Source organism: Scyliorhinus torazame, chromosome 20, assembly GCF_047496885.1.
Source record: "Scyliorhinus torazame isolate Kashiwa2021f chromosome 20, sScyTor2.1, whole genome shotgun sequence".
Classification (NCBI taxonomy): Eukaryota; Metazoa; Chordata; class Chondrichthyes; order Carcharhiniformes; family Scyliorhinidae; genus Scyliorhinus; species Scyliorhinus torazame.
This window is the reverse complement of record NC_092726.1, coordinates 29077426-29148820: the sequence shown is the minus strand read 5'-3', so window position 1 is coordinate 29148820 and position 71395 is coordinate 29077426. Positions and strand designations below refer to the sequence as shown.

The 71395-nt window shown below is 52.4% G+C and overlaps 1 protein-coding gene across 3 annotated transcripts; it reads left to right on the top strand.

The window, feature by feature from the left end:
* Positions 1–35340: 35340 nt before the first annotated feature.
* On the top strand, positions 35341–61867 carry LOC140397028 (heparan sulfate glucosamine 3-O-sulfotransferase 1-like). 3 transcript variants are annotated; one of them, XM_072486073.1, is made up of 3 exons: positions 35341–35514; positions 51909–52202; positions 59194–61867. In XM_072486073.1, the coding sequence occupies exons 2-3, from the start codon at positions 52035–52037 to the stop codon at positions 59986–59988; spliced, it is 963 nt and encodes a 320-aa protein (XP_072342174.1). In that variant the 5' UTR covers positions 35341–35514; positions 51909–52034; the 3' UTR covers positions 59989–61867. The 3 variants fall into 3 exon arrangements, with proteins under 3 accessions (XP_072342174.1, XP_072342172.1, XP_072342173.1); XM_072486071.1 differs by lacking the exon at positions 35341–35514 and adding an exon at positions 37242–37612; XM_072486072.1 differs by lacking the exon at positions 35341–35514 and adding an exon at positions 37960–38276.
* The last annotated feature ends 9528 nt before the right edge of the window (positions 61868–71395 follow it).

The window sequence follows — 71395 nt, the reverse complement described above, 5'->3', positions numbered from 1 at the left end:
CTTGAATCCAGCCTCCGCTTTTGCCCACAGAGAGCAATGGCAACCATGGGCCTCCACTGGGTTGGCGCATGATTAACAGGCAAAGAACTGCAGGAGTTGAACGTTGATCAGGAAACCCCCCCTGCTCTTACCACCTCCCAGAGGGAAAACTGGGAAGATTTACAGGCTTATAATGAACCTGTTTGGTTCCTGAAATAGCACTCGAGCTGGAACTTCTTGCCTGGAGATAGAGATGCTACTGGGCAGCACGGTAGCACAGTGGTTAGCACAGTTGCTTCACAGCTCCAGGGTCCCAGGTTCGATTCCGGCTTGGGTCACTGTCTGTGCGGAGTCTGCACATCCTCCCCGTGTGTGCGTGGGTTTCCTCCGGGTGCTCCTGTTTCTTTCCACAGTCCAAAGATGTGCAGGTTAGGCGGATTGGCCATGATAAATTGCCCTTAGTGTCCTAAAAGGTTAAGTAGGGGTTACTGGGTTACGGGGATAGGGTAGAGACGTGGGCTTGAGAAGGGTGCTCTTTGTATGGACTGGTGCAGACTCGATGGGCCGAATGGCCTCCTTCCGCACTGTAAATTCTATGATTCAATGATTCTAACCCACCGCGCCACCAGAACTCCTCCATCAAAATGGGAGGACGCAAAATGCTAACTCCGTTTCTCTCTCTGCGCACACTGTGTTTTCTCAGAGTTTTATCGCAGCATCTGCATGCTTTGTTTCAATTGAGGAGTAGTCACACTGGTTTAACCGGGAAGTGCAGAATCTCAAGTCGGCTGGAGAATTGCCCCCAGCGGTTCGCAACTGAGGGAGAAACTATTCAATATAAAGCTATTTGGACCGTCGCATCCTCGCATGCCGACCGTTCCACACCTCCTCTCTCAGTGACTGGTATGAGGGAGATATTCATCTCCACCCTGTGCAATGTGACATAAACCAGAGGGTGTGTGTGTTGTGTGTGTGTGTCTGTGCGCGTGTGAGGGCGGTGACAGACCAATAGGTCTGGAAATTCCAATTGCAGCATCACAATTTCCTGGAATGCTCGTCACACACAGGATTCGCCTTCAAGCTGAACACTAAACCTAGTTTCGCTTTCAGGGCCGGATACTGGCGCTGGGCAGCAATGAAACGTTAAAAATGCAGAGCAGTCGCTCCCATTATAACCCCTCTGCTCCTCCGCCTCGCCTTCTTCATTAAAAAGGTCCCTCAACAGCCCACCTCTTATTTGTCTTGTCTTAGGGGTCAGTGGCTGTCCTGCGTGGGTTCTGGGCTCGGGCCTACCGGAGGTGGTGACCTTTGTCTTCTATGTTTCGGAATTGGTCACAGTCAATAGTACAGGGGGGGGGGATATTATTTTGTGTCTTATAAAATGAAAATGTTCATAAAGATATTTTTAAAAACACGACCCAGCTCTTTGTCCAACTCCATTCTGAGATTGGCGGCCATTTTGAAACCAGCTAGGCTTAAGGCCCAGCCCTGCCCTTGTGGCTGAGAGAAGGGAAAAATCCAGTTCAAAATGGTCAGATTCCAGTAAAAGTCCAATAATCCTGGCACCGGTAGTTCAGGAATTCCTATTTAAAGTATACAAAACCAGATCGGCACCCTCGCGTTCCGAGTTTCACTGCTTTTTCCTTTGGGCGCCTGGCAACCCGAGGTGGACGAGAAACGTTGTGATTTTCCAGTGTCTCCCCCACATCCCGAGAATATCTCCTTTTCAAAAGGACATCGCCGCGATGTTATTTGACGGTGAAGAGACGATTTTTAAAAAACAAAGTTGTCATTAATCTCTGCAAGTTATTCTCGTGACGAAGGACCGATGACTAACGTGGGTTTAACTATAAACTGATTGCGACCCACACTGAGAGTGTGCTGCCCCTGCTGACATATTTCTTTACCCGACAAGGCATTTTGATCTTGATTGTATCAGGGTATGTGCTAACAACAAAAATCGTCTGCAAATGATCCCGCGGAATTTCCCGTCATGGTTAGTCCGGTTTAACCCGGTTTGACCGTCTCTAGACAGTCCCTGTGTTTGTTAATCATTGATCTTTTTTTCTTCAGTTGCGTGAGAGATGAGGAGAGCCAAAGTAAGGACTTTGCCTTCATTTAACATTATCAAACCCTCCCCAAACTCATTGGGAAAGTGAAAGCTTAGCTTGTAACTTGGCTTGTGATTTTGACGTGGGAATCGAACTTTAGATGGTTAATCCCTCGCTCGTCCAAGTTAATTTCTGTGCTTTCCCCCATTCTCTCACAGCTAGGGGTACAGGGTCACACCCTCGACTACCCTATTCCCTAAAGGATCAGTCAGTCCTCCCCGCTATTCCCCTCTAATACAGACACGTGCACACACATGCAAACATTCATGTACACAAACACACCTACACAGACAAAACACACACATCTGTCATGATATGCAAACATGCAGCTAATGAACACATAGAATAGGACACGACCAATGAGCAGTCAGGACACTCAGGGGTGGTATCTCACTATAAAAGGGATGAGGCACTCACACCCCGCCTCTTTCCACAGACCACCATCTACAGAGTGAGACGCGGTGTATCCTCACCATCACACCCCAGCACGTGACTTAGAGCAAGGCTGGTTCAGTTAGACTGAGTTACCACATTTAGATTAGCACAGAGTCGAACTCATTGAGAACTGTGCTAATAAAACACATTGAACTCACTTCAAAGTCTGGAGCATCTTTTACTCAAAACTGCATCAAGTGGCAGCTTGTGTTATTCCAAATTACATCACACAACATCCACACACAAACATGCGCACGCACATACACAAACAAATACATATAGACACACTAGTATACATAGACACACAAACACAGGCATATATACTCACACACACACTGGGAATCAAGGGGCAAACTCTCTGCTAGTTGGCATCATACCAGAGGAAGATGGCTGTGGTTAGTGGGGTCAATCATCTCAGCTCCAGAACACTGTAGTCCTCAGGGGAGTGTCCCAGTGGTTAACACTGTTGCTTTGCAGCACCAGGGACCCGGGTTCGATTCCCCGCTGGGTCACTGTCTGTGCGGAGTCTGCACGTTCTCCCCGTGTCTGCGTGGGTTTCCTCCGGGTGCTCCGGTTTCCTCCCACAGTCCAAAGACGTGAAGGTTAGGTGGATTGGCCACGATAAATTGCCCTTAGTGACCAAAAAGGGTTAGGAGGGGGTTTTGGATTACTGGGATAGGGTGGAAGTGAGGGCTGGTGGGTTGGTGCAGACTCGATGGGCCGAGTGGCTTCCTTCTGCACTGTCTGTTCTATGTCCATTCTAGATTGCCCAGAATGGGAAGCATCCTCTCAGCATCTCTTTAATTTCCTCCTATTTCTTACGACCTTACGTTCTTTGTTCCTCTCGACAAGTAGTTTACCGTTCCTGTCGGGAGGGCCGGTGCCGACTCGATGGGCCGAACGGCCTCCACTGTCGGGATTCTATGGCACTCCGGGCTTGTTCGTACCCGACAACAGTTATTTCCCCAAAACCTTTCTGTCAAGTGAGCACTTTCCCTGATGACTCATCTGACTCTTGCGTGGCAAATTCATCTGGAGCCTCCTCCCTTACCGGCTCTCAAAATGCACCAAATTATGAATAAAAGCAGACGGGTCTGAATGATCATTTGCAAAATTGCGCTCTGGTGTACTCGAGAAAAACTGGGACTGTGGATGCATTTGGTGAGACAGCCACTAGGTGTCCTACCTGACCGCACCGATGTGATTCACCAGAGCCAGGCAGCCAAGGAGAGATTGAAGCTTTTTCCCCCTTTTTTAAATGGCCGCCGCGCTGGGCAATTCCCCGCTATTCAACAGCACTTTGCCGGTTTTCGTTGGCCTTGGGTGGTTTCTCTCTGCCCAGGCCGCACTGGTGAGCCTGTCAGGAAGGGCCCCTCGCAGATCGGGGCGCCATTTTGTCTGACTGCCCTGATCTTTCCCCCCCGCCCCGTTTCCGACCCCTTCCCGTCTTCCTGCCCAAAGTCGGGGAGGCCCCCCGGGAACACCCCCTCACCCTCCCGCCCGACCTGGTAATGACCCCCCAGGCCCAATCCCTGGCAGTGCCAATCTGGCAGCCGGCATTCCGGCACTGGGTTCGGGGGCCTGGCTGCCAGCGCCAAGGTCCCGGGTGCCAGGGTACCATCCTTCCCTGTTCCCGACCACCCAGGGTTCTCCAATGGCCTGCGACACACCCCCTCCCCCAGGCACCGTTACGACTGGTCCATGTTTGTGGAAACCAGTACTTAATGGCGCCCTGGCGCGGCCTCCCAGGCGTGCCCATTAGGTCCTGGAGAATCCCGTGAACGCATATTTAAATGAGCGGATCACGCCCGCTGAGGGCGAGAGCCAGATCGCGACATCTAGCCAGACTCTGTTAAATCTCATGAGGCGTTTCAAGCATCGCGAATCTGGTCAGAGGCCTCGCGAGTATCAACAGCTTCCTCCTGACGCCAAGTCAGGTGCGCCGAGGGCGTTAAACCACGCCCAAAGTTTCGAGTCCTTCAAGGCTCTTCTTCTGAATTACAGAGAGGGAGGAATGTGTTGGACATTAACCTGTAGCTGGTAGAGATTGCAACAAAGATGTAGCAACTGTAAGGACGGCTGGTGTGGGAGGAGGGGAGTGGGGGTTTACATTGAGGCAGTACATATATGGGATATTTAAACAGAAGGGGTTAAGATGGAGGAGAAAGGTCACAGTGTGAAGTTGTTGACGCAATGTTGAGTCCTGAGGACGGGAACGCGCCCAATCGGAAGATGAGGTGCTGTTTGCCCAGTTTGCTTTGGGCTTCACTGGAGCATTGCAGCAGGCCAAAGACGGTCGTGTGGGCATGGGAGCACGGAGCTGAGTTAAAATAGCCCGCAACGGGAAGGTCAGGGGTCATGCATGTGGATTAAGCGATTATCCAGCGATTACCCAGTGTGCAGTTGGTCTCCCCTCTGTTGTGGAGATCGCCTCGGGAGCAGCGGTTACAGTGACCAAATTGGTAGGAGGTGCCAGTGAAATGTTGCTTCAGCTGGAAGGAGTGATTGAGCCCTCTGTTTAATGAGGAGGTAAAGGGACAGGAGTTGCACCTTTCAGGATTTGCAAAGGGAAGGTGCCGCGGGAAGGGAATGTGAGTTAGGTGTGCTGGAGGAAGGGACCAGTGTATCACGGAGGAAGTGGTCCCTGCGGAATGCTGACAGGGTAGGGTAGGGGAAGATGTGTTTCATGGGAAAGGGTTGGCCCACTGAAGGATAGGCAAGGGAATCTATGTGTGGAGCCAGAGGAAATGGGCGAGGTACTAAATGAATACTTTGCATCAGTATTCACCAAAGAGATTGAAATGTGTGATGCGCAATCAATTACTCTCAAGACAAGGTGAGTCATAACTAATAGGCCTCAATCTGCTAGAACTGTACCCAGCAGCTTCGATACAGAAAGTGAAGGCTGCTGGGACGGCATCGGTTCTTATACTCCGCCTCTCAGGGCAGAGCTATGTACATCAGCCAATGGTAGACTCCTGGGTCTAGCCAATGGTCATCCACCTCTCAGGTACCGCAATACCTGGTATCACCACATTCACCCCCTGTTAAAAAAGAGCCCGGCGGGGTGATTGCCAACGTTAATATCGCCTTTCGCATGGTAGGACCAGGTATTGAGGTGCCGTGATGTCGAGGGTAATAGAAAAGTGTTCATGGTGCAGCAATCAGTCGATCGGGTGGCCTGGTCGTCCTTCTGGAGCGTCTGAGCTTCGGCGGTGATCCTGATGGGGGCCCCGCCGGTTGCGATTCCGGGAACGTGGTGTCGTCCTCCCAGGCAGCTTCGTCACCCCTAGGCGGCGCTGTTGGGGCGAAAAGTGGGCAGGACGGGGGGGTGCCTGTAGGGGGCATCGGCGCTTGTTCGGGCCGAGGCAGGGGCGGAGGGAGTACTGACCCTCCGGTCAGGTGTTGCGGGGAGGGTGGGGCTCCTGCGGGCGCCAGGTCCCGAAGGGAGACTGTATCTTGGCGGCCGTCAGGGAACGCTACATAGGCGTACTGGGGGTTAGCGTGCAGCAGGTGGACCCTCTCAACCAACGGGTCCGACTTGTGCGCCCTCACATGTTTCCGAAGCAGGATAGGTCCGGGTGTCGCTAGCCAGGTTGGGAGCGAGGTCCCGGAGGAGGACTTCCTGGGGAAAACAAGGAGACGTTCATGAGGTGTCTGATTTGTGGTAGTACAGAGCAGCGACCGAATGGAGTGAAGGGCCACTGGGAGGACTTCCTGCCAGCGGGAGACTGTGAGATTCTTGGACCGCAGGGCCAGCAGGATGGTCTTCCAGATCGTTCCGTTCTCCCTCTCTACCTGCCCGTTTCCCCGGGGGTTGTAACTGGTCGTCCTGCTCGAGGCGATGCCTTTGCTGAACAGGAATTGACGCAGTTCGTCACTCATAAAGGAGGACCCCCTATCACTGTGAATGTATGCGGGGAAACCGAACAGTGTAAAGATACCCTGGAGGGCCTTGATGACGGTGGTTGTGGTCATGTCTGGGCAGGGGATAGCGAATGGGCACCGGAAGTACTCGTCAATCACGTTCAGAAAGTACGTGTTGCGGTCGGTGAAGGGGAGAGGGCCTTTGAAGTCCATGCTGAGGCGTTCAAAGGGACGGGAAGCCTTTATCAGATGCGCTTTCTCTGGTCGGTAGAAGTGCGGTTTGCACTCCGCGCAGATTTGGCAGTCCCTGGTGACGGACCTGACCTCCTCGATGGAGTAGGGCAGGTTGCGGGTCTTGATAAAATGACAGAGACGAGTGACCCCCGGATGGCAGAGGTCCTCGTGGATGGATCGGAGGCGGTCCACTTGTGCGGTGGCACAAGTGCCGCGGGACAGGGCATCAGGTGGCTCGTTCAGCTTCCCGGGACGGTACAAGATCTCGTAATTGTAGGTGGAGAGTTCGATCCTCCACCGCAAGATCTTGTTGTTCTTAATCTTGCCCAGCTGTGCATTATCGAACATGAAGGCCACCGACCGTTGGTCAGTGAGGAGAGTGAATCTCCTGCCGGCCAGGTAATGCCTCCAGTGTCGCACAGCTTCTACTATGGCCTGGGCCTCCTTTTCGACCGAGGAGTGGCGAATTTCGGAAGCATGGAGAGTGCGGGAGAAGAAAGCCACGGGCCTGCCCGCTTGGTTGAGGGTGGCCGCCAGAGCTACGTCGGACGCGTTGCTCTCGACCTGGAAGGGGAGGGACTCGTCGATGGCGCGCATCGTGGCTTTAGCGATGTCCGCTTTGATGCGGCAGAAGGCCTGGCGGGCCTCCGTTGACAGGGGGAAGGTTGTGGACTGGATCAGGGGTCGAGCCTTGTCTGTGTAATTGGGGACCCACTGTGCATAATAGCTGAAGAAGCTGAGGCAGCGCTTTAGGGCCTTGGGGCAGTGAGGGAGGGGGAACTCCATGAGGGGGCGCATGCGTTCAGGGTCGGGGCCTATAACTCCATTTCGCACTACGTAGCCCAGAATGGCTAGACGGTCGGTGCTAAACACGCATTTATCCTTATTGTAAGTCAGATTAAGGATATTCGCGGTCTGGAGAACCTTAGTTAGGCCACACTTGGAGTATAGTGTTCAATTCTGGTTGCCACACTACCAGAAGGATGTGGAGGCTTTAGAGAGGGTGCAGAAGAGATTTACCAGGGTGTTGCCTGGTATGGAGGGCATTAGCTATGAGGAGCGATTGAATAAACTCGGTTTGTTCTCACTGGAACGAAGGAGGTTGAGGGGCGACCTGATAGAGGTATACAAAATTATGAGGGGCATAGACAGAGTGGATAGTCAGAGGCTTTTCCCCAGGGTAGAGGGGTCAATTACTAGGGGGCATAGGTTTAAGGTGAGAGGGGCAAGGTTTAGAGTAGATGTACGAGGCAAATTTTTTACGCAGAGGGTAGTGGGTGCCTGGAACTCGCTACCGGAGGAGGTAGTGGAAGCAGGGACGATAGGGACATTTAAGGGGCATCTTGACAAATATATGAATAGGATGGGAATAGAAGGATACAGACCCAGGAAGTGTAGAAGATTGTAGTTTAGTCGGGCAGCATGGTCGGCACGGGCTTGGAGGGCCGAAGGGCCCGTTCCTGTGCTGTACATTTCTTTGTTCTTTGTTCTTTGTACGTAGCCCAGAATGGCTAGACGGTCGGTGCTAAACACGCATTTATCCTTATTGTAAGTCAGATTAAGGATATTCGCGGTCTGGAGAAATTTTCGGAGATTGGTGTCATGGTCCTGCAGGTCGTGGTCGCAGATGGTGACGTTATCAAGATACGGGAACGTTGCGCGTAAGCCATACCGGTCAACCATTCGGTCCATCTCTCGTTGGAAGACCGAGACCCCGTTCGTGACATCGAAGGGGCCCCTTAAAAATTGATAGAGCCGCCCATCTGCTTCGAAGGCAGTGTACTGGCGGTCACCATTACGGAGGGGTAGCTGGTGGTCGGCAGACTTGAGATCCACCGTGGAGAAAACCTTGTATTGCGCAATCCTGTTCACAAGGTCGGCTATACGGGGAAGAGGGTACGCATCCAGCTACGTAAACCGGTTGATGGTCTGGCTGTAGTCAATGACCATCCTGTGTTTCTCCCCAGTCTTTACCACCACTACTTGAGCCCTCCTGGGGCTGTTGTTCGCTTCGATGACCCCTTCCCTCAGCAGCCTTTGGACCTCGGACCTGATGAAGGTCCGGTCCTGGGCACTGTACCGTCTGCTCCTGGTGGCGACGGGTTTGCAATCCGGGGTGAGGTTCGCAAACAGGGAAGGCGGGTCGACCTTAAGGGTCGCGAGTCCGCAGACAGTAAGGGGGAGTATAGGGCCGCCAAATTGAAAGGTCAGGCTTTGAAGATGGCCCTGGAAATCCAGCCCAAGGTGGTGCCTGCGCAGAGGTGCGGCCGGTCATACAGGCGGAAATTGTCGAATCTCCTGCCTTGGACAGTGGGGTTCGCTAGGCAGAACCCCTTTATCTCCACCGCGTGTGACCCGGAGGCCAGGGAGATCCTCTGGTTTACGTGATGGGTGACAAGAGAACAGCGCCTTACCATGTCGGGGTGAACAAAGCTCTCCGTGCTCCCGGAGTCGATCAAGCACAATGTCCCGTGGCCGTTGATGGAGATCGTCATTGTAGCTTTCGCAAGCGTCCGGGGCCGACTCTGGTCCAGAGTCACCAAGGCCAGCTGCAGTAGTGGAGAGTTCGAGTTCTGGTTGGGCAGCGTGTAGTCGACTGTGCTGGGGGCCTGAGGCCCCATCCAAGATGGCGTCAGCCATGGGTCGCACATGGAATCCAGGGACAAAGAAGATGGCGGCGGCGAGGGACAAAATGGCGGCGCCCACCCGCCCAGCGTGGTGGCCGGGGGGCAAAATGGCCGCGGCCGCAGATCGCACGCAGCCTGAGGATAGGTGAGTGGCGGTGGGCTTTGGAGGGCCGGGGCCTGAAAGGGAGCTGCCGATAGTCGCTGGAGACCGCGGCCACGGCGCGGGCCTGGCAGACCCCGACATAGTGGCCCTTCTTGCCGCACCCTTTGCAGGTGGCGGTGCGGGCCGGGCAGCGCGGGCGGGGATGATTCGCCTGCCCGCAGAACAGCGTTGGCTGGCAATGGTAGCGGGCCGTCTCACCGCGCAGGCTTGCGGGGTCAGGGGGAAGGTCTGAGGGGCTGCTGCAGAGGGGTGCCACGCAGCCCAGGGGGCCGCCGCACATCCGGGAGCAAAAGCCAGTGCGTTTTTATACGCAACATCCATGGACCCTGCCAGGGCCCGTGCCTCAGTCAGTCAAAGAGTGTCCATTTCTAGGAGCCTGCGGCGGATGTCGGGGGAAGTCATACCTGCCACGAAAGCATCCCTGATCAAAAGTTCCGTGTGCTCGTTCCCCGAAACTGGCGGGCAGCCACAGTTTCGGCCCAGCACCAGCAGCGCCCGGTAGAAGTCTTCCAACGTTTCCTCGGGGCTTTGCCTCCTAGTCGCCAGCAGGTGCCGAGCGTAGACCTGGTTCACAGGGCGGATATAATGTCCTTCTAGCAGTTCGATCGCCGCAGCATAATTCTCCGCCTCCTCGATCAGAGGGTAGATCCCAGGGCTGACCCGCGAGCGTAGAAGGTGCATTTTTTGTCTTTCCGTGCGGGTGTCGGCAGCCGTGTCGAGGTAGCCCTTAACGCACGCCAGCCAATGTTTGAAGATAGCAGCAGAGTTGTCCGCGTGGGGGCTGAACTGAAGGCACTCCGGTTTGATACGGAGATCCATCCCTTCACTGAAGTTGTAGCAGATTAAATTGATGCGCAATCAATTACACTCAAGACAAAGTGAGTCATAACTCATAGGCTTTAATCTGCTAGAACTCTTCCCCAGCAGCTTCGGTACAGAAAGTGAAGGCTGCTGGGACGGCATTGGTTCTTATACTCCGCCTCTCAGGGCGGAGCTATGTACATCAGCCAATGGTAGACTCCTGGGTCTAGCCAATGGTCATCCACCTCTCAGGTGGATGATCACCACAACCGGAAGATCTGACCCCTCCCCCATCCCTCACACTGTTCCCCCTCCCCTCCCCCGCCCACCGCTGCGGGTTCAAGGGTCCACGGTCGCTGTGGGGGTGGGGTCCATCCCAACCTCTGAAGGCAGACTCAGGTCTTCTTCAGGCTAAGTGTTAAAATATATGTACAAACTACATTGGTTTAGCGCATGTTCTGGACTGGATGCCATTGGTACTGTGGAGAATCAGGCATTTGGTGGGGGGGGGGGGGGGGGGGGGCGTGATTCCAGGCAGGTCTTCATCTGTTTGCCATTAACCCGATGCTCATCAGCTTCCCGCTGGCCTATGACCCACATAGTGGGCGGGAGAGGAAGGTACTGCCGCCATTTTACATTGGCCCATTTTTGGACAGCCTGCCCCCTCACCTAACACCCCGTCCGCCATTAAACCCTCCGCGGAGGCCAGTTCCACTCAGTGTTTTTAGACTCAGTGTTCGACAACATCTGGGGCGAAATTCTCCGGAAACGGCGCGATGTCCGCCGACCGGCGCCCAAAACGGCGCAAATCAGACGGGCATCGCGCCGGCCCAAAGGTGCGGAATGCTCCGCATCTTTGGGGGGCGAGCCCCAACCTTGAGGGGCTAGGTCGGCGCCGCACGAATTTCTGCCCCGCCAGCTGGCGGAAAAAGCCTTTGGTGCCCCGCCAGCTGGCGTGGAAATGACATCTCCAGGCGGCGCATGCGCGGGAGCGTCGCAGTGGACGGAGTCTCTTCTGCCTCCGCCATGATGGAGACCGTGGCGGAGGCGGAAGGAAAAGAGTTCCCCCACGGCACAGGCCCGCCCGCAGATCGGTGGGCCCCGATCGTGGGCCAGGCCACCATGGGGGCACCACCCGGGGCCAGATCGCCCCGCGCCCCCCCCAGGACCCCGGAGCCCGCCCGCGCCGCCTTGTCCCGCCGGTAAGGTAGGTGATTTAATTTACGCCGGCGGGACAGGCATTTTAGCGGCGGGACTTCGGCCCATCCGGGCCGGAGAATCGAGCGGGGGGGCCCGCCAACCGGCGCGGCGCGATTTCCGCCCCCGCCGAATCTCCGGTGCCGGAGACTTCGGCAACCGGCGGGGGCGGGATTCACGCCAGCCCCCGGCGATTCTCCGACCCGGCAGGGGGTCGGAGAATCTCGCCCCTGATTTCTCCGCCAGTTTCTTCTCTGAGAGTCTTTGAAACTTCTTGCCCCGGGGGGGGAGCTGTGGGGGCAGAGTCCTTGTGTATATTCAAGGCCGAGATGGATAGATTCTCAATCAGGAAGGGAATCCATGGTTACGGGGAAAGGGCAGGAAGGTGGATGTGATCAATGCCGAATTAGCCATGGTCCTATTGAATGGTGGAGCAGGCTCGAGGGGCCGAATGGCCTCTTCCTGTTCCCATTTGCTATGATCATTCATTGCAGAGGCAGGCACACACTCAGCTTTTGACTCGTGTTTCAAAGGGATCTTGAAGTCTCACCCATGGCAGGCATTCCCGGAATTCCCAAATTGAAATCAAATTTAAATCCGTGGTTTCGCTCGTGAATGTCGCCTTTGGATGTCCCACCTCCTCCCCCGGGCGTTGGCGTCGTCGCAAACACAGCGCAAACAGCCTCCTTAACAATGGCACAGGTCAAGGGTCGCAGGGTCATAGGACACTGCACGACACGCGATCACATGCGAGCAGTTCTAGTGGACAGCGGGGAAGGCGATGGTGGGGAGCGACACGCAAGCAGAAACCGCAACTTCAAACTGGCCGAGAACAAAGATGATGCTACTATCTGACAGCTCGAAATGAGGACATAGGCCGGAATTCTCTGTCCGTTGGGAGTTCCTGTTCCCGCCAGCAGCTCCAGTGGGAAATCCCATTGGGAAGCGGCGGGTAGAGAGAATCCCGTCGCTAGCGAACGGCGCGTCACCGAGAAACACGGGGCTTTGGGGGGGGGGGAAGCGGAAAATGCCCGCCCTTACAAAACAATGAATCCCCACTTTTCGTCCCGACGTGAACGCTCGCCTGCGTAATCAGTCTCTATTTTCTACCTCACAAATGCTCGTTCTGTTCACGCGTGACATATCGCTGGGAGAAGAGATCAACAGGAGATATGACGCACGCTTTTAAGATGCACCTGCTCACAAAATGGCGGTCACCCACACTCTTCTTACTTCTATACTTGGCGGTACCCCTCCACCCCCTCCACAATCTTGGAGGGGTTTCCTGAGTTCAAAGATCAACCTATACGCTGACATCTACGACAGTTGACCCATTTTCTCCACACTTTCTCCCAAGTAATTGGACAACAATAGATTGCTTTCAGCAGAGACATCAAAAGTCCCTTTCTCATTAATAATTGTGCATTTGTACAGCACGGTTCACATCCTGAAGCATTTCACAGCAAATTAAGTGCTTATTTGAATTGCGGTCGCTGTTGTCATGTGGAAAAGGAGGTCGGTTTAGCTCAGTTGGCTGGTTTGTGATGCGGAGCGAGGCCGACAGCCTGAGTTCAATTCCCGAACTGGCTGAGGTTATTCGTGAAGGCCCCGGCTTTCTCAACCGTTCCCCTCGCCTGAGGTGTGGTGACCCTCAGGTTAAATCACCACCAGTCAGCTCTCCCCCCTCAAAGGGGAAAGCAACCCATGGTCATCTGGGACTATGGCGACCTTACCTTTAATGTAGGAAAATGTGGCAACCAATTTGTGGCCAGCGAGCTCCCACAGGTGGCCAATTGATTGGCCACCGCGACACTGATTGGCTGGGAGAACTCCCCTTATTACCTTCCAACGAGCATCGGGGGGGGTCTTCTATGTTGACACCTCACTCGAAACCGGCATCTCCCCTCCATACTGGAGTTGTCAGCCTTTATTTCCAGCCTCGAGTGGGAAAAATCTAAACAGCCGCCGTGACTCCGGAATGTCGTCCGTTCTACCTCGATCTGCTCAAAGTCTCCGAACAAATTAGTCATCAAAAGTCGTCAAGCAGCACTCTGGTGGTTAAAAGTGACTTTAAGTGCACATTAATATTTTAGGCGCCCCCTGTTTGACCCCCTTCCTAGTTATTAATATTTACGACGGATGTTATTCTGAAAGTGTGCAGTGTTATAAATTGAAATTTCTTGCTTTAACCTTTTGGTAACAGGACATACCTTTTTTCATTAATGCGCTTTAATTTTGAAGCATTTCACGTGTCCTTGAGAGATATTTAAAATGAGCTCGATCAAAGACAAACAAAAATATACTTTTCTTGAAGCACAATGTTTCCATAGAATTCTCACCGTACAGAAGGAGGCCACTCAGCCCATCAAGTCTGCACGCTACCTAGGCCCACTCCTTGTAACCCCACGTCACCTGCACATCCCTGGGCACTAAAGGGCCATTTTAACACGGCCAATCCCCCTAACCCGCACGTCTTTGGACTGTGGGAGGAAACCGGAGCACCCGGAGGAAACCCACGCAGACACGGGGAGGACGTGCAGACTCCGCACAGACAGTGACCCAAGCCGGGAATCGATCCCGGATCCCTGGCCCTGTGAGGCAGCAGTGCTAACCACTGTGCCACCGTGCCGCCCCAATGTCCTTTTTACCCAGAGGGCCGTGGGAACCTGGAACTCTCAGGGTGATAGGGGCGGCCCTTGGAAAGAGCACCCTACCTAAGCCCACACCTCTACCCTATCCCTGTAACCCCACCTTACCTTTTTTGGACACTAAGGGGCAATTTAGCATAGCCAATCCACCTAACCTGCATATCTTTGGACTGTGGGAGGAAACCGGAGCACCCAGAGGAAACCCACGGGGAAGGCACGGGAGAACGTGCAGACTTCGCACAGACAGTTATCCAAGCCGGTAATCGAATCTGGGACCCTGGTGCTGTGAAGCCATTGTGCTAACCACTATGGTACCGTGCTGCGAGTCTCGCACTCTGCTGGGAGTCCAGGCCATGACCTCCTTGTGACTGACAACAACAAACACTATCTCAGTCGCTAACTTTTGACGATCGAGTGAAGGGCTTTTTCTCGGTCAAAGTGCTTTTGACGGCTTGGCAATTTTAATCTCTGTCTTTCACACCCCAGTGCTCTTCCATGCTTCGGAGCGAGCAAGGTAGGGTTGGCCCCAGGTGGAGAGCACTAGTTCACCCTCGCACAGATTCTGAGAGCGCGACTGAATAATTGAATAGCCTCAGCCACGGGTTGTGGAGGTACCAGAGGGAGAGAGAAGGAGAGGTCACATCGCCAACCTTCCCTGAACCTGTCCCAGGGGTGGATCCTGCCTTTCAGAAACACGTTTCGCTTTGAGTCAAACTATCACATTTCGATTAAAGCTGGAAGGTGGCATCTAGTCGTGAAATATTATCTGAACTGATGCTGAGTTGGGAAGACCATGAGCCATCGGAGCAGAAGTAGGCCATTCGGCCCGTTGAGTCCTTCATACTTCATAGGCCGACGCAGGCTTGAAATGATTGGTAAAAGATGCAAAAAACTTAATGCTCCTCATGTGGTTAGAGTAATGCACTGCCTGAGTCGGATGTAGGCCAGGCTGGGTAAGGACTGCAGATTTCCTTCCCTGAAGGTACATGAGTGGACCTGATGGGGTTTGACAACAATGGACATCGTTAGACTTTTAATTCCAGATTTTTAATTTCCAGAATTCACCATCTATCGTGGTGGGATTCGAACTTGGGTTCCCAGAGTATTACCCTGGGTCTCGGGGTCACTACTCCAGTGACGACAACACCACACTCCTCACACAGGGCGTTCCAGGGGTTTGACCCAGCGACAGTGAAGGACCGGCCGATATATTTCCAAGTCGGGGCGGTGAATGACTTGGAGGGGAACCTCCAGGTGGTGGGGTTCCCAGGTATCTGCTGCCTTGTTCTTCCAGTTGGGAGAGGTCACGGATTTTGGAGGTGGTGACGCAGGAGCAACAAGTGCGGTTACTTCAAAATCTCTTTTTCTTTAAAAACAATTTCTACCTTTGATCACTTTTCTCTTAGAAACACTGCATTAAAACACCTTGGCCTGCATGTGATAGCCTCCCACTTATCTGTCAAGTCTCACTTGCCTGACGGACAGAGATTGCAAGGTTCCTTGACTGTGAAGACGGTTAAAGCTGTTCCCTGACGGAGCCGTGAGCCACACACAAAAGGTAGGCCACAGCCTCAGGTCATGGGTCTGCCAACTGACTGTCCAATTATTTCTTGCCGTCGCATTTTGCACCCCCTTTGTTCGGGTCCCCCGATACTTTCGGGAAGTGTTGAGTGAGATACTTTAGTGGGGGGAGGGGGGCAGAATGTCGACTTTATCTAAACCTGTCACAATCTTGTACCCCCCCCACCCGATCAAATCTCCCCTCAACCTCCTTCACTCAAAGGAGAACAACCCCAGCCTCTCCTGGGCGGCAGGGTAGCACAGTGGCTAGCACTGTGGCTTCACAGCGCCAGGGTCCCGGGGTCGATTCCCGGCTTGGGTCACTGTCTGTGCGGAGACTGCACGTTCTCCCCGTGTGTGCGTGGGTTTCCTCCGGGTGCTCCGGTTTCCTTCCACAGTCCAAAGACGTGCAGGTTAGGTGGATTGGCCGTGATAAATTGCCCTTAGTGTCCAAAAAGGTTAGGAGGGGTTACTGGGGTATGGGGATAGGGTGGAAATGAGGGCTTAAATGGGTCGGTGCAGACTCGATGGGCTGAATGGCCTCCTTCTGCACTGTGTGTTCTATATTCTCTGATGCGTCCTTCAAAGCTAATTGAATGATGCTTTCCCAAGAGAAAGTGGCAGATGGGAATTACACTCGGATAAGTGTGAGGTCAAACATTAAAAGGGAATACACAATAAATGGGAATAAACAAAAGGGGTAGATGAAGTGAGAGATCTTGGCGTACAAGTACACGAGTCCCTAAAGGCAGCAGTTCAAGTAGACAAGTAGTACATGAAAATAAAAATAAAATACATAATAGGGCAACACAAGGTCCACAATGTAAAGACATAGAAACCGGCATCGGGTGAAGCATACAGGGTGTAGTGTTAATGAGGTCAGTCCATAAGAGGGTGGTTTAGGAGTCTGGTGACAGCGGGGAAGAAGCTGTTTTTGAGTCTGTTCGTGCGTGTTCTCAGACTTTTGTATCTCCTGCCCAATTGAAGAGGTTGGAAGAGTGAGTAAGCCGGGTGGGAGGGATCTTTGATTATGCTGCCCGCTTTCCCCAGGCAGTGGGAGGTGTAGATGGAGTCAATGGATGGGAGGCGGGTTCGTGTGATGGACTGGGCTGTGTTCACGACTCTCTGAAGTTTCTTGCGGTCCTGGGCTGAGCAGTTGCCATACCAGGCTGTGATGCAGCCCGATAGGATGCTTTCAATGGTGCATCTGTAAAAGTTGGTTAGAGTCAATGTGGACATGCTGAATTTTCAGTTTCCTGAGGAAGTATAGGCGCTGTTGTGCTTTCTTGGTGGTAGCGTCGACGTGGGTGGACCAGGACAGATTTTTGGTGATGTGCACCCCTAGGAATTTGAAACTGCTAACCATCTCCACCTCAGCCCCATTGATGCTGACAGGGGTGTGTACAGTATTTTGCTTCCTGAAGTCAATGACCAGCTCTTTAAATGTCTTTATTGTCACAAGTAGGCTTACATTAACACTGCAATGAAGTTACTGTGAAAAGCCCCTCGTCGCCACATTCCAGCACCTGTTAGAGTTTAGGAATGCTCTCCTTCATTGGTAGAGATATAGAATATAAAAGTCAGGATATAATGTTGGAATTGTATAAAACCCGGGTGGGGCCACAACTGGAATATTGTGTGCAGTTCTCGTCGCCACATTACAGGAAGGACGTTATTGTTCTGGGGAGAGTGCAGAGGAGGTTTGCCGGGTCTGGAGAATTGTAGCTACCAGGAGAGATTGATTGGGTTGGAGTTGTTGTCCTTGGAAGATAGAGGACTGAGGGGTGACTGGATTGAGGTGTACAAAACTGTGAGGGGTAGAGATAGAGTAGACAGGAGGAGCTTGTTTCCTTGGCAAAAACCTGGGGACATAGAACATTACAGCGCAATACAGGCCCTTCGGCCCTCGATGTTGCGCCGACCTGTGAAACCAATCTAAAGCCCATCTACACTATTCCATAGATTCAAGATAAGAGGCAGAAGGTGTAGAGGGGACGTGTTCGGAGCTCGCTGCCCGAGTTGGCGATAGAGGCAGAGACCCTAAACTCCTTTAACAAATACCTGGATCTGCACATTAAGTGCTGTAAGCTACAGAGCCAAGGACCGGGTGCAGGAAGGTACGAGTAGAAAGGGCATCTGGGTTTCCTCGGGCTGGCATGGATGAGATGGGCCGAATGGCCTCCTTCTGTGCTGTAAATGTTCTATAGTTCGAAGAGGACATTGGCTAATTCTCTTGGGAAACAGTTCCGAATCCCACCACAGTCGAATTGAATATTGAGTTAATAAATCTGGAATTGTAAAAGCTGAACAGTGACCATGTCAATGATTGTCTTAAAAACCCATCTGGTTCACTAATCTCCTTCACTAATAAGGAAGGAAATCTGCCGTCCTTACCCGGTGCGGCCTACGTGTGACTCCAGACCCTTCAGAAATGTGGTTGACTCTTAGTTGCCCTCTGGAATGGTCGGGCGAGATATACAGTCTCAGGGCAATTAGGGATGGACAGCAAATGCTGGGCCTTGCTCCAGCGATGGCCACAACCCGTCAAAGAATAAAAACAGATGCTCCACTCATTTGCTGACAGAATCCTGGCACATCCTGCACGTGGAGGAGGCCATTCAGCCCCTCAAGCCTATTCAGCTAGGCCCGTGGCTGAACTACTTCCTCATCCCACACGGCAAATGGCTAACAGACTATTTGAGTCAGGTTTCACAATGAGGAGAGTTACGCCAGCTATGAGTTGAAGTTTGGATTGCAAAACAAATCGATGAATCCTCCATACATTGGAGTGCATTTCATTGAAGACAGAGGAGCAGAAGTAGGCCACTCGGCCCATCGAGTCTGCTCCGCCACTCAATGAGATCATGACTCCACTTTCCCGCCTTATCAACTCGATTCCCTTACTGATTAAAAATCTGTCTCGGCCTTGACCATAACGATCCAGCTCTTTGCGGTAAAGAATTCCACAGATTCACTCCCCTCTGAGAGAAGAAATTCCTCCTCATCTCTGTCTTCAATGGACGACCCCTTATTCTGAGATTATGCCCTCTGGTCCTAGACTCTCCCACAAGGGGAAACATCCTCTCAGCATCGACCCTGTCAACCCCCCTGAGAATCCTCTATGTCTCAATAAGGTCGCCTCTCAGTCTTCTAAACTCCAATGAGAACAGACCCGACCTACTCAACCTCTCCTCATAAGAAAATCCCTCCCTACCCGGGATCAACCGAGTGAACCTTCTCTGGACTGTCTCCAATGCCAGTCTATCTTTCCTTAGATAAGGGGAGCAAAACTGTTCAAGGGTATTCCAGATGTGGTCCAACTAGTGCCTTGTATAATTTTAGCAAAACTTCCCTATTTTTAGACTCCATTCCCTCTGAAATAAAGGCCAACATTCCATTTGCCTTCCCCAATGATCTGCTGAACTAACATGCTAACTTTTTGTGATTGATGCACGAGAGCCCCCAAATCCCCCCCGTGCTGCAACTTTCTGCATTCTCTCTCCATTTGAACAATATTCAGCTCCTTTATTCTCCTTACCAAAGTGAAGAACTTTAACTTTTCCTACATTATATTCCATCTGCCAAGTTTTTGCCCACTCACCTAACCTGTCTGTATCCCCCTGTGGACACTTTGTGTCATCCTCACCACTTGTTGTCTTCCCTATTTTTGTGTCATCTGCAAACTTGTGCAATCACTTCCCTCATCAAATTCCAATAGACAATCTCCATTGTAAATAATCATGGCCTCAGCACGGATCCCTGTGGCATTCCACTAATTATAAGTTGCCATCCTAGAAATGCCCCCAACTCTCTGTCTTCTATCAGTTAACCAATCTCTAACCCTGCTAATATACTGCCCCAATACCATGGACTCTTATTAATGGGCATCACGGTAGCAGTGCTGCCTCACAACGCCAGGGATCCGGGTTCAATTCCAGCTTTGGGTCACTGTCCGTGCGGAGTCTGCACGTTCTCCCCTGTATCTGCGCAGGTTTCCTCCGGGTGCTCCGGTTTCCTCCCACAGTCCAAAGATGTGCAGGTTAGATAGATTGGCCATGCTAAATTGCCCCTAAGTGTCCAAAGTTGTGCAAGTTAGGTGGGGTTACGGGGATCGGGTGAGGGAGCCGGCCTAGGTAGGGTGCTCTTTCAGAGGGTCAGTGCAGACCTGGTGGACCAAATGGTCTCCTTCTGCACTGTAGGAATTCTATGGGTCTAAGTAGCCATAGAAGTGTGGTACTTTATCGAATGCTTTTTGGAAATCTAAGTATATTACATCTACTCGTTCCCCTTTATCTATCCTGCTCGTTACCACCGCAGAGAATTCTAATAAATTTGTCAGCGTGATTTCCCTTCATAAAACCGTACTGACCCTGCTTGATTATATTCTGCGTTTCTAAATGCTCTGCATTACAATCTTTATGCTGGACTCTAACATTTTTCCAATGACAGATGTTAAGCTGGCTGGCCTCAGGGATGTTGAGTTAATATTTCAAGGTATTTGCTGTGTGTCATACTGAGCCAGCTATATCGACAACAATGCCACTTTTAATAATGTTGCTCAGTGAGAAGTAGAGTGCTTCGAGAGAATTACATTTCGCCTCCATTGTTTTTTTAAAAAAATAATTTTTATTAAGGGTTTTCATAAAATATCAATAACAAAATGAAAAAAAGAACCCAACAGGGTTAAGTACAAAACACAATCTAGAAAGGCAACCCCCCTCCCCGTACCTAAATAATAAATTAACATTAACACCCCGACTTAACACAACAGGTGTATACACCCCCTCAGACCCTTCAGTGTAAATAACACAAACAGTAATAAATTAGACCCCCCCCCCCCCCCGCCCTGAGCTGCTGCTGCCATTGACCAATGTCTATCGTTCTGCCAGGAGAACGGTTGCCACCGCCTAAAGAACCGACCCTCTCAAGGCGAATTTCACCCTCTCCAATTTAATGAACCCTGCCATATTGCTGATCCAGGATTCCACGCTTGGGGGCCTCGTATCTTTCCACTGAAGGAGAATCCTTCACCGGGCTACCAGGGACGCAAAGGCCAGAATTCCGGCTTCTTTCACCACCTGCACTCCCGGCTCCGCTGCCACCCCAAATATTGCGAGCCCCCAGCCCGGTTTGACCCTGGATCCTACCACCCTCGACACCGTCCTCGCTACGCCCTTCCAAAATTCCTCCAGCGCTGGGCATGCCCAGAACATATGGGTGTGTTTTGCTGGGCTCCCTGAGCACCTACCACACCTGTCCTCACCCCCCAAAAACCGACTCATCCTTGTCCCGGTCATGAGTGCCCTGTGCAGCACCTTAAACTGTATGAGGCTGAGCCTCGTGCATGATGAGGAAGAGTTCACCCTCCCCAGGGCATCTGCCCACGTCCCTTCCTCAATTTCCTCTACCAACTCCTCCTCCCACTTACCTTTTACCTCCACCACCGAGGCCTCCTCCTCCTCCTGCATCATCTGGTAAGTTTCCGAGATCTTCCCCACTCCCCCCCCCCCCCGAGAGCACCCTGTCCTGTACTGTGCGTGGCAGTAGCCGCGGGAATTCCACCACCTGCCGCCTGGCAAACGCCCTTACCTGTAAGTACCTGAAGGTGTTCCCCGGGGGGAGCCCGTACTTCTCCTCCAGCTCACCCAGGCTCGCGAACTTCCCGTCCACAAACAGGTCCCCCAATTTTTCTATTCCTGCCGTGTGCCACCCCGAAAACCCTCCACCTGTTCTTCCTGGGGTGAACCGGTGGTTCCCCCGTAATGGGGTCCACGCCGAGGCCCCAACTTCCCCCCTGTGCTGCCTCCACTGCCCCCAAATTTTGAGGGCAGCCGCCACCACCGGGCTCCTGGTATACCTCCTTGGAGGGAACGGCAGCGGCACCGTTGCCAGTGCCCCCAGACTCGTACCCACACAAGACGCCATCTCCAGCCTCTTCCATGCAGCCCCCTCCCCCTCCATCACCCACTTATGCATCATCGTCGCATTGGCGGCCCAGTAGTACCCACAGAGGTTGGGCAGCGCCAGTCCCCCCCTCTCTCTACTCCGCTCCAGGAACACCCTTCTCACCCTCGGAGTCCCTCGCGCCCACACAAACCCCATTATACTCCTGTTAACCCGCCTGAAAAAAGCCTTCGGGATCAACACGGGGAAGTATTGGAACAGGAACAAAAACCTTGGAAGCACCGTCATTTTGATTGACTGCACCCTACCCGCCAAGGACAACGGCAACGCGTCCCACCTCTTGAACTCCTCCTCCGTTTGCTCCAGTAGCCTTGTAAAATTAAGCCTATGCAGGGCCCCCAGATCCTGGCCACCTGGACCCCCAGATACCTGAAGCTCCTCTCCGCCCTTTTTAATGGGAGCTCGCCAATCCCCCTCTCCTGGTCCCCTGGATGAACTACGAACAGCTCACTCTTCCCCATGTTGAGCTTGTACCCCGAAAAGTCCCCAAATTCCCTAAGAATCCTCATTACCTCCGGCATTCCTCCCACCGGGTCCGCCACATACAGCAGCAGGTCGTCCGCATAAAGTGACACCCTATGCTCCTCCCCACCCCGCACCAACCCCCTCCAGTTCCTTGACTCCCTCAGTGCCATAGCCAGGGGTTCAATCGCCAGTGCGAAGAGCAGGGGGGACAAGGGACACCCCTGTCTCGTCCCTCGGTGCAACCGAAAGTACTCGGACCTCCTCCTGTTTGGGGCCACACTTGCCATCGGGACCTCATACGACAGCCTAACCCACCTGATAAACCCGAACCTATTCAGCACCTCCCACAGGTACCCCCACTCTACCCTATCGAAGGCTTTCTCAGCATCGATCGCCACCACTATCTCCGCCTCCCCCTCCCTCGCCGGCATCATAATAACGTTCAGAAGCCTCCGCACATTCGCGTTCAACGCTCTCCTCTTCACAAACCCCGTCTGGTCTTCATGGATGATCTGCGGCACACAATCCTCAATCCTCGTGGCTAAGACCTTCGCCAGCACCTTGGCATCTACATTTAGCAAGGTAATCGGTCTGTAAGATCCACATTGCAGGGGGTCCTTGTCCCGCTTCAGGATCAAGGAGATCAGTGCCCGGGACATTGTCGGGGGCAAAGCCCCCCCCCCTCCCTTGCCTCATTAAAGGTCCTAACTAGCAACGGGCCCAACAGGTCCATATATTTTTTATAGAATTCGACCGGGAAACCGTCCGGCCCCGGTGCCTTCCCCGTCTGCATGCTTCTTATCCCTTTGATCAGCTCATCCAGCCCAATCGGGGCCCCCAATCCCGCCACCAGTCCCTCTTCCACCTTTGGAAACCTCAATTGGTCCAGGAAGTGGCCCATCCCTCCATCCGCCCGCGGGGGCACGGATCGGTAAAATTCCTCGTAAAAGTCCCTGAAGACCCCATTGATGCCAACCCCACTCCGCACCACACTCCCTCCCCTGTCCTTAACTCCCCCGATCTCCCTAGCTGCGTCCCGCTTCCGAAGCTGATGCGCCAGCATCCGGCTTTCCTTTTCCCCATACTCGTAAATCGCCCCCTGGGCCTTCCTCCACTGCACCTCCGCCTTCCTGGTGGTCACCAGGTCGAATTCGGCCTGGAGGCTACACCTCTTCCTCAACAATCCTTCCTCAGGCTCCTCCGCATACCTCCTGTCTACCCTCACCATCTCCCCCACCAGCCTCTCCCTCTCCCCCCCTCCCTCCGCTCCTTGTGGGCCCTAATGGAAGTCAGCTCTCCCCTCACCACCGCCTTCAGTGCCTCCCATACCATCCCCACTCGGACCTCCCCGTTGTCGTTGAACTCCAAGTACCTCTCTATACTTCCTTGGACCTGCTCGCTCACCTCCTCATCCGCCAACAGCCCCACCTCCAAGCACCACAACGGGCGCTGGTCCCTCTCCTCCCCCATCTCCAAGTCCACCCAATGCGGGGCGTGGTCCTAAATGGCTATTGCCGAATACTCAGTATCCTCTACTCTCGCTATCAGCGCCCTACTCAAAACGAAAAAGTCGATTCGGGAATAAGCCCTATGGACATGTGAGAAGAATGAAAATTCCCTAGCCCCCGGCCTTGCAAATCTCCAAGGGTCTACCCCTCCCATCTGGTCCATAAACCCCCTCAGCACTCTAGCCGCCGCCGGCTTCCTACCCGACCTAGTCCTGGAGTGATCCCGTGCCGGATCCAACACTGTGTTAAAGTCTCCCCCCATTATCAGGCCCCATCACTTCCAAGTCTGGGATCCGACCCAACATACGCCGCATAAAACCCGCATCGTCCCAGTTCGGGGCATACACATTGACCAGTACCACCCTCTCTCCCTGCAACTTACCACTTACCATTATGTACCTACCGCCATTATCTGCCACAATGCTCGACGCCTTGAATGACACCTTCTTTTCTACCAAGATCGCCACCCCTCGATTTTTGGCATCTGGCCCCGAGTGAAACACCTGACTTCCTCAGTCTTACCTGGTCTGCCACCTTCAGGTGGGTCTCCTGAAGCATAACCACATCCGCCTTGAGCCCCTTCAGGTGAGCGAACACGTGGGCCCGCTTAACCGGCCCATTCAGTCCCCTTACATTCCAGGTTATCAGCCGGATCAGGGGGCTACCCGCCCCCCTCCCCAGCCGACTAGCCATAACCCCTCCTCGGCCAGCCACACGCCCGCACCCCACACCCGGCCCGTTCCCCACAGAGGCATACCCCCGTCTCGACCCCCCCCCACACTCGCTCCAGCTCCTCCTTGACCATAGCAGCAGCAACTCGATTCCCAACCCCCCCCCCCGGCTAGGACCCATCCTAGCTGATTTACTACCCCCATTGCACTTCCGCAAGTCAGCTGACTCCTGCTGACCCCGGCCACTCCCGCCTCTCCTTCAACTCTTCCCATTGTGTGGCACACCCTCCTCTCCCATTCCCCATCCATAGGCTCTCCCTCCTCCCCCCCTCCGTTCTAAGCGCGGGAAACAATCCTCGCTCCCTCGCCCGCCCAGTCTTCAGCGCGGGAAAAAGCCCGCGCTTTCCACCTACCCGGCCCCGTCACCTCTGACACAGCTCCTTTTACAGTCCCAGTCCCCTCACCCCCGACTCGGGCCTCCCCCTCCTCCGCGGGGCCCCATCTCACCGCCGGCCGTTGGGGGTCCTGAAAAGAGCCCAAAAGTCCGTTCCAAGCGGGAGCAGCCAAACGTGCGGCTTAGCTCCACATAGCCTCAACCGGAAGTCTTCACCTCCATTGTTAAAATTCCTTGATGTATTCTCACAGACACTTTGCACATCTTATGGCATTTAAACTGTCCAGTATATCTCTGCTGGTTAATCGGGATTGAGCCGTACTCCAATGAGGTTCAGTGGGCAGAGTGCTGACAGATAGGGGCCAGTTACCAACCCAGTAATGAAGGGACACTGTCTGCACTGGTCGGGGAGTTGGAAACGGAGAGGGACACAGATTTAAGAGATGGTGTTACGGGCACAGTGGTTAGCATTGCTGCTTCACAGCTCCAATGACCCGGGTTCAAATCCGGCCTTGGGTCACTGTCTGTGTGGAGTTTGGACATCCTCCCCGTGTCTGCGTGGGTTTCCTCCGGGTGCTCCGGTTTCCATCCACAGTCCAAAGATGGGCGGGTTAGGTGGATTGGCCATGCTAAATTGCCCTTAGTGTCCAAAGACGTGAAGGTTAGGTTGATTTGCCATGCTAAATTGCCCCTTAGTGTCCAAATACGTGAAGACTAGGTTGATGGCCATGATCAGTGTGTTAAAATGATAGGGCAGGGGAGTGGTCTCAGGTCGGGTGATCTTTCAGAGGTCTGTGCAGATTCAAGGGGCTGAATGGCCTCCTTCTGCTGTATCACTTTATGGATGGACTCTATTTGGAACTCAGAAAGTAGGTTTGTAGGCCAATTCTGGAAGGCTAGAGGGTACCCAGGCCGTACTCCTTGAAAGAACTGTCTTTCGTAAATGAAGTACATATGACTCTGGAATCTTGCGGAAAGGAAAGACGTACTGCCAAAGCGTTTCCTCGTGTACTCATTAGGACAAACGCAAGAATACCAAATTTCAAACAGGCACCACGATTTATACCGTGGGAGAAAGTCGAGTGATTGGCCGAGGTATTGCCGTTGGCTCCCCAAGCTCCGTGGTAATTCAGAAAACGACACACGTCTTTGTTTGCGGAGAGTGGGTACCTTCCTATGAATGAACATCACTGTGGCAAGCGTAAAGAACCCACAATACGAGCTCGACTGATTAGTGTAACGCACTCAGGGTTGTTCAGCGAGTGCTGCTCACGTGGAAGATTTCGGTTTTTGGGGTTTCGCAAGCGCAGGCTGGTTGAGTGCAGTCTAAGGAGAGTTAAGCCAAATCACACTGCCACCATGCAGTAGTCACGTGAGTTGTAATTTTGACTATTAACCTGGAGTATGCTCCAGATGGATTGATTCCGACGGGTGCCTAATTTGGACGTGTTTCAGGGGCCGAATCAGTGAAGTGAGATGATCAGAGTGAGGAGATGAAGTTTGCGTTTGCGGATCTCGTGGAACCACAGCTTTTTGATCCCCGGGCAGGACCTTCACCTTTAACCAGTCGGGATCATCCAGCACTGGGGGAGTGCTGCCCTGCCGGAGGTGTTGTTCTCTCAAGGAAGAGCCGGGTCATTCTCTCCAACGTCCTGGCAAATTGACCACAACCAGCATCACTAAAGCAGATTAGCGCTTCAAGGGGCAGCAAGGTAGCACAGGTGGATAGCATTGTGGCTTCACAGCGGTTCGATTCCCGGCTTGGGTCACTATCTGTGTGGAGTCTGCACGTTCTCTCCGTGTCTGCGTGGGTTTCCTCCGGGTGCTCCGGTTTCCTCCCACAGTCCAAAGACGTGCAGGTTAGGTGGATTGGCCATGCTAAATTGCCCTTAGTGTCCAAAAAGGTTAGGAGGGGTTATTGGGTCCGGGGATAGGGTGGAAGTGAGGACTTAAGTGGGTCGGTGCAGACTCGATGGGCCGAATGGCCTCCTTCTGCACTGTATGTTCTATGTTCTAAGGTCATGTTGCTGTGTGTGCGGTCTTGCTGTGCGCAAATTGGCTATGGCGTTTCCAGCACCTGCGGCATTGACACACCTCCTGCCCCCCCCATCAGTGCCTACTCTGGGCACCAACGGGGAAAATAACCCCGGGTAACAGTGATTCGCCCTCTGTACGTGCTGGATTTAATCGCATTCGGACTTTGACATTACGGGCCCGGGGGGGTGACCTCTGCTTCAAGTTGCCTCGTGTATCATTAGTGAAGCCTATCACCTTAGGCCTCCAAAATGAGAGCCCAAGTAATGTCATTTGAACGATGTACGTTGACCGAATTGCTCGGTGTGATGTTCCCGTACCAGCCCCCCCGAACAGGCACCGGAATGTGGCGACTAGGGGCTTTTCACAGTAACTTCATTGAAGCCTACTCGTGACAATAAGCGATTTTAATTTCATTTCATTTCATTAAAGAAACAATGTTGTTACGACCCCCTGGGCTAGTGCACGGTTAATTCCGGTGCTCAGATCTCGCAGTCACAACACAATTGAAATTGACAAATAATTCTTAGTCAACCCACGTCTTCGGTCTTTGTTTGCCCGCCAACTACAGTTACCAGGGGCGGGATTCTCCGACCCCCCGCCGGGTCGGGAAATCGCCGGGGGCTGGCGTGAATCCCACCCCCTCCGGTTGCCAAATTCTCCGGCACCGGACATTCGGCGGGGTTCGGGAATCGCGCAGCGCCGGTTGGCGGGCCCCCCCCGGCGATTCTCCGGCCCGGATGGGCCGAAGTCCCGCTGCTGGAATGCCTGTCCCGCCGGCGTAGATTAAACCACCTCTCTTACCGGCGGGACAAGGCGGCGCAGGTGGGCTCCGGGGTCCTGGGGGGGGCGCCGGGCGATCTGGCCCCGGGGGGTGCCACGCGATCGGGGCACATCGATCCGCGGGCGGGCCTGTGCCGTGGGGGGCGCTCTTTTCCTTCTGCCTTCGCCACGGTCTCCACCATGGCGGAGGCGGAAGAGACCCCCTCCACTGCGCATGCTTGGGGATGCCGTGAGCAGCCGCTAACGCTCCCGCGCATGCGCCGCCCGGCAATGTCATTTCCGCGCCAGCTGGCGGGGCACCAAAGGCCTTTCCCGCCAGCTGGCAGGGGGGAAATCAGTCCGGCGCAGGCCTAGCCCCTCAAGGTTAGGGCTCGGCCACTCAAGATGCGGAGGATTCCGCACCTTTGGGGCAGCGCGATGCCCGACTGATTTGCACCATATTTGGCGCCGGTCGGCGGACATCGCGCAGATTACGGAGAATTTCGCCCCAGGTTTGTCAATTTAAACACAATTTTTCACTAATAATAACTATAATTAAATAGGCAGCAAATAAATTGGTTAACTATTAGCTAATAACTGCCCACTGCTCTCGTTAACTTGCCCCCGCTCTCTCCACACACACACATACGACAAACAAACACAGAGAGGAAAAAATGGGGGTTAAAATAACAATGAAGGAGAAGTAAATTTTGATTGTAAATTCTAAACTTTAAGAGTCCTTGTTTAGATGGTTGTCTTTCAGTCCACCTTTCCTCAGTCGAGGCTTCCAGTTCGAGGTTTTTGCTTCCAGTCTATAATGGTTTTCACTGTAGATTCATCCAGGCCTCAAGAAACTCTCCGCAGGTTCAGAAGTCAGCAGCGGGCAGCATTTCTGGAGAACGAGAGAGAGATAGACACTCACAGATTTCCCTTTGAGCCTCCAGGATCCGTCACTTCTTGCGTCCTCTGGTAGGTCTCAATCACCGCCTGTCACCGGGCAGAATACGACCGTTTGCCAATTCATTGGCCATCAGCTAGCCAATCGAACCCGATCCCTCCGATTTTGTCGGGTAGCAAAAAGCCTGAGTTTTGCTGTTCAGAAGCTCTATCTCTAATAGCACAGTCTGCGATTTAGCAACTTTCGAATGTCTCATTTCCTTTGCTCCATTAAACATCCATGGATCAAAAATCATAACCATGAAGTAAAAGTAATGGAAAATAAGGGAATTAACAGGAAGGACCCTGATAATGTATAATTAATTATTATCCCTCACGTGCAACCTCTCCACCACATACCAGTTTGTATCTTCTGAGGCAACAATAATAATCTTTATTATTGTTACAAGTAGGCTTGCATTAACACTGCAATGAAGTTACTGTGAAAATCACCTCGTCGCCACACTCCGGCGCCTGTTCGGGAGAATTCAGAATGTCCAATTCACCTAGTTGCTTTATCGTGGATTTTACAAATGCATTTTGAGATTTTTTTTTTGCAAGACTGGATCAGCCTCGGGAAATGTTAGAATGCAAACATGACTCTTTTTTTAAGTGCTGGACTTGTGACGCTAGTCTGTGTCCCCTCCCCCTGCATTCAAATTCGGAGTTTGGGTGCCATTGGTGCGGAGGGAGAGTGGGCAAGATGCAAGCTCATCCAACTAAGCCAGAGAGAGCTGCCCGCCATTTTCACCAACGTCGACCCCCCCCCCCCCCCCCCCCCCGAGGGAATGTTGAGGTGATAGAGGCGTGGGCTGCCCAAGGCACGAGCTGCATTGTTCACTTGGAAACCTGGCATAGACACAGGTGGGCCGAATGGCCGCCCTCTGTGCTGGATCTATTCTGTGATTTATTTTTTATTTTTAAAAAATGTTTTTATTCTCCATTTTCACATTTTCCTTCAAAATTTACAACCCACCCACAAACAGTAAACAGTAACAAATACAAAATCAATCCCCTTAACAATAACAACGATCCCATCCTCCCACCACCCCAAACAACGGCCACCTGTCAATATATGCATCCAATAAACCAAACCCTCCACAGTGGAAACAAAAAACAAAGGAGAAAAAGGAGTCCGGGACCGCCCATGGTCACCATTGACCTATAGAGTCCACTCCCCCCCCCCCCCCCACACTCAACGCCATCCAACCTCTGAAAGAGTACCGTACATGATACCCAAGAGTTGTAAATCACCCCCCCTCCCTCTCCAACTCCTCCCGCCCACTGCCTCTTGTAAAACTCCTCCTCCCAACCTCGGTTCCTTCCCCCCAACTTTCCACCCCGGCTAAACCACTCGGACCCTGTTCTGCCAGGCTCCGATGGCCGCAGCCCCTCCCCCACCTCACTCCCGTTCACTGGCCGGCTTAAACCAGCCAGCGTGGAGGCCCCCGCCCGGGTCCCTGTCCCCCTTGCCCGGCCCTAGGAAAGCCCAGAAATCCCCTTTTAGCACACAAACCCCGCATATCCACCGACACCCCAAAGAACCCTCATTTCGAGTGAAAGTCCCATCACTTCCCTTGTCCAAATATATACAACATTGGCTCCTTTAATCTCTACACCCGCACGCAGTGAAACAAAAATACAGTCATGAGGTTACATCGGCACACGGCCATTTCTCAATTTCTCAGTTCTGCCACAATCCTTCTGCCTTCGCAAACTCCTCCGCTGCTTCCGCCGTTCCAAAATAAAAGTCCCTGAGCTTGTAAGTCACCCTCAGCTTCGCTGGATATACAATGCCGCACCACACCTTGCCAATGTACAGTGCCCTCTTCACCCGGTTGAAGGCAGCCCGCCTCCTTGCCAGCTCCACCGTAAAGTCCTGGTATACACGTATACCAGCTCCAGCCCACTGCACCACCCGCTTTTGCTTGGCCCAGCTCAGGACCTTCTCCTTCACACTGTACCTACGGAAGCACAGAGTCACTGCCCTTGGCGGCTCACTCGCCTTTGGTGCAGGCCTCCATGACCGATGAGCCCGATCCAGTTCTTATCGGGAGGGATCCTCCCCTTCCCCCAATAGTTTTGCCAGCATCGCGGCAAAATACTCAGTCAGCCTCTGCCCTTCAACTCCTTCTGGCAGCCCCACAATCCTCAAATTCTGTTGCCTGGATGTTTTCCAGGTCTTCCATTTTTCCTCGCAGATCCTTCTTAATGTCCATCACCTCCCGCATCGCCTTCCCCATCGAGATAAGTTGATCATCGTGCTGCAATGTCTCCTCCACTTCCTTCAGCGCCTCCCCTTGCTCCCGCACCTCCGCCACTGCGCTCGCCACCGCCGTCATCACCGGGGAAATCGCCTCCTCCACTAGCGCACTCAAAACCACCCTCATCTCCTTCCTCATTGTCTCCATGTATTTTGTAAACTGCCTTTCGAATTCCGCAGCCATCACCTTAGTTATTTCTTCAGCCGTAAGCAATGCGGCCTCCCCTGGTGCTCCAGCCTCCATTTTCCTTGGTGACCCCGCGGTGACCTTTCCACTCCCCGACGGACCTTCAGCTTTTTTTTTACGGACGTTCTTTTGCTCACCCTTTTTTCCTTTACTGTGCCTTCACTGTGCCTCCTCTGTGCCTTCTCCCTGCTTTTGCCGCTTCCGTGGACCCTGGGACCGGGCTTAAAGCCCCGAAAATGCCGTTCCCGAACGGGAGCCCTCCATTGTGCGGCCGCTTCCCGCCCGCTGTCACCGGAAGTGCCCATTCTGTGATATTTTAAAGCAATGACTACTTTTCCAAAGAAATGGTTAATCAAATGAAACACGGAATTATATGGCAGCATTTTCTCCTTTCTCCCTATCGCCAGTGGTGTTTCCTATCAGGGGCTTATAGTCAATGAATAATGTGTTGCCTAAGAAGCCATTTCTTTGTTGACAGGAATTAAGAAAGTATCGTACACGTTTTAGTGTCTCCCAAGTGCTGGAATTTGTTTTTGACTGTCCCTCGCAGGTATACCCCATAAGTGATAGGGAAGTGTGTCAGGGAAGGGTAAATCTATGAGCGGCAGCAATGAATTTTGATCGATAGATTGTTGGTGGGCGAGTGAGCTGGGTGTGAACAGTGTGCGACACTAATGATGCCACACGAGGTGTGAGGAAAAATGCACTGACCTTTACAGCACGGGTGAGGTCATTGAACTTTATCCTGCATTGTAGCCATGTTGTTCGAGCTTTTTCCTGCCCTTTTGCACTGCCTTTACACTTCTTGCAAGTCAGACACTCATCCCCAGCAGTCTCCAGGACCGGTTGCTGCTAGAGTAGGTGAGAATAGTGACAGTTTTCGACTGTAAAATTCGACCAGGAAGCTCCCAAGATCTAATAATTGTGCTGAAGGTTCGGCTCCCTGAATCTCCCTTGGCTGCCTTCCTTCGCGAGCAGAATGTCAGATTTGCTTCCAGAGGGTCGAGGACTTGGGTGCGTTGACATCCAGGTGCCAATATCTGCACAAGGAGGCTTTCGAAATCTTGCTCTCGCCTTCCTCCGAGGCGGCAGGCCAGAAAACCAGACCGTTGGTGAGGGCCGCAACCTCAGGGTACATGGCAGCGGTGGACTATTTATGGCGTTGTGTTGATGTGACGAGTCTATGGGTTGAAAAACTCTTTGGACAGGATTCACCGTCCCGCCAGCCCAGTTTTCCAACGACCCCCCCCCCCCCCCCCCCCCCCAGCAGCGGGATTCTCCATTCCTGCAGTTGGCCACGCCACACAGTTGGGGTGTGCTATTGGTGGGCACGGGTGCACTGCGGGTGAAGCGGAGGATTCCACGAACGGAGAATCCCTCAGTTCATTTTTCAGGGACTAACGAGACATGGCAGTCTCTGAGGAGAGCTTCGACAAACATTCTGAGGCAGGTTGGTAACCCCTCATTGAAAAAAATATTTTTTTATTGGTTTTTGCATTTATTTTGTAACTTGCAAGTAGCAAAAAAAAAAGAGGGGGAAAAGGGACAAGGTGGGAATACATCGGAAACATACATACAGATACGAGGCACATCAACATTGGGCTCTGAGTAATTGGTTACCACACCATACTGTTTGCTCAATTCTGCTAAGTCGGACAGCCAGTCTGCAGCCTTGAGTGCTGCTGCTGATCACAAGCCGAGCAGGAGTCTCCGGCAGGGCGATCAGGGAGGTGAAGGCGTCTGCCCCTCTCCCGTAAAGAGCTCTGGCTGCTCCGAAACCCCGATGGCCGCCACTCGTAACCATGGCTCCACCCTCAGCCCCACAACCTTAGGCATGGCCTCGGAAAAGGCGCTCCAGTGCCTGACAAGTCTGAGACAAGACCAGGGTGTGGATGGCCGGGCCTCCCTGGATTCGTTCACATTTGTCTTCCCCCTCCAGAAAGAACCCGGAGACGTCCTGTCTCCACCTTTTAAAGGAGCAGTCCATTTTTGCGGGGGTAAATTTATGGTTTTTGCAAATGGGGGCCATTGTGGACATTGCATCCAGGTCAAAATGGTGCCTGAGTTGATTCCACATCATTCGCGTGGCCACCACTGTCGGGTGTCTCCGGTATTTTGGCTGGGGGAAATGGGAGTGGGGCCGTGGCAAAGGTAAGAGCCCATGGGATCCAAGGAAATTTGGCAAATTGGACCCAAAATTGGCTGAGTGGCAGGAAGCAGAGGGTGATGGTCGAGGGGTGTTTTCCTGACTGGAAGCCTGTGTCCAGTGGGGTCCCACAGGGATCAGTGTTGGGGTCCTTGCTGTTTGTGGTTTATATAAATAATTTGGACATGAACGTAGGAGGATTGAACAGTAGTTCGCGGATGATACGAAAATTGGTGGGGTGGTAAATAGTGAGGAGGATAGCCTTCGATCACAGGAGGATATAGATGGGCTGATCAGTGGCAAATGGAATTCTATCTGGATAAGTGTGAGGTGATGCACTTGGGCAGGACAAACAAGGCAAGGGAATTCACAATAAACGGCAGGACCCTGGGAAGCACCGAGGATCAGAGGGACCTTGGTGTGCATGCACAGTCCCTTAAGGTAGCAGAGCTGGTCGATACAGTAGTTCAGAAGGCACATGGTATACTGGCCTTTATTAACCAAGGCATGGAGTTTAAGAGCAGGGAGGTTATGCTGGAAGTGTATAAAACATTGGTTAGGCCTGTGTGCAGTTCTGGAATCCACATTACAAAGAACATTACAGCACAGGAACAGGCCCTTCGGCCCTCCAAGCCTGTACCAGTCATGTATCCTATCTAGACCAACCGCCTATATCCTTCCATACCTCGTCTGTTCATGTGTCTATCCAGGAGGAGTGATGTGATAGCACTGGAAAGGGTGCAGAGGAGATTTACCAGGATGTTGCCTGGACTGGAGAGTTTTAGCTATGAAGAGAGGTTGGATAGACTGGGGTTGTTTTCCTTGGAGCAGAGGAGACTGAGGGGGACATGATTGAGATGTATAAAACTATATGGGGCACAAATAGAGTAGACAGGAAGAAACTTTTCCCATTGGTGGAGGGGTCAATGATCAGGGGGCAGAGATTTAAGGTGAGGGGCAGGAGGTTTAGAGAGAATGTGAGGAAAAATGTTTACCCAGAGGGTGGTGGGAGTCTGGAACTCGCTGCCTGATAGGGTGGTGGAGGCAGAGACCCTGATAACATTGAAGAAGTATTTAGATGTGCGATCCCACAGCAGACAAGGCCAAGTGCTGGCAAATGGGATTAGGTGTTTTTTTTCTGACCAGCACAGATGGGCCAAACGTCCTTTTCTGTGCTGTGTGATTCTAAGACAGAATAGATCATTCACCACATGAAACCTCCCTGTCTTCCATATTAAGAATCGCAATAAGGCAAATCATTGGCACCTTAGTTATTGTGCTTCAAAGGTTATTAACACAATGATTGACTTTGGAATTAGAAATCTTCTCTGGAAAACATGACAGAATTTGAATCCCACACATTTTAAATTCATGTTGAGTAGTGCAAATTCAAGTGAGGACCACGTGGATGAATAGGGGGTTTAAAATAATCTTTTGTGCTGATTAATCCCCATCATTCCCTCTGCAAAATAGCAACCTTCGCACAAGTTTGCATGAATGACTTTTAACAAATGAGCTTGTCGTATAAGATTAATAGATTGGGACACAAAGAGAGAATAAATGACATTGGTAATTTTCGCTTTCCTGAAAGAAATCCCTTTGTGGCGACACTGGGTCCAATCTTCGTCCATTGTCGTGTTCGTTGATCTCAGGCAGTTGAGCAGATGACTAAAACTGACCTCAATATGTTAAGTCACAGAGTGGGGGGGGGGGGCAGTCAGGGTTCCTCCTCCGCATCCTCCCCTCTCCCCACGCACTCCTGCTGCGTTCGGGCATGGACAGATTATGCTGTGCAGCAAAGCCCGCTGCAGTCGAATAGCTCCACCCGCGCCATCATCTGAGCTTGCAAAGGAGGTGAGATAGTGGACCGGGGTGTAACTCAAGTCCGGGAGAGGGGTGCAGGAGACAGAAAGGGGACGTTATGCACAAAGGTCGTGCGACACAATTATGCCCATGATTGCCAATGAATCATTGCCCTCAAACAGAGTAAGTCCATTACAGTCTGAGGTCTGTTTTGTCTTTTCCTAAGGGTTATTGGCTGCAGGTGAACGGTTAAATTGTCAATGAAGGCATCTGGGATCTGGGGCAGTAATAACTGAGACATTTGCCATTAGTGGCTCCTTCGCAGAGCTGGCGAAGGCTACATCAGAAATCTCTTTTTAGTACCGTTTACTTATTAAGGACGCCTTCGTCAGCTGTACTGCTGTGTGATAGCACTCTGAAAAACAGCAGCAGTCATCGAATATTGATGCGAGGCATCATAGCCACCCCTCCCAGCAGGACAGCTCCCTAGACTTCTCACTTGGAGTGGCTGAAGTAAGGTGCTGCCACTTGTGAACAGGCAGCTGCCCCCTGTGAAGTCTGCAGTACATTCCCAAGCAAAAGCACTGAGGTCATTTGCAGGTTAGTAGAGCAGATGAAGAGGTCCGTTCTCCTTGAACTGAAGGCTGTGGAGGGGGAAGATTTGACCGCGATGGACAAGATTATGGCCAGCTTGGATCAGGTCGACAAGAACTAGGGGGAGACGTTTAAGATTTTGGACCAAAGTGTTCTTGGATACAGGTATGTTCCCGAATGTGCACACCCGGGTAACATGTCGACAGTACCCCTTGCAATTCGATGTACTATTAATCGTAAATCGCTGCTCCATGGGAATAAGATCGATTTGAATCGCTCCATCCATCTCAGATGCCTGGCTCCCAGGCAATCCTTTCCCTACACCTCTCTACCTTTCTCTCTCTCATGCTCTCCAATGGTCGTTAAAACCTCCCTCTTTCACTAGGTTTTTATCTCTCCCGCTATCTCGCTGTCAAAGATTGTTTGCGAATACCCCTTGCTTAGAGCTCACAGCAGGCATGAGATTGATGCAAGTAATGGGCAGCACGGTGGCACAGTGGTTAGCACTGCTGCCTCACGGCGCCGAGGACCCGGGTTCGAATCCCGGCCCCGGGTCACTGTCTGTGTGGAGTTTGCACATTCTCCCCGTGTCTGGGTGGGTCTCACCCCCACAACCCAAAGATGTGCAGGGTTGGTGGATTGGCCACGCTAAATTGCCCCTTAATTGCAAACAAAAATTGGATACTCTAAATTTAAAAAAACATGAAATAAAAAAAAAGATTGATGCAAGTTGCTGTCAATTTTTAGTCACCATTTAACTGCCGCATTCCCGACGAGGTGGAGATTTTAAGAGCTGTCAGAGAGCTGATGTTAATTGAATGGAGCTTTCTGAGCCAGGGATGTTTAGTTAGATTCCTGGACATGGTGTCTCGGTACAGGTAAACCTCACCGAAAAACTGGTGAGTGTGAAAGCTTTGAGAAGGAGATGTTTTAAAGTATGCATTACTCAGTAAGAGAGCAACTCCTGTCATGATTCCCCGGCCAGATCACCTTGGTCTAGCGGGACTGAACGATGCGATTTTTTAAAAAAACTGTATTCACCCTGGGAAAGCCATCTCTCAGCAAGATCCCGCACAAAGCAATGTGATGCGAGTGATGTTGAGACTTGCATATTGGCCAGGGTACTTGGCGAACATCCATTCTCCTTGCATTCAAACAGTGTCGCGAGATACTTTAAGTTCCTCTGCGAGGCCTCTGTTTAATGTTTCACCGGAAGATGGCGCTGCTGACAGTGCAGCACTCCCTCAGTACGGACCCTCTGACAGTGCAGCACTCCCTCAGTACTGACCCTCTGACAGTGCAGCACACCCTCAGTACTGATCCTCTGACAGTGCAGCACTCCCTCAGTACTGACCCTCTGACAGTGCAGCACTCCCTCAGTACTGGCCCACTGACAGTGCAGCACTCCCTCAGTACTGACCCTCTGACAGTGAAGCTCTCCCTCGATACTGACCCTCTGACAGTGCAGCACTCCCTTAGTACTGACCCTCTGACAGTGCAGCACTCCCTTAGTACTGACCCTCTGACAGTGCAGCACTCCCTCAGTACTGACCCTCTGACAGTGCAGCTCTCCCTCAGTACTGACCCTCTGACAGTGCGGCACTCCCTCAGTACTGACCCTCTGACAGTGCAGCACTCCCTCAGTACTGGCCCTCTGACAGTGCGGCACTCCCTCAGTACTGACCCTCTGACAGTGCAGCACTCCCTCAGTACTGACCCTCTGACAGTGCAGCACTCCCTCAGTACTGACCCTCTGACAGTGAAGCTCTCCCTCAGTACTGACCCTCTGACAGTGCAGCTCTCCCTCAGTACTGACCCTCTGACAGTGCAACGGGGCGTGCGGGTCACCTGTTTGACGTCCAGCCAGACATTCAGTTTTGCCTTGGGACTGTCGTGCATGATGTTGATGTGCGATTGAGTCACCTAAAGGAGGGAGTTACTGAAGCTCTGTCTGTCCGGGGGTGCTTACGGGAAGAGTGCTCAGTGAACAGCTGCCGGGGAAGAGAAGGAAATACCTTTTCCCCATGGATCGAATATAGGGAGGAGCGGGGGTGGGGAAGCAATCCCTGCCACTGTGTGAGTGTGAGCTCACTCCGAGCGGCTCTGACTCCTGACAGACCACAAAAGGAGCAGGAATCTCTTTGTGTGTGTGTGTGTCTCACAACGCCAGCCAAACCCCTGTCGGAGGAACAACCCAGGCGGGTTCCCGGAGCAAACCATACCCGTCTGACTTCAGGGCAATGGGCACCGCCTCACTTCTCAGGTAATTCACCCTTTCCAATTCTGCTTGCTTCTAACGCCGCGATTTCTCAGCTCTGTGAGACAAGTGTGTCTGTTTTCTCTGAACCACGCTGGGAAAAGGGGTGTGAGAATGTGCTCCTCGCATTAGCTGGCAGGGCGGGCTGCCAGTGAATGCCAGCCCTCCTCTGAGGCCAGGGTGGCATGGGGAACCCTGCCCGGTATTTCGAAACGGGCACCCGCCTGTCCCCGATTGGGGAGGGTCGCGTGCTGGAAGTGTGGCGGGGCAGTGCCAGGCAGGGAGAGGTGGCAGCGTTCCCTCTCCCATAGCACCTAGAGAGGGCGAATGGGGGCGGACAGGCCCTTGTGGAGGTGTCTGTGTGCCCACTCTGCTTTAGCCGCTCGCTCCTCAACAGGACTGACCAACGGGAGAGGGAAGCCCCACTCTCAAATCCTTCTGGCAGTTTCGGAGTGTGTGGAACCATTTCTAACCCGGCGTGAGAATCGTACAATGCCACATTGTCTTCCTGTGAGCGACCTGTGCAGATTTGTAACTTATTAATGGACGAGGCTGGGAGAATGATCTTTGGGCTCATTACTGGTCTTAAGACACTCCAGTTTGGATATCAGGTGACGAAGAAATGTAAAAAGACCTTCTTCAAACTTGTGACAACGTTAATGTGTTCAAGGTATGTACTCCAGAGAGAAAGGAATAGAAGGAAAGAGTGTGTGTGAGATAGAGGGAGAGAGAGGGGGGGGAGGGGGGGGGGGGTACAGAGAGAGAGAGGTACAGAGAGGGAGAGAGGTACGGAGAGAGAGAGAGAGGTACAGAGAGAGAGAGAGGTACAGAGAGAGAGAGAGAGAGGTACGGAGGGAGAGAGAGAGGTACAGAGAGAGAGAGAGAGGTACACAGAGAGAGAGAGGTACAGAGAGAGAGAGAGGTACGGAGGGAGAGAGAGAGGTAAGGAGAGAGAGGTACAGAGAGAGAGAGAGGTACGGAGGGAGAGAGAGAGAGGTACGGAGAGAGAGAGAGAGAGAGAGAGAAAGGTACAGAGAGAGAGAGAGGTACGGAGGGAGAGAGAGAGGTACAGAGAGAGATAGAGATACAGAGAGAGAGGGGTACAGAGAGAGAGATACAGAGAGAGAGGGGTACAGAGAGAGAGATACAGAGAGAGAGAGGTACAGAGAGAGAGAGAGAGGTACCGGAGGGAGAGAGAGAGAGAGGTACAGAGAGAGAGATACAGAGAGAGAGAGGTACAGAGAGAGAGAGAGAGGTACCGGAGGGAGAGAGAGAGAGAGGTACAGAGAGAGAGATACAGAGAGAGATAGAGATACAGAGAGAGAGAGAGAGGTACCGGAGGGAGAGAGAGAGGTACAGAGAGAGAGAGGTACAGACAGAGAGGAGCAGAGGGGAAAGATTGGTGTAGAGACAAGTTGAATGAAATGCTGCACTTTGCTATCTTCCTGTTCTTCGAATGTACCTGTTGCACGGAAGGGGGTGAAAGATTATCGGGGGGGGGGGGGTGGGTGGCAGGTGCAAATGCGCGGTTAAGGCCGCAACCAGGTCACCTTAGTCCCAGATGATGGCAGGATGGTTAGCGCTGCTGCCTCACAACGCCAGGGTCCCAGGTTCGATTGCGGCTTGGGTCACTGTCTGTGCGGAGTCTGCACATCCTCCCCTTGTGTGCGTGGGTTTCCTCCGGGTTCCTCTTAGTGCAAACATATGCAGGTTAGATTGATTGGCCATGCTAAATTGCCCCTTAGGGGGGGGAATAGCAGAAATAGGGTGCGGGATTAGGATTAGACAGGGTGCCCTTTCAAAGGATTGGGACAGACTCGATGGGCCAAATTGCCTCCTTCTGCAATGTAGGGCTTCCATAATTTTATGACTGCTGTCCCCTTTGAGGGGGAGAGTTGACTGTTGGTGATTTAACCTGAGGGTCACCACACCTCAGGCGAGGGGCGAGGTTGAGAAGGCCGGGCAGGTACGGGAATCGAACTGACGCTGCTGACCTCACTCCGCATCACGAAGCAGCTGGCCAGCCGACTGAGCTATACCAGCTCCCCAGTCATCTATGATCTCCTAGTGGCCTAGTCCTGCTCGTATTGATCACGTCATTGTGTACATCGCAACAGGAATTAGGAGCAGAAGTGGGCCATTCAGCCCCTCGAACCTGCTCCGCCATTCACTCAGATCAGGACTGATCTCTTCCTGGTCTCAAATCCACCTCCCGACCTCTTCCCCATATCCCTTTAACCCGTTTTTAATCTTGAAACCATTTAATGATTCGGACTCCACCGCACTGTGGGGCAGCGAGTTCCACAACTTCACCACCCTCTACGAGAAGTAGTTCCTCCTCATCTCAGTTCTCAATCTACCGCCTCTCAACCTGTATCTGTGACCTCTCGTTCTCTGCTGCTGGGATATAAATGTCCCCACGCCCGCCAGAAAACAGGCGCGAATCACTCCGGACTTTTTAACAAAAATGCTCCTGCTGCCGATACGGAGCCCTGCACTTCCAGCCGTGGGTCCGCGCATACGCGTGTCGGCTGCCTGCGGCGTGGCCCCGCGCGACATGGCGTACCCACACAGCGGGCCGCGCGGAAAAAGGTAGGCCTCCCCCAGATCACAGCGGGCTGCCGATCGGTGTCCCCCGATTGTGTGCCTGGCCGTCGTGGAGGCCCCCCCCCGGTGACGGATCCCCCCCCCCGCCCTCCCACCAGGATGTCCACCCCAGCCGGGTGGTCCCGCCGGGTGGAACCATATGTGAGCCACGCCGGCGGGAACTCGGCCGGTCGACCGCGGAGAATCGCCGCGGGGGCTTCTTTCAACGGCCCCGACGAGCGGCGCATCCACCGCGCGCGTCCAGCTGGCGGCGATTCTGCGGTCACCGGAGAATCGTGCGAAGGCATCGCGGGTCCGATGCCCCATTCTCCGCCCCCGCGCCGGGCGCGATTGCAGTGCGGGGGCTCGGAGAATCCCGCCCCATATTCTTTTCCTGTAAGCTGGGTGTCCTATTTGCAGCAATGTGGACAAATAAGATTTCAACTGTTCCTCAGTTGTGGAATTCCTTCCCGAAGCCCTCTCCACCTCTTTATCCCTCCCTCTCCTGCTCTCCTCCTGAAAGCCAGCAACAACTTGCAGACCCCAAGGCGACCCTGCAGCAAGCCACATAAAGAGATGTTCGACCAATGGAGCCTCTTTAAGGGGGCGAGGTGGATAGGGGGAGCGAGCGGATTGACGCCCTAAGCGTTCTCGTGGCCGCCACATGGGGGAAGCGGTTAAAGTCGGGGGATGGCCACTAGGCCAGGAATGAGGGAGCGCAGAGAGAACGAGACTCAATATCAGTACCAGGATCTCAATCTGCTGATGACACAGATAGGTACTACTGTTCTCTCTGCCATCAAAAGACTATCTCTTGATCATTTGGTGAATTCAGAATAATAAATGTTCTCAGTAGTGAATGAGAAACTAATGTGCTTCTGGTGAAAGATGTTTTAAGTCTTATGGATATTAAAAGGAAAGTAAGGATTACTTAAGTGTTGCAGTCTTTGGGGGTTGTATTTGAATTGGTGGTTGCTAAGATGTATGTTTTAAAAAGGTTAACTTGAGTTCATAGAATAAACATTGTTTTGCTTTAAAAAATACTTTTCCATTTCTGCTGTCCCACTCCTGTAGAGTGGGCCGTGTGCTCCCCATACCACAATCTAGTAAAAGTTGTGGGTCAGGTGAACTCCATGATACACTTTGGGGTTCTCTAAACCCTGGCCCATAACAGTGTTGAAAGCAGTTCAGAAGAGGTTTACTAGACTAACACCAGGAATGGGTGGGTTGTCTTGTGAGGAAAGGTTTGGAGAGGTTAGGTTTGTATCTACTAGAATTTAGAAGAGTAAGAAGCGGCTTGAATTAAACAATAATCTTTATTAGTGTCACAAGTAGGCTTACATTAACACTGCAATGAAGTTACTGTGAAAATCCCCTCGTCGCCACATTCCGGCGCCTGTTCGGGTACACAGAGGGAGAATTCCGAATGTCCAATTCACCTAACGAACTTGTGGGAGGAAACCGGAGCACCCGGAGGAAACCCGCGCAGACACGGGGAGACTCCGTACAGACACAAATGTGGCAACTGTCGCATGGCCAATCCATTTAAACTGCTCATCTTCGAATCTCAGGGTCCTGTGCATTGCTCACGCTTTGTGGGCGGCACGGTGTCATGGTGGGTAGCATGCTGCCTCACAGCGCCAGGGCCCCGGGTTCGATTCCCGGCTTGGGTCACTGTCTGTGCGGAGTCTGCACGTTCTCCCCGTGTGTGTGTGGGTTTCCTCCGGGGGCTCCGGTTTCCTCCCACAGTCCAAAGATGTGCAGGTTAGGTGGGATTGACCATTATCAATGGGATAGGGCGGGGGGAATTGGGCCGAGGTCGGGTGCTCTTCTGGAGAATCGGTGTGGACTCAATGGGCCGAATGGCCTCTTTCTGCACTGGAGGGATTCTATGATTCTAACTCTGGAGTGGAATTGAAAGTGTAAAACCGGGAGATGATTTTGGGAGTGACGGTGGAAACATAGGAGGCGATTCTCCAATATGGGGCCCAAGTGTTTGCGTCGTCGTCAACGCTGTCGCGTTTCACGACGGCACGAACCAGGCCCGGGTAGAACCGATTCTGTCCCCCACAGGGGGCCAGCATGGTGCTGGAGTGGTTCACACCGTTCCAGCCTCCTTTAGCGGTGCCAATTGGGCGTCACGCCAACCCGCGGGGAACCTCTTCAGCGCGCCAGCCCTGACTCGACATGGCGTCGGTGTTCAGGGGCCGGCTGCGCAGGGAAGTAGGCCCGGGGGGGGGAGAGGCCGGCCCACTGATCGTTGGACCCCGATCATGGGCCAGACTCCATCGGAGGGCCCCCCGGCGAAGGAGCCCCCCTCCTCCCCCACAGGCCGCCCCCTGACCGTTCGCGCAGAGTTCCCGCCGGCAGCGACTAGGGGTGAACGGCGCCAGCGGGACTCTGTCGTATCGGCGTGGCCGCTTGGCGCATCTGGGCCAGAGAATCGGCGATTCCAGCGGCCCGCAGCGCGCCAAACGCGACGGCGCAAATGGAGCCGATTCTCCGCACCTCGGAGAATCCCGCGCCGGCATCGGGGCGCGTGGCGCGGATTCTCCGGCCCGGCGTGGGGCTCGGAGAATCGCCCCTGTGGCCTCTACGCAACCTGAGGAACGTAGGCCCAGGCACCAACTCAGGTGTTCCCAAGGGCTACAATTGTGTCTGTGTTACCTCACTTTTCTCTAGCCATTAATTCATTAATTGAGGTTGCTTCCAGCCTTCGTTACTATACACTAACTAATAAGTAGATCTTGATGGTTGAACGGGCTAATGAGTCTCCTGCTGGCCTTGTTAATGCGCTGTTGTGGTCGGCCCTTTCTCAAAGGCTTGAAGGTACACCGGCAGGCCTGAAGCTCCCCGTGCACAGCTGCCACTGTCGCGACTGATCACTCCATTTATTCGAACAGGCAGCTTGCTCAGTGAGTGAGCTCAGGCCCTTTTGTGCGTCCTGGTGGAGGGAATGGTTAGCATTTCCCAACAGCTTTGCAGTCATGACAGCAAATAAATTGGCTTGGAGAGGCGCCCCCTCAACCTCATTGAGAGCAATTTCAACATCCTCGGGGCATCCTTCAGAGCCTTTGCCTCTGAATCTGGTACTTCTTGATCGCTGGTAGCAGTGTTAAATTATTCGCCTTTTGCCTGTTTGTCACGGCTTTAGTACGATGCACCTCCTATTTAATCCATCACCACCTCTGGGCAGACTATTCGTTCTTGTAAAGTCTCGGCTGCAAAAACGACCGATACGCTCATTTCATGGGTGCTCTCAGGCACCACCTTGCCCCCAAGATGAAGCATGTGGCACTGGTTTGACCCAGACACTGTCACTTGTCAGCTCGGTATCACAGCTACCGACCTCTCCTGTCCCCACCAAGACCAACAGCCCCACCAGTACCATCGCCGACTGTCAGTCCAGTCGCTGGTCAACTTCTACTGGCTCGAGATGTGTATTTTGGTGGTTCCACCCTCACTCTCCCCCACCCCCCGAGAGCTGATGCCAACAGGGAGAGTGGCGTACCCACATGCATGGCTGCACGGGATGGGCACACGTCATTCGCTCCCACACCTGCTTTGCAATCCCACTTGGACTGCAACCTGAAGGAGAGAGAGAGGTCACAAAGAGTAGGACGAGCTGCTGGAAGAGGGAGGAGGACCGGGCGAGGGGAGAGAGAAGAGGATGAGGGGAGGAGAGAAGCACTTTCAGAAAAGCATGTGGCGAGGTTGTTGGGGGAAATACCTCCTGTAGGTGAACAGCTGGGAGGCATCCAGTGGATTTGTACAGGTCAAGTTTCGCAACGATCAGAGTGATTGTTAGGACAGTTTGGGAGGCACTGTGACACAATGGTTAGCACTGCTGCCTCACAGCGCCAGGGATAAAGAGAGAGAGAGAGGTACCAGGAACTGGGGTTCAATTCTGGCCTTGGGTGACTGTGCGGAGGCTGCACGTTCTCCCCGTGTCTGCGTGGGTTTCCTCCGGGTGCTCCGGTTTCCTCCCACAGTCCAGCGCCATGCAGGTTAGGTGGATTGGCCGCGCTAAATTGCCCCTTAGTGTCCCAAAGGGGTAGTGGGTCTAGGTAGGGCGCTCTCTCGGAGGGTTGGTGCTCAGTGGGCCAAATGGTCTCCTTCTGCACGGTAGGGATTCTATGGAGTTCAGGTGTGCGCATTGGCAGTGCCCGCCCTGGCAGTGCCCGCCCTGGCACGTCGCTCAGCATGGGCACCCCGAGGGCCGTGACAGACGGGACTGGAAGTTCACTGAACTCCAGAGCATTGTGGAGCTGAATTTCAATTGTAACGTTTCATTGAGCTCCAGACTTGCTTTACCCTCGCTGTTTTGACAAGGTTCTTTGTCCACACTGCGCACAGTGGCATTATTCCACTCCTGAGACACCAGCTAGAGGCAGCTGGCGATGTCTCCTGTTCAGACTGGGCACCTTCAGAAGTTTAACAGCATCGTCTTTGCAACATTCCAACTGTAAGCACTCAATAAATTTGAAGTGACCCCAACGGTGGCGACGAGTTTGAGAAACTGCCACTTTCATAATCACATTTGCACGTTCTGGCCACAAAAAGGCACTCAGCAATTATGGGGACAAAGTTGTCCATTGCCACACACAAGGCGGCGCGACACAATATTGTTGAGCAAGGTTTTCCGAGCAGTGTTCTGCGGACCCTTGAGGCTCCGATTGACGTGTCCGGCAGGGATTCACGGACAAAATTTGTGCGGTTGGCGGCACGGTGATTAGCACTGCTGCCTCACAGTGTCAGGGACCCGGGTTCGATTCCGGCCACTTGTGACTGTCTGTGTGGAGTCTGCACGTTCTCCCCCGTGTCTGCGTGGGTTTCCTCCGAGAGCTCCGGTTTCCTCCCACAGTCCAAAGGTGAAATGAAAATGAAAATGAATGAAAATCGCTTATTGGCACAAGTAGGCTTCAAATGAAGTTATTGTGAAAAGCCCCTAGTCGCCACATTCCGGCGCCGGTTCGGGGAGGCTGGTACGGGAATTGAACCGTGCTGCTGGCCTGCTTTGAAAGCCAGCGATTTAGCCCAGTGTGCTAACCCAGCCCCTATGTGCAGGTTAGGTGGACTGGCCATGCTAAATTGCCCCTTAGTGTCCAAAGATGTGCAGGTTAGGTGGATTGGCCATGCTAAATTGCCCTTTAGTGTCCAAAGATGTGCAGGTTAGGTGGATTGGCCATGCTAAATTGCCCTTTAGTGTCCAAAGATGTGCAGGTTAGGTGGATTGGCCGTGCAAAATTGCCCCTTAGTGTCCAAAGATGTGCAGGTTAAGTGGATTGGCCGTGCTAAATTGCCCCTTAGTGTCCAAAGATGTGCAGGTTAGGTGGATTGGCCGTGCAAAATTGCCCCTTAGTGTCAAAAGTTTAGGTGGGGTTACAGTGATGAGGGGGGATTGGGCCTCGGTAGGGTGCTCTTGTAGAGTGACGGTGCAGTCTTGATCGGCTGAATGGCCTCGTTCTGCACTGTAGGGATTCTATGATTAGGGAGCTGACGGATTTAATGAGATTGAAGTTGGTCATTCAGCGCAATATTGAAAACACATATTCTTCAACAGGCTCTTCAAAGTACCTTAGCACTATTAACTTCTCATAGTACTGTCAATCAAACACACAGCCAATCAAACACATAATCCTCCTAGGGGCAGATAAAACTCATGCAAATCAAAACTCATGGTCCCCTTGACGGCTGGCTCAACAACCCTTGCTGAGCTGAATCAGTTTAGCGGGGTTTGCACCTCAGCCAAGCATTCAAAATGGGTCACCATGGCACAGCTGCGTCAGCAAAGCCGCTAGAGCTGGAAAATTTAAAATGTTTTAAGTGGTGGAGCAGAAAGGAACAGATAGCCGTCATACACTATTACATTATGACATGTAAAGATGTCCACAGCTTTTGAACTCACCTGCAAACGGTTTCCAAATCCAGGCTAGGTTTCCCTCATGGGTCAAGACTCCTTTGAAATGTTGTGAACTGTATCTCCTGCCAAAATGGGCTTGTTTTAATGGAAATAGGATGGAGTTGAAACAGGCAAGAATGCGGGGTTCGTTACCTGTTCCTTTATCCCACACCAATGGGAATGGAGGAAGGAATTCTGGAATTGAGTCCTGCCCGCCATTTTAAACTCCCACCCACCTCCATTCCAACACAGACGGAGGAATTAACATCCCTAAAATTACGGAATAGCAAAGGTTTAAGCCTCAAGTCCACATATCATCCGTAGTTGAGTTGTGCTTAGGAGTAGGAACGGATAGTTGGTTCTTGAAGCTGATACCAAGACACAGAGCCTTTTATTGAGTTGTTCAGCCTCCCAACTCTTCTCCCACTCAACCCAGTGTCCCAGCTGTCCCCTATTTATATGGGCTGAAAGACGATTAATGCCCAAAACATGTTTCTCTCAATCTTAACAATGTAATTGACATGAACAAAAGGTAACAATGTAATTAACGAGACATGAACACAGACAGAGTGGAGGGACGCAGAAACCAAATGGGATTACAATGGGGAATTATGTTGTGCATTGACTTGAACAGCGCAATTGGCGATGATACTCAAGAATCAAACATGTCAAAGAGCAAAGTAAGGACATCATAATGGAGAAAATAACGGGGCTTAAGACCGCCCAATTTCAGGGACAGGCAGGTTTCTAGCCCAGATTATGAAAGATATGAGGTGAGGGAGTTACAGAAAAGTTAGTCGTCAATAATGGCATGCTTCGTGATCGGACAGAACTGAATCCCTCAAAGGCTCAGCCCACACGATGTGTGATACTTGCGTAGTTCAGTATAGTTCTAAACTTTTGTACTCTACTCCTTTAATGATAAAGCCGTATATATTTGCAACTATTATCAAAGCAGGAAGTATTGGAACAACTCAGCAGGTCCAGCAGCATCTGTGGAGGAAAATTGGACAAATACTTCAAGGAGAGAACCTGCAACGATAGGAGAAGTGAGTTGTGCAGTGGAACAAACTCTTCAAAAGGACCAGCACAAACTCGATGGGCCAAGTGACCTCCTCCCTTCTGGTCTCTGCAATGCCATTCTCGGTTTCCTCTTGCGGGACAGAGAAATAATTTGAGTCAGGGCCAAGCTAGTGCTGCCCTCTAGTGTCTCAGCTCACACTTAACAACTGGTCACTGGGCAATGTTTGAGCCATAGCCCAATTGCGACTTCAAATGCACGCCGATACAAGAGCATGCTGTGTGATACAAGAATTCCCACTCATGAGGCAATTTGCAAACAGGACAACAGATAACACTCACATTAACATTCATATCACGGTGGTGCAGTGGTTAGCACTGCAGCCTCACAACACCAGGGACCCAGGTTCGATTCCCTGCTTGGGTCGCTGTCTATGCGGAGTCTGCACGTTCTCCCCGTGTCTCCGTGGGTTTCCTCCGGGGGCTCCGGTTTCCTTCCACAAGTCCCCGAAAGACGTGCTGTTAGGTGAATTGGACATTCTGAATTCTCCCTCAGTGACCCGAACAGGGGCCGGAGTGTGGCGACTAGGAGCTTTTCACAGTAACTTCATTGCAGTATTAATGTAAGCCTACTTGTGACAATAATAAAGATTATTATTATCAGATGAAGCATCTGCCTCTGAACTTAACTCTCTCCCTATGTTATATATTATAGTATTCTCTGTAACTATATGTGCAGAGATAGGATTTAATTAGCTAGGAATTAATTGGTATGTGTAATTGGTATGTGACCACATTTCACAGTCGCACTCGAGACTGATGTGATGTACAGCAGAACCAGTTCAAGGAACCAATCTAAATGCAAGAGGTGCCCCAAAGCGTCCCAAAACACCAGTGATGTGCTTTTCGAGTCAAAGCTGTGATCCTTGGAATCCCTACAGTGCAGAAGGAGGCCACTCGGCCCATCGACCGACCCTCTGAAAGAACATCTGAAAGATATTGGGAACATGGCATCCATTCTGTGCCCTGCAAACAAAGGTGATTGAGGGATAAAGATTGGCCAGGACTCCGGAGGGAGCTCATATAGAGAGACTCTATGGGCCATTTGCCTTTCACGTTCATGCTGGCACTCCCAAGAGGAACTAAGCTGGATCCATCCCCATGTCCTTTCTCCGATAGCCTATCAAATTGATTTTCGCTTTCTGAACTCAGTGCTTTTCCCGTTGAAAGCCTCGATTGAGCATGCCACCCATGTCCTTTGAGGCGGTGAATTCTAAATCCACCGCACCTCCCGTCGCCACTGATCTCGAGCCAATCATCTTAAATCTGTGTCCTCTGATTCACGCTCCTTCCACCAATGGAACAGAGTCTCCCTATCGACTCTGTCTCATGATTTAAATGCCTCGATCAAATCTCCTCAACCTTCTCGTCTCCAAGGGGAACAGTCTCAACTTCCCCAATCTATCCCCGTAACTGAAGCTCCTCAACCCATGAACTGTTCTGGTGAATCTTTTCTGCGCTCTCTCTGAATTATTCACATCCGCCGTGAAGTGTGGTGCCCAAAACTGGACCCAATACTCATGTAAGGCTGCACCAACATTTTATAAAGGTTCACAATAACATCCTTGTTTCTTTGTACTCCATGCCTCAATTTGTAAAATTTGGGATTCAACCTTTCAAACTCTAGCGTTGTAGCAATGAGGTCCTCTGTTGGGTTTTTTGAATTGCGACTGACTCAGCTTTGTGTTTGAGCTATACAAATGCTTTCATTGTTACGATTTAAATGGGGCAATAATTTAAAATAGTGACAGAGGAGCCAGGGTAGTGCCCAGTGACAGAGGGGCCAGGGTAGTGCCCAGTGACAGGGGGGCCAGGGTAGTGCCCAGTGACAGGGGGCCAGGGTAGTGCCCAGTGACAGGGGGCCAGGATAGTGACCAGTGACAGAGGGGCCAGTGTAGTGCCCAGTGACAGAGGAGCCAGGATAGTGCCCAGTGACAGAGGAGCCAGGATAGTGCCCAGTGACACATGGGCCAGGATAGTGCCCAGTGACAGAGGAGCCAGGGTAGTGTCCAGTGACAGAGGGGCCAGGATAGTGCCCAGTGACAGAGGAGCCAGGATAGTGCCCAGTGAAAGGGGGGCCAGGGTAGTGCCCAGTGACAGGGGGCCAGGGTAGTGCCCAGTGACAGAGGAGCCAGGATAGTGCCCAGTGACAGAGGAGCCAGGATAGTGCCCAGTGACAGAGGAGCCAGGATAGTGCCCAGTGACAGAGGAGCCAGGATAGTGCCCAGTGACAGAGGAGCCAGGATAGTGCCCAGTGAAAGGGGGGCCAGGGTAGTGCCCAGTGACAGGGGGCCAGGGTAGTGCCCAGTGACAGAGGAGCCAGGATAGTGCCCAGTGACAGAGGAGCCAGGATAGTGCCCAGTGACAGAGGGGCCAGGATAGTGTCCAGTGACAGAGGGGCCAGGATATTGCCCAGTGACAGAGGGGCCAGGGTAGTGCCCAGTGACAGAGGGGCCAGGATAGTGCCCAGTGACAGAGGGGCCAGGATAGTGCCCAGTGACAGAGGGGACAGATAGTGCCCAGTGACAGAGGGGCCAGTGTAGTGCCCAGTGACAGAGGGGCCAGGATAGTGCCCAGTGACAAAGGAGCCAGGGTAGTGCCCAGTGACAGAGGAGCCAGGGTAGTGCCCATTGACAGAGGAGCCAGGGTAGAGCCCAGTGACAGAGGGGCCAGGATAGTGCCCAGTGACAGAGGGGCCAGGGTAGAGCCCAGTGACAGAGGGGCCAGGATAGTGCCCAGTGACAGAGGGGCCAGTGTATTGCCCAGTGACAGAGGGGCCAGGGTAGAGCCCAGTGACAGAGGGGCCAGGATAGTGCCCAGTGACAGAGGAGCCAGGATAGTGCCCAGTGACAGAGGAGCCAGGATAGTGCCAAGTGACAGAGGAGCCAGGGTAGTGCCCAGTGACAGAGGGGCCAGGGTAGTGCCCAGTGACAAAGGAGCCAGGGTAGTGCCCAGTGACAGAGGAGCCAGGGTAGTGCCCAGTGACAGAGGAGCCAGGGTAGTGCCCAGTGACAGAGGAGCCAAGATAGTGCCCAGTGACAGAGGGGCCAGGGTAGTGCCCAGTGACAGAGGGGCCAGGATAGTGACCAGTGACAGAGGAGCCAAGATAGTGCCCAGTGACAGAGGAGCCAAGATAGTGCCCAGTGACAGAGGGGCCAGGGTAGTGCCCAGTGACAGAGGGGCCAGGATAGTGCCCAGTGACAGAGGAGCCAAGATAGTGCCCAGTGACAGAGGAGCCAGGATAGTGCCCAGTGACAGAGGAGCCAGGATAGTGCCCAGTGACAGAGGAGCCAAGATAGTGCCCAATGACAGAGAAGCCAGGGTATTGCCCAGTGACAGAGGGGCCAGGGAAGTGCCCAGTGACAGAGGAGCCAGGATAGTGCCCAGTGACAGAGGAGCCAGGGAAGTGTCCAGTGACAGAGGAGCCAGGGTATTGCCCAGTGACAGAGGGGCCGGGGTAGTGGCCAGGTAGTGATAGGTGGGCCAGGGTAGTGACAGAGGATCCAGGGCAGTGTCCAGGTAGTGACAGAGGAGCCAGGGCAGTGCCCAGGTAGTGACAGAGGAGCCAGGGCAGTGTCCAGGTAGTGACAGAGGAGCCAGGGCAGTGTCCAGGTAGTGACAGAGGAGCCAGGGCAGTGTCCAGGTAGTGACAGAGGAGCCAGGGCAGTGTCCAGGTAGTGACAGAGGAGCCAGGGCAGTACCCAGGTAGTGACAGAGGAGCCAGCGCAGTGTCCAGATAGTGACAGAGGAGCCAGGGCAGTGCCCAGGTAATGACAGAGGAGCCAGGGCAGTGCCCAGGTAGTGACAGAGGAGCCAGCGCAGTGTCCAGGTAGTGACAGAGGAGCCAGGGCAGTGTCCAGATAGTGACAGAGGAGCCAGGGTATGGGGGGAAGGATGGAACAATCGTGTAATGCGTTCACGCAAACATGAAACCCGACTCCCCAGTTCGTGCGATATGTCTGCTCCCGTCGCTAGAACCACCGACGCGAAGAATCCCGACCTCGGAGATAAGAAATTCCCCCTATTCTCTGTCTTACATGGGAGACTCCATGTGCTCCAGAGGTCTAGTCATTCAGTCAGTGTTGATAGGCTGTTCAGTCATGGGGGGGGGATCATATTCTAGCTCATGTCTTGTCACATTCTACACCCAACACACTCCGACACATTTGGCTACATTAATAATGATCAAATCTCCTCTCCTTAATCAAGGCCCAAATTAACACCTCTACTCTTTCTATGTAACCTGGATAAATGAAGTGTAGTCTTGAAGTCTACGAAAACTCTTGTCGCCCCGTGTCTGAACTTGCACCAAGCCCCGTTGCCCCTTAACAAAAAGAATTGGGTACTCTAAAAAAAAATTCTTTTTAAGAATAGATAGGTGCTTGATGGCTGGCACGGGGATGGGCCGAAGGGACTCTTTCCATGCTGTAAACGTCTATGACTCTAGAGTGTCCACTCTTGGCTCACCCGGCTTTTTACAAATCCTTCATGTAGCTAGTTTCTAATGTGACCTTTGACCCATGCTGAGGAAAACGCGCCCCATCACTTAAATTTTAGAGTTCAAAATGGCCGACACACAATCACCAAGGATGAGGCGCATTTGTAAAAATGTTCTGATTGACAGCAATATATTCCAGCTCCATAATTTGGCACAAACGGCTGATTCTGTCTTAGCTGGTACCATGCAAGGCGCGTCAATAATCCTGATACTTTGACTTTTGTTTCCACTTACAGTTTGAGCTGGACTGTGGGCCTTTCCCCGGGAGTCGACGGGGATTTTGGACAGTAACACCATGGCCGTCTTCTGTGGCGTGTCCTGCTGAGGTACTGCTGGCTGGAGACTTGCTACCGTCCCTCCACATGTTGCGGTTAATTGTTGGAGGGGTGATCATTCTCCTCGGGGTACCTCTGCGACTGTCGAATGGCCAGCCCACGGGCTCAGCGCTCTCAAACCCCCGACGCCAGCCGGGTCTGCCAAGTCTGAGGAAACACCTCCAGCCCTTTCTGGGTGTGAATTTCACACACAAGGTCTGTATCTCGTGACCCTTCCACTGACTGCTTTAGTCGACTCCTGAAGCTGACCAGCCTGAGACAGAGATTCTCTCCATGTGACGATGATATGATCCCTTTTGCTCCCCTTAACTAACACCCCAAACACCTCTCCTTCCCACACACCTCCCCCCCCCCCCCCCCCACCCAGCCATAAACAGACCCTTGAGTACAGGCAAAAACAGCGTCCACCTTACATAAAATCCCTCCTTTGACCCTCGAAGAGCAAATTTAATTTTCTCCAATTGTACCATATCCCCCAACCTCGCCTACTCCTTCAATAGCACCGCCGACCTCCACCCCAATTGAATTCGCCGCCGAGTGATATTAAAGTGGCAAAGGCCACGACATCAGCCCCCTGCCCTCTTCCAGTAGCTCAGGCCACTCCAAGATCACCATCAACGGACACGGCACAATCCTCACGCCCACGATCTCCGACGTTGTCTCGAAGGTCGAGGTCCAGAATCCCCCTAGCTTCGGGCAAGACCCAAACATATGGACATGATTCGCAGGCCCACTTGCACACCTCTCACATCTGTCCTCCACCTCAGGGAAGAACCCAGTCACACGATCCCACATAATATGAGCCCTGTGCACCACATTAAACTGTATCAGACTCATCCTGGCACAGGATAGTGTGCTTCTCCATTTCGAACAACCACCCAGAAATATCCACCACCTTCCCTTCCCTCAACCCGACCTGACTTGTCAATCTATCCATCCTTGGCAGCTGAGGGAACGAGCGGAGCTCCTTGCGCACAAAGTCCCACACCTGTATGGAGCTGAATTCACTCCCACTCGGCAGCTGTCACTTCTCCTGCACCTCTTCCAGCCTCGGGAACCTCCATTAGACATAGGAGCAGAATTAGGCCACTCGGCCCATCGAGTCTACTCCGCCATTCAATCATGGCTGATATTTTTCTCATCCCCATTCTCCTACCTTCTCCGTATAACCCCTGACCCCCTTATTAATCAAGAACCTATCTATCTCTGTCTTAAAGACACTCAGTGATTTGGCCTCCACAGCCTTCTGCGGCAAAGAGTTCCACAGATTCACCGTCCTCTGGCTGAAGAAACTCCTCATCTCTGTTTTAAAAGGATCGTCCCTTCAGTCTGAGGCTGTGTCCTCTGGTTCTAGTTTTTCCTACAAGTGGAAACATCCTCTCCACGTCCACTCTATCCAGGCCTCGCAGTATCCTGTAAGCTTCAATAAGATCCCCCCCTCATCCTTCTAAACTCCAACGAGTACAGACCCAGAGTCCTCAACCGGTCCTCACATGACAAGCTCTTCATTCCAGGGATCATTCTTGTGAACCTCCTCTGGACCCTTTCCAAGGCCAGCACATCCTTCCTTAGATACAGGCCCAAAACTGCTCACAATACTCCAAATGGGGTCTGACCAGCCTCAGAAGTACATCCCTGGTCCCGTATTCTAGCCCTCTCGACATGAATGCTAACATTGCATTTGCCTTCTTAACTGCCGACTGAACCTGCACATTAACCTTAAGAGAATCGTGAACAAGGACTCCCAAGTCCCTTTGTGCTTCTGATTTCCTAAGCATTCCCCATTTAGAAAATAGTTTATGCCTAAATTCCTCCTTCCAAAGTGCATAACCTCACACTTTTCCTCATTGTAGTTCATCTGCCACTTCTTTTCCCACTCTGCTAGCCTGTCCAAGTCCTTCTGCAGCCCCCTTGCTTCCTCAATACTACCTGTCCCTCTACCGATCTTTGTATCATCTGCAAACTTAGCAACAGTGCCTTCAGTTCCTTCTTCCAGATCATTAATGTATATTGTGAATAGTTGTGGTCCCAGCACCGACCCCTGAGGCACACCACTAGTCACCGACTGCCATCCTGGAAAAGACCCCTTTATTCCCCACTCTCTGCCTTCTGCCAGTCAGCCAATCCTCTATCCATGCCAGGATCTTACCCTTAACACCATGGGCTTTTAACTTATTTAACAGTCTCCTATGCGGCACCTTGTCAAAGGCCTTTTGGAAATCTAAATAAATCACATCATCATAGAATTTTCATAGAATTTATAGTGCAGGTGGAGGCCATTCAGCCCATCGAGTCTGCACCGGCCCTTGGAAAGAGCCCCCTACTGAAGCCCAAACCCCCACCCTATCCCTGTAACCCAGTAACCCCACCCAACCATTTTGGGCACTAAGGGCAATTTAGCATGACCAATCCACCTAACCTGCACATCTTTGGGCCGTGGGAGGAAACCGGAGCACCCGGAGGAAACCCACGCAGACACGGGGAGGACGTGCAGACTCCGCACAGACAGTGACCCAAGCTGGGAATCGAACCTGGGACCATGGAGCTGTGAAGCAACTGTGCTAACCACTGTGCTACTGTGCTGCCCACTGGTTCTCCTTTGTCTAACTTCCTTGTTACCTTCTCAAAGAACTCTGACAGATTTGTCAGACACGACCTCCCCTTGACAAAGCCTTGCTGACTCAGTCCTATTTTACCATGCACTTCCAAGTAGTTTGCGATTTCATCTTTAATAACAGACTCTAAAATCTTACCAACAACCAAAGTCAGGCTAACCGGCCTATAATTTCCTGCCTGCTGCCTCCCTCCCTTCTTAAACAGTGGTGTTACATTAGCCATTTCCAATCCTCTGGGACCCTTCCTGCCTCCAGTGATTCCTGAAAGAGCATCACCATTGCCTCCACAATTTCCTCAGCTATCTCTTTTAGAACCCTGGGGTGTAGTCCATCCGGTCCAGGTGATTTATCCACCTTCAGACCTTTCAGTTTCCCCAGAACCTTCTCCTTAGTAATGATCACTGCACTCATCTCTGTCCCCTGATTCTGCTGGAGCTCTGGCATCCCACTGGTGTCTTCCACCGTGAAGACTGATGCAAAGTAACTATTCAGTTTGTTTGCCATTTCTTTGCTTTAAACATACCCAGTGACCAAGCGTCCCCAGCCCTCTGGGATAGATAATTCCAAAGATTCACAACCCTTTGTGTAAAGAAATTTCTCCTCACCTTGTTCCTAAGCATCTTCCCTCCCCATTTTGGAATTGTATCTCCTGGTTCTAGACTCCACAACCAGGGCAAACATCTTACCTGCATCTCCCTGTCTATCCCGTTGAGTACTTTGTCGGTTTAGAACATAGAACATACAGTGCAGAAGAAGCCCATTGAGTCTACACCAACGCACTTAAGCCCTCACCCTATCCCCGTAGCCCAATAAACCCTCCTAACTCTTTGGTCACTAATGACAATTGATCATGGCCAATCCACCTAACCTGCATGTCTTTGGACTGTGGGAGGAAACCGGAGCACCCGGAGAAAACCCACGCAGACAACGTTCAGACTCCGCACAGACAGTGACCCAGCGGGGAATCGAACCTGGGACCCTGGCGCTGTGAGGCCACAGTGCTAACCACTGTGCCACCATGCTGCCCGTGTTTCAATGAGATCATCTCTCAGTCACTGAAACTCGAGTGATTACAGGCCCAGTTTCCCCAATCTCTCTTCATAGGACAGTCCCGCCACCCCCAGGACAAGTCTGGTGAACCTTCGTTCCACTCGCTCTGTGACAATACTGTCCTTCCTAAGCTAAAGGGACCAGAACTGCTCACAGTGCTCCAGGTGTGGTCTAACCAAGCTCCTAGATCATTGAAGCAGAACCTCACAACTCCTGTACTCAAATCCTCTTGTGATAAAGGTCAATATACTATTAGCCTTTGTTTTTAAAAATAAATTTAAAGTACCCAATTCATTTCTTTTTCCAATTAAGAGGCAATTTAGCGTGTTCAATCCACCTACCTTGCTTTGGGTTGTGGGGGCGAGACCCACGCAGGCACAGGGAGAATGTGCAAACTCCACACGGACAGTGACCCAGAGTCGGGATCGAACCTGGGACCTCGGCGCCGTGAGGCAGCAGGGCTAACCCACTGCGCCACCGTGCTGCCCTACTATTAGCCTCCTTAATATCTTGTGTTATGATCCCCCCTGGGCTAGTGTGGGGTCAATTCCAACCCCACTTGACCCGGAGTCACAACACAATTGAAATTAATAAATAATTCTTAAGACACATTTGACCCCTGGTTGCGTGATAATTATAGTCACCAGGTTTGTACATTTAAGCGCAATTAGGTTGATCATCTATTTGATTATTGTATTGTTGCTTGTGCCATGGTAACACTTCAGCCAATCAGAGTTGAGTAGCCAACCAATCAGAGCCACCCCTCCCCCCTTTTCGCTCCTTGTTCTGTTTGGAATCTGGCCTTCTTGCCTTTTGTCAAGGTGAGTGCACGATGAAAAGTTTTGGCGACATGGATCTATTTTCAGTGAGATTCAAGTCCCGTACAGGGTGGTGGGTGGGGAGAAATCTTGGGCCCTGGTACTTCTGCTGGCAGGGCCCCATATTCCCCGCCCTCCGTCACTACGTTAACCACTCCCCTCGGTCATTATTTACACCGTCTCACTCACAGGAACAGCACTGTCGAAGTGACACCTGCTCTCTACCCTCGTTCTCCCAGTGAATGATTTATCCCTTACCGCAATGCCTCTCTCGTGCTTTCCTTTGTTTTCTGATTCTTAAAAAAAAGCATGATTTCGCAACTTTACACCCGGGTCCTGCTCGAGTATGGGACTTCGGTGTTTTGTACATAGCTGGGGATGACACAAAGAGTCTACAGAGGAATGTAGGCATGTCAGTGAGTGGGTGAAAACTTTGCATGGAATATAACGTAGGAAAAGGCGAAGTTATTCACTTTGGTAGGAAGAATAAAGAAGCTGAATATTGTTTAAATGGAGACTGCAGAAAGTTGCAGCACGGGGGCATTTGGGGGTTCTCGTGTGTGAATAATAAAAATCTAGCATGCAAGGGTGGCACAGCGACACAGTGGTTAGCACTGCTGCCTCGGGGGGGGCGGCACGTTGGGCAGTGATCAGCACTGGAACTGCGGCACTGAGGACCCGGGTTCGAATCCCGGCCCTGGGTCACTGTCCGTGTGGAGTTTGCACATTCTCCCCGTGTTTGCACGGGTTTCACCCCCACAACCCAAAGATGTGCAGGGTACATAGATCATAGAACATACAGTGCAGAAGGAGGCCATTCGGCCCACTGAGTCTGCACCGACCCACTTATTAACCGTGCACTAGCCCAGGGGGTCGTAACAACATTGTTTCTTTAAACATCACACCGAGCAATTCGGTCAACGTACATCGTTCAAATGACATTACTTGGGCTCTCATTTTGGAGGCCTAAGGTGATAGGCTTCACTAATACACGAGGCAACTTGAAGCAGAGGTCACCCCCCCGGGCCCGTAATGTCAAAGTCCGAATGCGATTAAATCCAGCACGTACAGAGGGCGAATCACTGTTACCCGGGGTTATTTTCCCCGTTGGTGCCCAGAGTAGGCACTGATGGGGGGGGCAGGAGGTGTATCAATGCTGCAGGTGCTGGAAACGCCATAGCCAATTTGTGCACAGCACAACCCCACACACAGCAACATGACCTTAGAACATAGAACATACAGTGCAGAAGGAGGCCATTCGGCCCATCGAGTCTGCACCGACCCACTTAAGCCTTCACTTCCACCCTATCCCCGTAACCCAATAACCCCATCTAACCTTTTTGGACACTAAGGGCAGTTTCTCATGGCCAATCCACCTAACCTGCACGTCTTTGGACTGTGGGAGGAAACCGGGGCACCCGGAGGAAACCCACGCAGACACGGGGAGAACGTACAGACTCCACACAGACAGTGACCCAGCGGGGAATCGAACCTGGGACCCTGGCGCTGTGAAGCCACAGTGCTAGCCACTTGTGCTGCCCAAAATGTCCTTCGAGCCGGAATCGACCTGAGGATTTCCGGAGTTTGGCTTCTACAGTCCTCCGCTCTACTATCTAACCTATCAAAGGCGCTAGGTAGGTGGATTGGCCATGCTAAATTGCCCCTTAATTGGAAGAAAAAATAATTGGGTACTCTAAATTTAAAAAAAAGTACTGCGGGTTTGATTCCGGCCTCGGGTGACTGTGTGGAGTTTGCATGTTCTCCCCGTGTCTGCGTGGGTTTCCTCCGGGTGCTCCGGTTTCCTCCCACGGTCCAAAGATGTGTAGGCCATGATAAATTTCCCTGTGTTGAATGGTTGGATAGGTTACAGGGATAAGGTGAGAGATTCGGCAGAGGGAAGATGGTCTTTCAAAGGATTGGTGCAGAGACAATGGGCCAATTAGCCTCCTGCACTGTAAGAATTCTATGATTCAAAGTTCAGCAGATAATCGGGAAGGCAAAAGGAATGTTGGCCTTTATTTCAAAGGGAATGGAGTCTAAAAATAGGGAAGTCCAGCTAAAACTATACAGGGCGCTAGTTAGACATTACCTGGAATACCGTGAACAGTTTTGGTCCCCTTATCTGAGGAAAGATAGACGGGCATTGGAGGCAGTGTGGAGAAGGTTCACTCGGTTGATCCCGGGTAGGGTGGGATTTTATGAGGAGAGGTTGAGTTCTCATTGGCGTTTAGAAGAATGAGAGTCGACCTTATTGAGACATAGAGGATTCTGGGAGGGATTGATAGGGTCGATGCTGAGAGCTGTTTCCTCTTGTGGGAGAGTCTAGGACCAGAGGGCATCATCTCAGAGTAAGGGGTCGTCCATTGAAGACAGAGACGAGGAGGAATTTCTTCTCTCAGAGGGGAGTGAATCTGTGGAATTCTTTACCGCAGAGAGCTGCAGAGGCTGGGTCGTTATGGTCAAGGCCGAGACAGATTTTTAATCAGTAAGGGAATCGAGGGTTTAGGGATAAGGCGGTAAAGTGGAGCTATCAGATCAGTCATGATCTCATTGAATGGCGGAGCAGACTCGATGGGCCGAATGGCTTACTTCTGCACCTACGTCTTACGATGTTATGGCGTATGTCCCCTTCCCTTCCTCCCCAGGCCTGGCCCCCATAATGCCAAGCGAATGTACTAACACATGACAAATTTGTCCCGACAGGTGCCCCAGACCATTATCATCGGGGTGCGGAAAGGAGGCACTCGGGCCCTCTTGGAGATGCTGAACATTCACCCGGATGTCGTGGTGGCCAAGGCCGAAGTCCACTTCTTCGACTGGGACGAGAATTACCGCAAGGGCTTCGCCTGGTACCGTGCGCAGATGCCAGCGTCTCTGCCCAGCCAGGTCACCGTGGAGAAGACCCCTGGCTACTTCACCTCTGCCAAGGCCCCCGACAGGATTTACAGCATGAACAGCTCGACCCGCCTCCTGCTCATTGTCCGCGACCCTGCAGAGCGAGTCATATCCGACTACACCCAGGTGCTGTACAACAGGAAGGAGCGCCACAAGGCCTACGAGCCAGTGGAAGACATCCTGGTGAGGAACGGGAAATTGAACAGCAGGTACAAAGCTGTCCAGCGGAGCCTCTACGATGTCCACCTGGCGGCCTGGCTCGAGCGCTTCCCGCTGCACCAAATCCACATCGTCGACGGAGATCTCCTGATCGCGGATCCGCTGTCGGAGCTGCAGAGGGTGGAGAGCTTCCTCCGGCTGCCCCCTCGCATCCAGCCCTCCAACTTCTACTTCAACCAGACCAAAGGTTTCTACTGCCTGCAGAGCGCGGGCCGCGAGCGCTGCCTCGACCAGTCCAAAGGGCGTCCGCACCCTGCCGTGAACGGGACTGTGCTGGCCCAGCTCTGCCGCTACTTCCGTGCGCACAACACCAACTTCTTCAGGATGGTGGGCAGGACATTCCGCTGGTGCCTGTCGCAGGGCGAGGGGCAGCTCATCCACTGAGGGGCTGCTTCGCTGCCGTGGCGCCAGCCTGGCCAGCCTCTTGACAGCACCATCGACAAAAAAGAGAGACGATCGAAATTCGTAGCGTTGGAGAGACCCACGGGTCGATTTCCGAGTCCCATCTGCCACAGGAACCGTCTCAGGCCGGACGGACAATTTGAAGGACTGCTTAAAGGCCACTTTACGCCGGTCGAGAAATTCCGGTCTTGGGGCGAGCACGACCGGAATATCCCACCCTTTGGGTTTAGCGCTTTAAAAAGGGGGCATTTTGTTGGCGGGATATGGGCGGAACCGGGAAATTCTTGCCCATCCCTAATTGCCCGCGGGGAGAGGGTGGCGAGCGCTTTCTCAGGGGACAATTAGGGGCGGGCACAAAATGCCCAACGGCGGCCACATCCCTCAAACAAATTTTTCAAAAAAACAAACGAGATGGAACTCCCTCTGTTGACCGAGGAACGTTTTGGGATTTCTTAAATGCGATCGCCGCCTTGTAAAATGAGAGGCACAGCACGGGCACAAGGGGGGGGGAATTCTCCCAGCGCTTCAGTGTCAGTGGGCTGCAGTTTGGGTCGGTAGCTCTCTGCACTTTCATTGGGTGTTTCCCACAGGCTGGGCGGCATGAAGGACCAGGGCCCTAAAGCTTTACAGCTTCCTCCTATTGTAACCAGGCCAACACCGAGCGGGAGTTTACCCCATTCTATAAGCGCAAATCTGACACGGGTTTCGAGGACTGTGCGTGCAGGGGAAAGTGCAAAAATGTGCGGGTTTCTATTGAGGAGTAGTCTACGTTTGCCTCTGTCAGACAGCAGAATCTCACTGCCTGTTCATTTGTATTTCACTTTCCTGTCCGTGTTTTGGAGGGATATTGAACCTTTTTACTCATTGGCATAGAATCACAGAATTGTCATTGACTCACACTGGCTCCTGGTCAAGAAACACCTTGCTTTTCAAATTCTCATCCTTGTTTTCAAATCCCTCCATGGTCTCATCTCTCCGTATCTCCTCCAGCCCCCACAATCCTCCGAGTTATCTGCAGAAGGAGACCGTTCGGCCTATTATGTCTGTACTAGCTCTCCAAACAAGCCTCAAGACTCAGTGCCATTTTCCTACCTCTTGCACATTGTGTCTATTCAAATAATCCAAAGGCTTCTTAATGCCTCGATTGAACCCGCCTCCACCACATTCCCAGGAAGTCCATTCCAGACCCCAGCTACTTGCTGTGTGAAGAAGTATTTTCTCACGACGCATTTGATTCTTTTGCAAATCTGTGTCCCCCCATTCTCAATCCTTTAATGACAGCGAACATTGGCCCTATCGACACTGTCCAACCAGGTTTCGAACAGAGGGCGGCGCAGTGGTTAGCACTGCTGCCTCACAGCGCCGGGGACCCGGGTTCGATGAAAGCCTCGGGTGACTGTCTGTGTGGAGTTGGCACGTTCTCCCCGTGTCTGCGTGGGTTTCCTCCGGGGGCTCCACAGTCCAAACGATGGGCAGGTTAAGTGGATTGGCTGTGATAAATTGCCCCTCAGTGACCAAAGATGTGCAGGTTGGGTGGGATAGAGATAGAGCGGGAGGGTGCTCTTTCGGAGGGTCGTGCAGACTCGATGGGCCAAGTGGCCTCCTTCTGCACCGTCGGGATTCTGTGATTCTATGACTGGGGTGGTAGACATGAGCAAAACGTGGCACAGAAAGTTACACTTTGTCCATTCCACTTGAAGTATATGTTTAACAGCGTAATACGTCTTTCTTATACAGCCACTGTGCAGGCACATCCTCAATCTGCCACAGAACAGAATGACTTTTATTGGTTCCGTTTTCCCTCCAATGTCTTCACCGTTTTGTAACTGTCTCGGTTTTGGGTCAATAAATATTACACTGACTTCTTTCCGATTAATTAAATGTAAGCCGGGCCGATACCGAACATTTAAAATGACTGCCACCGGCAAATCAGATACGGAGAGACGAGACCAAGGACGGATTTGAAAACCAGGATAAGAATTTGAAAGGAAGAGCGATACCAACACGTAATCGACGATTGACAACGAGCTTTGCGAGGAGATTGTGGAGGAGTTGAGCGAAGATGTTAGTTTTAAAGCAGACGGGAGAGGTAGGGAGGCATCGAGGAGGCAATTCTAAAGCTCAGGGTCCCGGGCAGATGAAGGCACGGCCGCCAATGGCGGAACGATTAAAATACGGAGAGATGAGACCATGGAGAGATTTAGAAACAAGGTGAGAGTTTTTAAATCAAGATGTTGCTTGACAGGGTGCCAGTGTAGGTCAGGGGTGATAGGGGGAAACGGAGTCTTGGTGCAAGTTAAACTACGGGGCGGCAGAACTTTGGATGAGCTCATGTTTCCAGAGGGTAGAGTGTGGGACACCAGCCAAGATGGTGTTGGAATAGTCGGGTCTGGAGATAACAAAGGAATGGACGAGGGTTTCAGCAGCAGACAATAGGAGCAACGACAGCGATGGATGGATGTTGAAGGAGAAGGTCAAAGAAGAAGGGCCGAATGGCCTATTCCTGCTCCTATATTCTATGTCAGAGACTGGCAGAGGGGGCACAGAATGTAGCTCAGGATGGATGCTGGGGGGGGGGTGCGCAAAATAATGGGCAGAATTGTCCAGTCGTGCCCGCCTCCGCGATTGTAAACTCCTCCCCGACATCAATGGACGCTTAGCGTGATGGTCAAATTCCCTGTATTACCCCGCGGCACGTGGGACCAGAGGTTTTCCGCCAATGGCTTTGGCCTCCCCGTGTTAAATGGGAGGAAATTTCTGTTCATCCAGTACCGGATGTTGGATATGCAATGTGACCAATCGTAAAGCAGGAGGTAGGTCGAGAGAGGGTCAGTATACGCGTGGAACCGGCTGATGTTGGCAAGGGTGTAGAACACTTCGAAATACGAGGGATCCAAGGCTAGATTCCCTGTGGGAATGTTAGGTAACGGGTGCAGGAGCAGGATTTGATAGTTAAGAATAGAACGGTGGGAGAGCAGTCCTACCCAGCTGGAGAGGCGTTGGAGGGAGGTGGAGTGGTCAGCCATGTCACAGGCTGCGAATCAGAAGATAGGAACAGTCCCACTGTCACAGCTCCCTGGGGTACCAATTGTTCCTGCTGAAGGCCAGTTTCAGTCCTATGACGAGAGGGATTCAAACTGGGGAAGGTGAGCACAAATCTGTGTGATGGCGACATATTTAAGGACTTTCGAGAAAAAGATCAACGGTAGATATTTTCACGGACAGGAAGGGTCAGTCAAGGATTTGAAAGAGGTGGATTTTGGTGACTTTGGACCTTGTTCCGATTGAAGGTTTGAGCATTAGATCTCTGACTTATTCTCATATTTGGTCCCCTCTGCTCTTTACCAGTCCCAATTAGTCAGCGGTATTCCATTAACGATCTGGAAGAAGGAACTGAAGGCACTGTTGCGAAGTTTGCAGATGATACAAAGATCTGCAGAGGGACAGGTAGTATTGAGGAAGCAAGGGGGCTGCAGAAGGACTTGGACAGGCTCGGAGAGTGGGCAAAGAAGTGGCAGATGGAATACAAGGTGGAAAAGTGTGAGGTTGTGCACTTTGGAAGGAGAAGTGGAGGCACAGACTATTTTCTGAATGGGAATAGTCTCAGGAAATCAGAAGCACAAAGGGACTTGGGAGTCCTTGTTCATGATTCTCTTAAGGTTAACGTGCCGGTTCAGTCGGTAATTAAGAAGGCGAATGCAATGTTACCATTCATGTCGAAAGGGCTAGAATACAAGAGCAGGGATGAACTTCTGAGGCTGTATAAGGCTCTGGTCAGACCCCATTTGGAATATTGTGAGCAGTTCTGGGCCCCGTATCTAAGGAAGGATGTGCTGGCCTTGGAAAGAGTCCAGAGGAGGTTCACAGGAATGATCCCTGGAATGAAGAGCTTGTCGCATGAGGAACGGTTGAGGACTCTGGGTCTGTACTCGTTGGAGTTTAGAAGGATGAGAGAGGATCTTATTGAAACTTACAGGATTCTGCGAGGCCGGATAGAGTGGACGTGGAGAGGATGTTTCCACTTGTAGGAAAAACTAGAAGCAGAGGGCACAGCCTCAGATTGAAGAGACTATCCTTTAAAACAGAGATGAGGAGGAATTTCTTCAGCCAGAGGCTGGTGAATCTGTGGAACACTTTGCCGCAGAAGGCTGTGGAGGCCAAATCACTGAGTGCCTTTAAGACAGAGATAGATAGGTTCTTGATTAATAAGGGGATCAGGGGTTATGGGGAGACGGCAGGAGAACGGGGATGAGAAACATATCAACCGTGATTGAATGGCGGAGCAGACCCGATGGGCCGAGTGGCCTAATTCTTATGGTCTTATAGTATTCTGTGCACTCCACAGGGGCACAATCTGACACCAATCAGTCTATACATGTTATTCAAGGGGATTGAAACCCTTGTACTGAAGAGTTCCGATAATTGAAGTTAAATCTGACTTCTGAAATAATACGGAACATTTTACAAATTGTCTATTCCTGAGTACCGTAGACTTCAGGACATCAGGCTTTATCTATTTCTGTCGACTAATATCCCAAATTCAGGGAACATGTACATGAGACTTGAAGTGACAAGGGGCATGCTGGCCTTCATAGCGAGAGGATTTGAGTATAGGAGTAGGGATGTCTTGCTGCAGTTATACAGGGCCTTGGTGAGGCCACACCTTGAGTATTGTGTACAGTTTTGGTCTCCCAGTTTGAGGAAGGACATTCTTGCTATTGAGGGTGTCCAGCTAATTCCCGGGTTGGCAGCACTGACATATGAAGAAAGAGGGGATCGAATGGACTTGTACTCACTGGAGTTTAGAAGAATGAGAGGGGATCTCACAGAAACATATAAAATCCTGATGGAACTGGACAGGCTAGATGCAGGAAGAATGTTCCCGATGTTGGGGCCGTCCACAACTAGGGGCCACAGCCTCAGAATAAGGGGTCAGCCATTCAGGACTGAGACGAGGAAGGACGTCTTCTCTCAGAGAGTTGTGGACTTGTGGAATTCTCGATCACGGAAAGCTGTAGAGGCCGGCTCGCTGGATATATTCAGGAGGGAGCTGGACATGGCCCTTGTGACTAAAGGGATCAAGGGGTACGGAGAGAAAGTGGGAGTGGGAGACTGAATTTGCACGATCACCCTTGATCATGTTGAATAGCACAGGCTTGAAGGGCTGAATGGCCCACACCCTCACCTATATTCTATGTAATGAAATCTCACATCTTCACTGCAAACTGGAGTCAGGAGGCCTGGGAAGCTACAATATTTGTTGATTAAAGTTGTACTGATTATTCAATGCACAGGTTCTATTTAAACCAAACTGCAGAAAATAATTATTACGAGACTTTGCGTTGTTACGGAACGCAGAAGGAGGCCATTCAGCTCATTGAGTCTGTGCTGGCCCTGTCAAGGTCAATCCAGTCAGTCCCACACATCTCTCCCATCTCCCCACTCCCCCCTAATGCATCTCTCACCCAAAACCTTAAATCTGTGTCCCCCTGCTCCCTGTACCTTTAGCGACCAGCTTCACTTTGTCGACCTTGTCTAAACCTGTCAGCCTCTTGTACGCCTCGATCAAATCTCCCCTCAACCTCCTTCACTCCAAGGAGACCAACCCCAGCTTCTCCGACCTCAACTTGGGCGGCACGGTAGCACAGTGGTTAGCACTGTTGCTTCACAGCTCCAGGGTCCCAGGTTCGATTCCCGGCTTGGGTCAATGTCTCTGCGGAGTCTGCACGTTCCTGGGTTACGGGGATAGGGTGGAGGTGTGGGCTTGGGTAGGGCGCTCTTTCCAAGGGCTGGTGCAGACTCGATGGGCCGAATGGCCTCCTTCTGCACTGTCAATTCTATGATTCTATGAAAACCCCTCATCCCAGGAATCATTCTGGTAAAGCAACCCCGCCCCCACCATTGCACTCTCTCGAGGACCCTCACACCCTTCCTAAAATGTGGCGACGAGAACTGGACATGATACTCTAGTTGTGACCTAACTAGAGTTATGTGAAAGGTTCAGCCTAACTCCCTTGTTCTTGTACTCAACATCTCCATCTATTAAAAGGCCAGGATCCCATTTGCTTTGCTAACTGGTCACTCATTATGTGATGTACATGAGGCCGTCTGCCCCTTATTTAATCTACATTGCTTCTCCCGATCCATTGTACCAACATGCATCACCCCCACTTCGCTACATCAAATACTGTCTGCGAACATATCTATGCCCTGTCACCAATCCTCATCCTCACTGCTACACATCACCAGCAAACTTAGAAATGTTAATCCATATTCCTCTTTCTAAGCCATCAAAAAAGGGGCCCCATTCAGATTTATTCCCTCCGAGTTCGTTGCTTGTGGTGAGTGAAGGCCCCCGCGTTCCCATCAGCCAGTAGACCATAGGAGCAGAATTATGCCATTCGGCCCATCGAGTCTGCTCCGCCATTCAATCATGGGTGATGTGTTCCTCATCCCCATTCTCCTGCCTTCTCCCCTTAACCCCTGACCCCCTTATTCATTAGGAAATCCCCTTATTAATCAAGATTTGTGCGTGAGGTGCTGTTACCCACAGGGCTACAGGCCAAGAGCTGGAAGGTGGAATTAGACAGAATAATTCTTTCTTAGAACATCAGGAGCAGGATTGGGCAATTTAGCCTCTCGAGCCTGCTCCACCGCTCAATTCGATCAGGGCTGATCCCATCCTGGCCTCAACTCCACCGTCTTGCCCGTTCTCCATAACCCTTCAACCCATTACCAAATAAACTGTCTAACTCCTCCTCAAATTGACTCACTGTCCCAGCATGCACCACACTCTGGGGTAGCGAATTCCACAGATTCACAACCCTTTGGGAGAAGTAGTTTCTCCTCAACTCGGTTTTAAATTTCCCACCTCTTATCCTACGACCTCTCGGTCTAGAATTCCCCACAAGTGGAAACACCTACTCCACGCCTACTTTATCCGTACCTTTTATCATCTTATATACCTGTGGTGGTATGTATTAGGGGTAATACGGTACACCATGAATGCCGAGGAGCTATTGGAGGACAGATGCTGCCACCTACTGGGCTCCACCCAGATAGGCGGGGTATAAGAACCCGGTTTACTCCCCGCAGCTGCATTCTGTGACTGAGCTGCTGGGGAACAAGTCTGAACAAGTCTGCTCAATAAAGCCTCGATTGAAGTTCTTTACGTCTCGCCTCGTGTGTGATCGATGGTGCTACAATTTATTGAGCAGACTTAAAAAGGAATATGGAGCTCCGGATCGCCCCGGAGTGCCTGCGAATCGGCCCCCAAGCAGCTAACGCAACATCGGCGTTTAAGCACTGGCTGGCGTGCTTTGAGGGGTACCTCTGAACGGCCCCCGGCAGACCAACAGAATGCAGGTCCTGCATTCCAGGGTGAGTCCCAAAATCTACTCACTCATCGAGGGCGCGGAGGAATTCCCAACGGCGATCAACTTGCTGAAGGAGATCTACATTAGGCCCGTCAACCAGGTCTAATCACGCTACCAGCTCGCGACGAGACGACAAATCCCCGGGGAATCGCTAGACGAATTCTTCAATGCTCTAACGATCCTGGGACGAAACTGCAACTGCCCAGCGGTTACGGCGAATGAACATACGGACCTCCTGATCAGAGACGCTTACGTAGCAGGTTTGGCATCGTCGCAAATTCGCCAGAGACTTTTAGAGACTCTCTTGGACTCACAGAGGTACGGGCCCTTGCAGCCTCCCTCGACGTGGCCTCCCAAAATGCCCACGCCTATGCCCCCGACCACGCTGCAGCCCCTTGGGCTCCGTGGACCCCCGCCGCGACCGACCCCCCGGCACCCCCACCCCTCCGCAAGCGTGCGCAGCCAGAAACCCAGACCACCTGGGGGGGCCCCGCTGCTATTTTTGCGGGCAGCCAAAACACCTCCGCCAGCGATGCCCGGCCACCTGCAAAAGCTGCAGTAAAAAGGGGCACTACGCAGCGGTGTGCCAGTCCCGTGGGGTCGCCGCTATCTCCGGGGAACAAACGGGACCACGGACTCAACCCCCCCAGCGACCCACGGCGGCCAACGGGCGCCACCATTTTTGGCCCCGGACACCACAAGGGGGGATGGGCGCCGCCATCTTACTACCCACGGGCCGCGTGCGATCCATGGGAGCGGCCATTTTGTCCACCCCCGGCCACGTGCGACCCATGGGAGCGGCCATTTTGTCCACCCCCGACCACGTGTGATCCATGGACGCCGCCATCTTGGCTGACAGGCAAGGACCCCAGAGTGGACGGCTCCACACTGCCTGAAGACAACGATCTGATGCACCAACTAAGTTTGGCATCGGTGGCCCTCGACCAGTCGCGGCCCCGGACTCTCCAGACGACAACAACAAAGGTGCTGGTGAACGGGCACGGGACGCCGTGTTTGATCGACTCGGGGAGCACGGAGAGTTTTATTCACCTGGACACGGTAAGACGCTGTTCCCTTGTAATTCGGCCAAGCACCCAAAAAATTTTCCTGGCGGCGGGGTCCCACACCGTTGCAATCAAAGGGTTCTGCATCGCAAACCTAACGGTGCAGGGGAGAGAGTTCAAAAATTACCGCTGTATGTCCTTCCCCACCTCTGCACTCCCACCCTCCTGGGGTTGGATTTCCAATGCAACCTCCAGAACTTAACATTCAAATTTGGCGGCCCTATACCCCCACTGACTATCTGCGGCCTCGCGACACTCAAGCAAGGTCGAACCGCCCTCCCTGTTTGCGAACCTCACCCCGGATTGCAAACCCGTCGCCACTAGGAGCAGATGATACAGCACCCAGGACCGGACGTTTATCAGGTCCGAAGTCCAGCGGCTGCTGAAGGAAGGCATAATCCAGGCCAGCAATAGTCCCTGGAGAGCCCAGGTGGTAGTAGTGAAGACAGGGGAGAAGCAAAGGATGGTCGTAGACTACAGTCAGACCATCAACAGGTACACGCAGCTAGATGCGTACCCTCTTCCCCGCATATCCGACATGGTCAATCGGATTGCACAGTACAAGGTCTTCTCCACCGTGGACCTTATGTCCGCCTACCACCAGCTCCCCATTCGCCCCGGTGACCGCATGTACACTGCCTTCGAAGCAGACGGGCGGCTATACCACTTCTTAAGGGTTCCATTTGGCGTCACGAATGGAGTCTCGGTCTTCCAACGGGAGATGGACCGAATGGTCGACCAGCACGGTTTACGGGCCACATTCCTGTACCTCGACAACGTCACCATCTGCGGCCACGACCAGCAGGACCACGACGCCAACTTCCGCAAATTCCTCCAGACCGCTAACGCCCTCAACCTCACCTACAACGAGGAAAAATGCGTGTTTAGCACTGACCGTCTAGCCATCCTGGGCTACGTAGTGCGTAATGGAGTGATAGGCCCCGACCCCGAACGCATGCGCCCCCTCATGGAGTTCCCTCTCCCCCACTGTGCCAAAGCCCTGAAACGCTGCCTGGGCTTCTTTTCTTATTACGCCCAGTGGGTTCCTCAATACGCAGACAAGGCCCGCCCACTAATCCAGTCCACTACTTTTCCCCTGTCGACAGAGGCCCGCCAGGCCTTAAGCGGATATCGCAAAGGCCACGATGCGCGCCATCGACGAGTCCCTCCCCTTCCAAGTCGAGAGCGACGCGTCCGACGTAGCTCTGGCGGCCATGCTCAACCAAGCGGGCAGACCCGTGGCTTTTTTCTCCCGGACCCTCCACGCTTCAGAAATTCGCCACTCCTCAGTAGAAAAGGAGGAACAAGCCATAGTGGAAGCTGTGCGACATTGGAGGCATTACCTGGCCGGTAGGAGATTCACTCTCCTCACTGACCAACAGTCGGTAGCCTTCATGTTCGATAATGCACAGCGGGGCAAGATAAAAAATGACAAGATCCTGCAGTGGAGGATCAAACTCTCCACCTACAATTATGAGATCTTGTACCGTCCCGGGAAGCTGAACGAGCCGTCCGATGCCCTATCTCACATGTCAACACACAAGTGGACCGTCCCCAAGCCCTCCACGAGGACCTCTGCCAACCGGGTCACTAGTTTCTACTTCATAAAGGTCCGCAACCTCCCATACTCCGTCGAGGAGGTCCGAACAGTCACCAGAAACTGCCAAATCTGCGCAGAATGCAAACCGCATTTTTTCAGGCCAGATAGAGCGCACCTGATAAAGGATTCCCGTCCATTTGAACGCCTCAGTTTGGACTTCAAAGGCCCCCTCCCCTCCACCGATCGCAACACGTACTTTCTTAACGTCGTTGACGAATACTCCCGTTTCCCCTTCGCCATCCCCTGCCCCGACATGACCGCAGCCACGGTCATTAAAGCCCTATGCATCATCTTTACACTGTTCGGTTTCCCCGCCTACATCCATAGCGATAGGGGGTCCTCCTCCATGAGTGATGAGCTGCGTCAATTCCTGCTCAGTAAGGGCATAGCCTCGAGCAGGACGACCAGTTACAACCCCCGGGGGAATGGGCAGGTAGAGACGGAGAATGGAACGGTCTGGAAGACCGTCCTACTGGCCCTACAGTCTAGGAGTCTCCCAACTTCCCGCTGGCAGGAAGTACTCCCGGATGCCCTTCATTCTATCCGGTGCACTCCCGCCGGTGCACCCCACAGCCACCCCCTTCCCGGGGGGATCGGTTCTCCTCCAGGAGTAAGGAAACAGAAGGGGACAGCGCGATGCTCCCAGAGTCGACCGGACCCGAGCCAGCTCCACCACCACCACCCGGGCTGAGACGATCGGAAAGGGCGACCAGAGCACCATCTCGACTCATCGAATCGACTTAAGATGTATATAATTCAGTGGCCCAGTAAAGCGGCATTGTTGTAAATAGTTAACGCTGCTAATCGGGTAAAATGTGAATAATTCAGTGGCCCAGTAAAAGCGGCATGATTGTATATAGTTCAATGGTTAAGGCACCGACCCTGTAAACCCCAACCACCATACCACCCACCACCCCGCCAGGTTCTTTTTTAACAAGGGGAGAATGTGGTGGTATGTATTAGGGATAATACGGTACACCATGAATGCCGAGGAGCTATTGGAAGACAGATGCTGGGTCCCGATTGGATCTGCCGCCTACTGGGCTCCACCCAGATAGGCGGGGTATAAGAACCCGGTTTACTCCCCGCAGCCGCATTCTGTGACTGAGCTGCTGGGGAACAAGTCTGAACAAGTCTGCTCAATAAAGCCTCGATTGAAGTTCTCTCCGTCTCGCCTCGTGTGTGATCGATGGTGCTACAATACCTCAATTTGATCTCCCCTCACTCTTTTAAACTCGAGAGAGTATCGGCCTAAACTGTTCAATCTCTCTTCATACGTCAGTAGAATCAGTTCAGCGGTGGTTACCAGCCAAAGTAAGAGTATTAATTCGAGACAGTAAGCCTTGATC

Coding starts and splice junctions, on each gene's coding strand:
- LOC140397028 (XM_072486073.1), top strand. CDS start 52,035: ATGTTGCGGTTAATTGTTGGAGGGGTGATCATTCTCCTCGGGGTACCT. Junction 52,203..59,193: donor GTGTGAATTTCACACACAAG/GTCTGTATCTCG, acceptor TTGTCCCGACAG/GTGCCCCAGACCATTATCAT.